Source organism: Pinus tabuliformis, chromosome J (assembly GCF_031772625.1).
Source record: "Pinus tabuliformis cultivar Carrire ecotype Pingquan chromosome J, CPIR1, whole genome shotgun sequence".
NCBI classification, from domain to species: Eukaryota; Viridiplantae; Streptophyta; class Pinopsida; order Pinales; family Pinaceae; genus Pinus; species Pinus tabuliformis.
In genome coordinates this window covers 894,066,869-894,138,957 of record NC_142295.1, presented here as the reverse complement: position 1 = coordinate 894,138,957, position 72,089 = coordinate 894,066,869, and positions in this window count along the sequence as shown.

The following is a 72,089-nucleotide window of genomic DNA, read 5'->3' as shown; positions in this document are numbered from 1 at the left end:
CTGTAAGTGGGAGTCTTGTCCATTGTCAATTCATAACTTCTACAAGTGCATTCATCGTGTCACACCAACCTATAAAAGTTGCAAAAAAATTATTGCGAATTTTGCATATACTTTTGTAACAAGTGACAAATGTTCGTGGCATGTTTTCCTATTATTTGACAGATTGTGCACCACAAAGAAGGCACCGCGTTGGGCCCTGCTTGAAATTCTAGCCTTAAAGGCATTGGTCCTCCTCTTGTGAGGTAATTTTTGAAAACTAGGTAGTGGTCCTTGTTATTACCCTAACCCGTGCATTTTACACACCAAACCTCTTGGAACACTTCTGGTCGAGTTGTCCTGTCCCGTTTCAGACTCTGCATCTCAAGGCATAAATTCTTAAACTACGCGTGGATCTCTTGAACTCCTAGGTTATGATCCTACATCGGGGTCTCATGTAGCCTCATGGTGATGTCCAAGGCTTCTGCCTGAGTTTTTATGTTCTGCTATGATAATGCACTCCATAAATGTGGCATTAGCGAAGCTACAAACCACTCTCAATGTTTTCCATCCATCAGATTCATATTACCTTCACGAATAATACATTTCAACCTTTGATCCAGCTTTGAAGGAGTCTCACCTAGTAGCATCGTGATATCTTTGAATCCAATTAATGACTATGCTTCAAACTTCGGCCTGCTAAATTATTTATTTAGCACTGTTTAGATATCCACGATTCCAACATTTTGATTATCATTGGAGTGCTTAATATACCAGGTCAACGTGTGATCCTATAGGGTGCTAACTAGTGTCGTTTTCTTTATATTTTCATATGTAACTCCTTGTGCTTCTCATACAACCCTTACCATGAACTAGAATTGGTCCGAATACTCATTTCCCAAACCTTTGAACACAAGCAACTTCAGTATGCTTACCATATTGAATCACGATGGTGGTGGAGTGGGTACGGGTGAAGTTGGATGGGATGGTGGTGAAGCTGGTGGCGGTGTGGGTGGAGGTGGTATTTATTGAAATCTTTGTCTTATCAGGTGGATCGCACTTTGTAGTGAGACCTTCGCAAGCTCTTCCTCATCCCCTCGCAGAGGTGAAATCATGGGGCTAGTTTATGGTCCCTTATTTCCATCACTCTTGTAAGCTTTTCCACTTCGTGTAGCCGCAAACATCAAGTTAACTACATAACCCTCTTTTCGCACAATAACATTTTAATCCAGGTATTCAAAGAATTTACGTACTTATCTTATGGTCCTTTGAGAAAGCGTCACTCTACCTTGCTATAGCTAACTGAGGTGTCAACCGCGAACCCCATAACGAATCCTCCTATAATACAATCGAGCTAATGATCAATGGCGCACGTGATCTTATCCTCTAATGCTTCCAGCCATCGCACTAACTCTGGGTCCACACAATAGGACTGTCAAGCTTCCACCTTCCTTGGCTATCTGCTAGCTTCGCGATCCACTCATATAGGTTAGTAGGGAAGGACGCGGAGAAGATTTCATGGACCTCCGTGTACAGGTCACAATCTAACCACTCTTCTTTTGACAGTTGCGGGTTTCTGTTCTCCTGTGCCGCAAACTCGTGAATTCTTCGGTCCAACCAGCCTTCAATTTCTTTCTTAGTTGGATTCTAATGATACAACATCATACATCTCTATGCAGATTCTAGTCCTAGCAATGGAACCATTTGTTGGCTTATTAGGGTCCTGACCCAGGTTCAAAGTTATTTAGCCAAACAAATCCCTACACTACTGGACCTTTCGACATTAGCCCCCAAAGTGTGGACTGAAGTCTCACCCGAATCAAGAATCCAATGATCGACTGTGCTTCAGAATTCGGCCTGCTAAATTCTTTATTTAGAATTGTTTGGATATTCGTGATTCCTGCATTTGGATTATCGTTGGAGTGCTTAATATACCTGGTCATCAGGTGGTCCTGCAAAGTTCTAACTAGTGTCACTTTCTTTATATTGTCATCTTTAACTCCTTTCACTTCCCATACAGCCCTTACCACGAACCAGAATTGGTCTAGATCCTCATTTCCCAAACCTTTGAACATAGGAAACTTCATTGTGCTTGCCATATTGAATCACAGTGGTGGTGGAGTGGGTATGGGTGAAGATGGAGGGGATGATGGTGAAGCTAGTGGTGGTGTGGGTGGAGGTGGTATTTGTAGAATTCTTTGTTTTATCTGGTGGATCGTACTTTGCGGTGAGACCTTCGCGAGCTCTTCCTCGTCCCTTCACGGAGGTGAAATAAAGGGGCTAGTTTCTGGTCCCTTATTTCTATCACTCCTATAAGCTTTTCCACTTTGCATAGCCTCGAACATCAAGGTAACTACATAACCCTCTTTTCACACAATAGCATTTTAATCCAAGTATTCAAAGAATTTACGTACTTACCTCGCGGTCAATTGAGAAAGCATTGCTCTGCCTCGTTGTATCTAACTGAGGTGTCAACTGTGAACCCAATAGTGAATCCTCCTATAATACAATCGAGCCAGTGATCAATGGAACGCATGATCTTATCCACCAAGCTTCCAGCCTTCACACTAACTTTGGGGTCCACACAATAGGACCGTTAAGCTTCCACCTTCCTGAGCTATCTGTAGCTTCGCGATCCACTCGTATAGCTCAGTAGGGAAGGATGTGAAGAAGATTTTGTGGACCTCCATGTAAAGGTAGCAGTCTAACCACCTTTCTTTTGATAGTCGCGGGTTTGTGTTCTCCTATGCCGCGAACTCGTGAATTCTTCTGTCCAACTAGCCCTCAATTTATTTCTTAGTTGGATTCCAATGATATGACATCAAACATCTCTATGCAGATTCCAGTCTCAGCAATGCAACCATTTGTTGGCTTACTGGATTCCTGACCCAGGTTCAGAGTTATTTAGCGAAACAAATCCCTACACTACTGGCCCTTTCAGCATCATCCTGCAGAGCGCAAACTGAAGTCTCACCCAAAGCAATATGGGGGGATGTTGGAACCAAATTTCTACACCCTTGAGATGTCTGTGATGTCGGTTTAGTCCAAATATGTCTATCTTTGTGCAGTTTGCTTCACGCACTATTCCAACTTTCAATACCTTCATGATCTATTACAATCGTCTTTCACGCAACCCTAACCAAGGGCTAAGATGCTTCACGCTGCTTCAGTAGCGACCTGCGCTATTTCCCCAAACTACGCCATGTATCCTACTTATCTTCTTAACAAACCTTACTTATCTTCTCATAAACAATTATTCTATATTGCGTTCACTTAATCAACACATTTATACACATTCGCGCATCATATAAGCATTAAAAGTGAAATTTATATCCATTGTAACAGATGCATAAAATAGGTAATAAATACACAGAAATGATAGGAAACTTCTCTTTATTAATACTTCCAACTATTACAAACTCAACTCACCCTGCGAACTTAGCTATAGGGGTCTGCGCACTCAGCTACAGACTACTAGGCCTCTGCGCACTCAGCTGGATAGCCTTCTCCTACTCTATGCCCCAAAACTAGACGTTTCTCCATAGACATGACTCAATTCTTCATCCTTATCATGATGTCTTAACTACTTAGAGCCTCGCTCTATTTATACAATCCCATGGTCCACGGACCATGGGTATATCTCTACAATCGACATTACAATAACAAAATTAGGGGTGGACAACCCTATGAATCCTTTACAAAATATGCACTCCACCCACCACAAAATGCAGAGTCTTTACATCGAAATTACAATCTTTGACAAAAATCTGGGTTCTAAGCCCCAAAACTTCCTTTGGGGGATCACACGCCCAACATGTGTGCTACGAGCATCGAGTCTGAAAATTTATGAAACATGGTCCCTGGAATAAGGGAGAAGGTCATAGCCTTCTGTAGGTTGGCGCCTATGTGCTAGTAAACAAATTGGCTAGTACGAGAGATAGGGGTTGTAGCTCCCTTCTAGTAGAAGCTGGAGAATGAGAGAAGGTTGTAGCCTTCTACAGGTTCGCGCCTACATACTAGTATGAGATTGCACCAGTACAAGATTGTAAACAATTTTTCTTATTATTAAAAGAAGAGAGAGACAACAACAGCAGGTGGTTTTTCCCAGCATTTGGTTTCCACCTTAAATATTGGTGTTCATGTGTGTTTCTTATGTGTGATGGTTTATTCTGCTTTTACTGCATTGTTTAATAAGTTACTAATGCACTTATTAAATATCAACACATGATAAATTGACCAAATCATAAGTTTTCTAGGTATACGCTATTTTCTCTAATCGCAGTAGCATGTACATGCTAGTTCACTTCACAGAAGTAGTGTATATAAATCTGTTTGGGAAATGAAAAATTATTGCACTGATAATACTGATTCACCACCCCTCTCAGTATTATTTCCAACAATTGGTATCAGAACATGTCCTTCAAAAGAAGCTTGATTGCTGGAAGGAAGATCTTTCAAGATGAATAATCACGAAGACATGGGATCTATCAGACCACCGGTCTTCAATGGGAGCAACTTGGTATATTGGAAAATAAGAACCAAAGCCTATCTACAATATGTTGGAGCTGATGTTTTGGAAATTGTGGAAGGAGGATATCAATTTCTACTAGCAATTCCTACAGACTCTACAAGTAAGAAGTTATGCGAAACCAATGGCAAAGTTGTCAATACATTATTCGGAAGTCTATTAGAATCAAAATTTGTCAAAGTCATGCAGCTCAAGACAGCCAAAGAGATATGGGACAAAATCATTTAGAGCTATGAAGGAGACTCTCAGGTAAAACGTGCTAAGCTTCAAACTCTTGGAATTCAGTATGAAACTCTTAAGATTCATAGTGATGAGAGTGTTGCTAGTTACTGTTTACGTATAAATGATATTGTTAATTGTATGAAGAATCTGGGTGAAGAGATAAAGGAAGCTACTTTAGTTGAGAAAACCTTGAGATCTTTGTCTTCTAAATTTGAGTCAAAAGTGTCTGACATAGAATAAAAAATGGATCTTCAAACTATTACTATGACTCAACTCCATGGAAACCTAACTTCCTTTGAAATAAGAAAAGGAGGTCCATCAGATATGAGAGAAGTTGCTTTTCAAGTGTCAATAAACGGAAAAGAAAAGGAAGATCACAATGAATCAGGACACATTTAAGAAGAAGAAGGTGATGTAAATTTTGTCAAGAAGCTTCAATGGGGTTCCAGAAGATTTAGAGGTAAGCTACCTTTCAAATTCTTTGCTTGTGGTAGAGTCGGCCATTATGCTACCAAATGTCCTCATAAAGATAAATAGGAAAAAGTAAAGGAATATGCAAAAGGAAATAGAACATAGGTTATGAATAGAAGGAGTTACTATATGCATGAAGATAGTGATGGGTTATCCAGTGGTGACGAAAATGAAATTGAACATGATTATAGACTACTCGTGGTTTATGACAATGATGATTTTTTGGATGGCTTAGAAGAGGAAGACTTTCTTGAAGAAGTAGAAATCACTAAAATCAAAATATGTTTAGAAGAAAATAATATGATCATATATACGTTGACACACCAACTCACTGAAAGGGAAAAACACAATGAAAATCTAGAATGTGAAATTGTGGGTCTAAGAAAAGAACTTGAGAAGACAAAATATCTTAATCTTAGATTTTCTAAAGGATCTGAAACTTTAAATGAAATCATCAAAGTTCAGTGTTCTCCTTTGATAAAGATAGGTCTTTGATATACTAAAGAATCGTCTCAATCAAAGAAGTCATCAAACTCAACCAGACGCTATCTTGATGCTACAAAGTACAGTGAATAGTATGTCAATTGTTAGCAAAGGCCTAAAATTACTTATCAAGTAAATCATACTCAATTTACTCCAAGGATGAATAGTAGTAGAATCTTCAACCAAAAGGTAAGAAATGCCAAAAGATTCTATGATCACAGAAACTTCTTTAATGGGAAATGCTTTTCATGTCGTAAATTTTGGCATAAGGCTAGCCAATGTGTTTCTTACAAAACCATCATGACTAGAGAAGCAAAAAATCAAAGGGGTGTAAAAGGAATCAAGAAAATTTCCTATAATACCGTTTCTCCTCTTGAAAATGAAGTAGAATGTTCGATTTGTAACAACTTTGGTCATGAAGAATCTGAATGCAGGAGAAAAGTTTGGCCATCACTTCAAAAGGATCAAACATCATTCAATCCCAAGATATGGAGAAAGAAGGAATCTCAATCAGAAATATGTGGCATAGCTCTATATGCAAAAGGACAAGAAAATCAGTGGTACATCGACAAGGGATGCTCCAAACACATGACACATGATAAAGGGAAACTTCACTCATATAATGCTTTAGAAAAGGAAAAGAATGTCTCATTTAGAAATGAAACTCTAACTATCATTAAAGGTAAAGGTTATGTCTTCTTGAAAGAAAAGGTTAAAGATGGAAATGTCATGCGTGTAGATGTTTTAAAGCATAACCTATTATGTGTCAGTCAAATGTGTGATCAAGGAAATGAAGTTGTGTTTCGCTCAAATAGACGTGTGGTTCGTGAGCTTGATACATGAAAGACCATGATCAAAGGTACAAGAACTCCAAACAACTTATACATACTCAAAGGAGGACAACAACAATGTTATCTAAGCAAAAAAGATGAAAACTAGCTATGGCATACAATATTCGTACATCTAATCTTTCCTCAAATAAGGAAAGCATGTAGGCTCAAGGCAGTTCATCATCTTCCAGATATCAGCATCCCAGAAAATAGCATATGCAAACCATGTCTGGCTGGTAAGGAAACCAGAAGTCACTTCAATGAAAAAGAAGGATCAACAAGTAAGCCTCTTGAACTCATCCATACTGATTTATGTGGACCAACAAGTAAAAAGTCACATCGTGGAGAAGAGTACTTTATTTTATTTATTCATTATTTTTCCAGGATGTGTTGGATAGGTCTACTAAAGCATAAATATGAAGCATTTGAAAAGTTTAAAGCCTTGAAATCTTTAGTTGAAAATGAATTAGATCTAAAAATCAAATGTCTCATATTTGATCGAGGGCGAGAATTCATGTCAGATGAATTCTTTGACTTTTGTGAACAACATGGAATAAAGTGGAAATTCTCTATCGCAAGAACTCCTCAGAAAAATGGTGTGGTGGAAAGAATGAACAGAAAAGTTCAAAAAATGGCTCGAGCAATGCTTGATGAATCTGGAACTCCTGCAACCTTCTGGGGTGAAGTTTCATTTATTGTCATGACTATTCTCAACAAAGAGAATATTAGGGTAAATAGCAATCAAAATCCATATGAACTTTGGTATGGTAAACCTCCTACAGTAAAACACTTTAGAGTGTTTAGAAGCAAATGTTTCATCAAAAGGACTGATGAAAAACTTGGTAAGTTCGCACCCAGAGTAGACGAAGGAATTCATCTTGGTTGTTCATCTAGAAGCAAAGGATACAAATGTAATAATAAAAGATTTGGAAAATTGTTGAAAGCATTGATGTTGTAATTGATGAAGCATGCAGAAACCTGGAACAAATGAAATCAACAGAGGAATATGACAGTGAAGAGATGGGGAATTTTTTCCCACGTCAAATCAAAATGATATAGAAGAAGAAACCAATGAAGCGCTAGAAGAAGATACAACAGACAGGGAAAAGACTCCATCTAGGTATGTTTAGAAGAATCATCTAGAATCTCAAATTCTAGGAGAAAAAGGGGTTGTTGTACAGACAAGAAGAACTATTACAGGGACCTCAAGTTATCTAGCATTACTATCCTCCGTTGAACCTCAAAACGTAAATGGAGCATGCAAAGATGAATGTTGGGTCAAGGCCATGGATGAATAACTGTACCAGATTGAAACGAATGATACTTGAGAATTAGTACCTAGGCCTCATGATAAAAATGTTATAGGAACAAAATGGATATTTAAGAATAAACTGAATGAAAATGGAGAAGCTATTAGAAACAAGGAAAGACTTGTCTATAAAGGGTATGCTCAACAAGAATGTATAGATTTTGAAGAAAATTTTGCACTTGTTGCCAGACTTGAAGCCGTAAGGATGTTTCTTTCTCTCTCTAGTTTTCGAAAATTCAGTGTATATCAAATAGATGTAAAATCAGCCTTTCTTAATAGAGATTTAGAAGAAGAAGTTTATGTTAAACAACCATAAGGATTCATTCTTTGAAATGATGCAAAACCAGTATGCAAGCTCAAAAATGCTATCTATGGTCTAAAACAAGCTCCAATCGCTTGGTATCACTTCTTTGACAAATATCTACAACAACAAGGTTTCACAAAAGGTTCTACAGATAGAAATTTATACACAAAAATTGAAAATGATAAACTGCTAATTATTGTTGTTTATGTTGATGATATCACCGTTGGTAGTAATGAAGAATCCATGAGTCAGAATTTTGCTTCAGTAATGCAACAAGAATTTGAAATGTCCTTACTTGGTGAACTTACTTATTTTACTTGGTCTACAAGTACAACAAATAAAAGATGGTATATTTCTTTCACAAAACAAATATCTCAAGCAGATATTGAATAAGTATAGAATGGAAGATTCCAAACCATTATGTACTCAATGGTAACATGATGCAATCTTAGTTCTAACGATGAATCACTAGCAGTAGACCAACTAACTTACAAATCTATGATTGTGAGTTTGCTTTATCTAACAAGTACGAGACCTGATACCATGCATGTAGTAGGAATTGTTCGAAGGTTTCAAGAAAATCAAAAGTAATCTCATCTCCAGGCAACTAAAAGAATTTTAAAATATCTTCAAGGAACTCAGGACTTGGAGTATGGTATCCTAAAGATATAGACCTTACTCTTCATGCATATACAGATGTAGATTGGGCAAGAAATGTTGATGATCAAAAGAGCACCAATGAAGGTGCATTCTGTATGGGTTCTCGGTTAGTGTCTTGGTTCAGCAAGAAACAAAGTTTGATTTCCTTATCTACAACTGAAACAGAATATCTGGTTGATGCATATTGCTGCACACAACTACTTTGAATGATGCAAACATTACAAGACATTCAGATCACATGTACTCCACCCATCTCCATTCTATGTGATAATACAAGTGCCATAATTATTTCAAAAAATCCTGTCATGCACTCCAATACCAATCACATACCCATTAAGCACCATTTTCTACAAGAACAAGTTTTTGAACAAAAGGTTAAATTGGAGTATGTTTCCTCCAAAGAATAGGTTGTGATATATTCACTAAACTAATTCCTAGAGAAATATTTGAATATCTCAAACAAAAGATGGGAATAGTTGCTGCATCATCCTACTATTAAATCCAGTTTTTAGAGGAAGGTTATTATACCCAGGTTTCATGAATTATAGTCACGTATATACGTGAGTTTCTATTGATGAAGGAGCGTATATGTTTTTCTAGAAGGGAAGCAGTGGGTCAGACTCTAATGATAGGCTTTGTCCATTTATTTTTATCTGACTGAAAAGGATGCCTTGATGAATGACTTCTTGACAATGCACAAGTAGCATAGGTTCAAGGGGAGCATTAGCCTTCACACACATTCTACATTGTTGGTATCATGGTTGTTGAGTTCAACTATGGCTTCAGATATTTATACTATTTGTTGCATAAGTCATGTAAAGATCGAGGGTGTGATATGACTTCTTCTATCATGGTCTATATTTGAATGAGTCCTATTGGACATATGATGTAATTTGTATCCCCACTTTGCATGGGACGGATGGTGTAATAATTTCTGCATTTTTGTCATGTATAAAAAATTGGTATATTCCCACTTAGTTGGGTGGATGAGTCAAATATGGTGTATCCCCACTTGGTTGGGTGATTGATGTATAAGTCATTGGTCATACTCACTTAGTTGAGTTATAGAGTCATGTTATTATTTTAAAACATATCTCTGTAGACTCGCCATATACTCAGGGGGAGAATGGACAACATAATGTATATCAAAGAGGGAGAATAGCTTGGTCTGCCCTTTGCCCTTGATTTCAAAGGGGGGGAGTATTTTGGTGTTGCTTGTTATCTCTAACAGTTTCTACATCTTGTAGTAATCAACACTAGCATGGTTGCCATCAAGTCCAAAGGGGGAGATTGTTGGAATTATGATATAGGTGTTGTCCTTGATGGAAACTCACTCATAGGTCAGTTTATTTTTTATGAAAGGCAACCCACAGTGTAACAGGTCCATTCAGATGTAATAGGGCATTGGTAGAAAAGAACAAGAAGATTGAGCTAAAGTCTACTAATTAGAATGAAGAAGTTGAAGGTAAAGGATTGTGAAGAGAATTTTAAGATGTATACACAGGTGAACTTAGTCAAAATAGCGTATACACACTGCTTCATAGAACAAAAAGAGAGTATACATATACACAAACTTTCACAAGAAGAAAAGGGCGTATATGTTGGAAAATCAAGGAAATCGAAGAGGAGACAATACTAGGGGTCAATACCATGGTATTAGCCCACAATATTGAGCGGAGTAATGACTATTTGATCCCGTCCAAGAATACCATGGGTCCTAAGTGGTTTTGGTCTAGGTATTGAGAAAAGCCTAAAACTATATAAGGAAGAGAAGATCATAAGTCCAGGGTGTGGAAGTGAAATGGTTTCTAAGGAATACTTCTATCTGAAGTATATTTTATGTTGCAAGGGCTATGTTTGTGATTTGATCTGAAATATTTTGTGCACCTTGAATTCAATGTTGGATCAGGATCATGAGACCTAAAATGACTTATCATTGAATGATATGATATTGGTTGGGCTAGATCTAATTATGTACATCTATTTTATTCTTTAAATGTCATGATATTGGTTTTTCTGAAGTCTAGAATAACAACGAAGTCATGAGTTAATATTTGCAGATGTATACGTTGGTTTGTCTCAGTAAAAGTGCATGTACATGCAGGTTCTACTCTTCGAAGTAGCGTATACAAAGGAAAGGCCTATTCTTCATATCTGACTGATTTATCTAATCAGTTATGTTGTTTTATTATTGTCTCTCAATTGAGTCTTATTAGATCTAAATATAAAACTGAATGCATAAGGAGTTTGATATCTGATTAATTGATTGTATAAGTGAGAAGGGTGATCTTCGCTACTGCCTATGTAAAGCTCTATAAATTGATAGTAGATGTTCAATATATTGCTGGTTGGTATAGACTTGATTTAGAAGTTTTCTTTTTCACTATTTTTGAAGGTATACATAGGTTTAATTAAAGGAAGTAGCATTTACATGCATCTTGGGTTCAATAAAGTAGTGTATACATTCAGATGCATGATTTTTGAGGTTGCAGCTGGTTATGAATGATGATGCAGGTTTATGGGTTCAACACAGTGTTTTGGTGACATTGATCTAACTTTTCAGATTAACTAATTATTGGTTGATGCAATTTGAAAGTTATGATGGGTCCAGTATGAAAATTTGATGAAACGAGGCCTTCATGTGTATTCTTGTGTGCCAGGAGCATCCGTTCTGAAAACCTATGAAATGTGGTCCCTCAAGGAAGAGAGGTCATAGCCTTCTATAGTTTAGCACCTACATACTACTAAATACATTGGCTAGTACAAGAGCTAGGGGGTTGGAGATCCCTTCTAGTAGAAGCTGGAAAATGACAGAATGTTGTAGCTTTGTGTAGGTGGGTGCCTGCATACTGGTATGAGACTACACTAGTAAATTATTATAAACATAATTTATTATTATTAAAAGAAGACAGAGATGACAGCAGTGGTTGGTTTTTCCATACATTGGGTTTCCACCTTAAATCTTGGTTTTCATGTGTGTTTCTTATGTGTGATGGTTTATTCTGTTTTTACTGCACTATTTAATAAGTTACTGATGCACTAATTAAAAATCAACACATGATAAATTGACTAAATCATAAGTTCTCTCGGTATACGCTGGTTTCTCTAATCACAGTAGCATGTACACGATAGTTCACTTCACAGAAGTAGCGTATATAAATATGTTTGGGAAATGAAAAATTATTGAACTGATAATACTAGTTCACCCCCGCCCCTCTTAGTATTATTTCCAACATTCTTGATTCAATATTATAGATACATACTCATATCATGCGATTAATCAAACATTCAACAATAGCAAGAATTCAAGCACAAAGTAGATGTCATATCTAAGCTCATACCTTAATGTATCTTAGGGGAGGATATCTTGTCTGTACAATCAAGCTATATTAGCATGACATAACTTCACAACATATCAAATCAACCATAAATAAGGTCATGACATCCGTAACAGTAACCAGCTAACATATTCACATCATAAACCCATAAACAATTATCATTTATTCATAGCAATCACATATGCAAAGTCAATCTAGATTAATACAAAACAATATCCCAAATATATTGACTCATACTAAAATTTCATAACCCTAACCATCTGCATAGGGAAATCCAATTTAGCATGATACATATAACATCAAGATCTTAGTTGCAATAACCCTAATGTTATATAACAAAATTACCCCCTCATCAGCTCAGAGGGGAAAGACATGATAGTTGAAGCAAAGACCGAGATCAAAAGCCTTGTTTTCACACTAACGCTAGCTAAACACTGAAAACTTGCTTTATAAAGCTTCTCTATAAGCCTAAGGGAGCGTTAGTGACCCTACTAACTCTAGTTGTTAGTTCAGGAACAGTGTTAGTGGATTCTAATGAGCATATAGAGGCCAAAAGAGTGAATTGACTGATAAATATCTCTATATTCCCTCCTAAATCCACTTACAAAAGCAAGGAAACATCTCAAGTTCAACCTATTTGTGGGATTTCTAAATCCTAATGAAGGAGGCAAATGGGAAAGAGCGGAAAATCATGACAACATCATTGCTTTTACCTTAAGAGACTCATGAAGGAACTTGACAACCATTAGTGATAGAGGTCATATCATTTGAAAGGATAACTTACTTGATTGTTGAGCATAGTCTCAAATCTAAGCATAAGAAGTTGGTAAGGGAGGAAGAGAGAGAAGTTGGAGGGGTAAGGGAAGGCTGATGCAACAGATGGTTGTAATCACTCTTCTGACATTAATATAGAACTCTAGTTGTACCGTCTACTCTGTGGTGTTGGTACTATTATTCATTTACTTGTTTTTACAATACCTTTTAGCATGAGTAGCTTAGTTATGTGTAACTAGATGTCTTTTATGTATTCATGTATTAGTTATCAAGGTTGTATGTTGTGATAATACTTGTCTCTTCTATGTGCAGGAATTGATCTAGAGCTGGCTCAGGGGACTTCCACCTAGCTGCATTGTGCTCTCTCGCAAATCTACACGGAGGCTTGAGGTAATCAATCTATCTTGCTTTGATAGTTAGTTATTGTTTATGGACATGCATGTAACTTTGTGGTAGTTGCAGATAATCTTACAATCTGCAAAAGATCCCGGGAACACCTTTGAGGGTATCTCCATTCTCCATACACCATGCATTTTATCCTATAGCAGAATTGGCGACTCCACTGGGGACTATACATTTAGTTCCCGGTTCACTCGGACAATTCTCAGTTTCCTCCTCCTTCTAAGACCTCCCTATACTTCTGCATTCCCTTTCTGACCCACCAAAACCTTGTTGCATTCTGCCTTCATATATTTAGCCTTGAATCTGATCCTAAAAGCCCTGTTTTGAACTCTTTTCCCACACTAACACAGGTTAGCAGAGTAAACAAAGCTTTATAAAGCTCTGTGTCTGCACAAATAGTGCATTAGTGGACCCAGTAACTCTCTGTGGCCACTGCTACAGAGCGTTAGTCCCCCAAATCTTGACATACAACTGTGTCTGTAAACTCAAAGGGATGGGAAGCCTGCTCATGGACTGAAAAGGATCTGCAGCTGCATTTTGTTAGCAAGATCGGTGTCCTAAAAGAATTTTATTTTTTAGGAAATAAGTTTTTTTTGTTTCTTAAAAAAATTTTATCAAAGAAAAATCAACAATTTTTTTTATTCATTCTTCTGCTTAGCTAGTTAAAATCTTCTTTATTTTGGTTTCAAATAGTTGTTAGAAAGCATTGGAAATATTTTTGTTGGTTATGCATGTGTTATAATGACTAGGATGCATGGAACAAATATGAATATGTGAAAGACTCTCACCTGTAGAATATAGCTTGTTTCATCGAATTGAATATTTTTTAAGCATTGTCTTTTGCATGATTTTGAGTCAGAGTCCCACCACATTTCATACGTCAACTCCCCTACCGAAGACACTAAAAAAGTATGCATAAAATTTACATAAAATCAATCAGTAACTCTTTATTGAGCAAACAAACATTAGTTAGGCTAAGATCTTAGGATAGGCAGTGTGAGTAAACTACCCAAAATCAGAAACCAAAACTAGTGTCATTAAAAGAGAGAAAATTCCTTCTGCACTCATACTACTAGGATCACTCCTGTAAAAACGGAGCTAAATACGAGACAACATTGGACTATAAGTGAAGGTAGCTCACATTCTCTTACAACTCCTTTGGGTATTATGTGTATTGGGGATCCCTTCAGGGATTTCAGACCTGAGTCGAGCACTTAGGTATCCTACCCACACAGCGTATTGTCTGTGACTATGTCCCCCCGGTGGTGTCTGTGATCTGAGGTATCCTTAGTGGCCAAACTTTTAGGGACTTACATAAGGTGACTAGGGCGGGCTGACCTGATATCTAACACAAACGGACCTACCATGTCTTCAATTTTTGGGAGGATGCTTGTCTTCACGAGAGTACTTGGCCCCTCAATCTGAGGTTCGGGCAAAGCTCTAGAGTAACTGTAACTATACATTTGGCCAACCCTCTATGTTATTCATTGTGATACTGGGTTTCATCTCCAGTGATCAATGCTTATCAGATAGGGTCATTTCCCTTTGTTTGTTGATTGATTAACTTAGTGTATTTTTTATATTTTTTTGGCACCTGGGTGCTATCATTGAGACTTTAACAAATATCACGATAAAATTTATTGATAAAAATTAACGGTCATCGTTGCTACATCTGGCCCTCGTCATCAATATGGATGATTGTTAGGACTTCCTCCACTCATTGTGGAAGATCCACCGAGCTCTAGTGAACCGGATTCCCCATCTTCGGGAAATCAGTCTCCAAGATCTCACACATAATCTATTTGGACAACCGATGATTCAAGTTTACCGGAGTATTTCTTTACTACAGGATTTCTTCCTCCCTTTAACCCTCTGATGATGAATCCATTGGACCCACTCTTGGTTCTCGTGGCACTTGTACTCCCTATTTCTTTAGTTGGAACATTTCCATCCACCCCGTCGACGACTAACGAGTCATGGAACTTTGTGGACACTTTTGGTTGCCCACCACTTCCCCAGTTGACAGTCACCACCACACCGTTGATGGTGAATGCAACTATCCCATTTTTCCCAGGTACAAAGCCTCACATGACACCTTCCATGAGTGGAACCCAGCCTATGTTGGGTTCCACCACTTTAGTGTCAAACTCTATACCTTTGATAAGTGCTACATATAACGCTCATTATAATGCTGAATATAGCACAATTAGCACAAGTTCCCTCGATCAACAATATGGTTGGCATCCATTTTACAGCTCAAACCCCCATATTCAAGTATCTGAGGGAACTCCCAATATGCATATACTAGCTGGGAACGTAACAGTTCGCCCTCCGTTTTCAAACATGCATTGTCAGTCACTATTTGACATGAGTGCTCCTTATGTCAATCAAGGACATATGGTTAGTTTTGTGGCAGGTGGGAATCCTCAAGGAGGTCCCAACCAATCCATGGGGGCACACTACTCATAATTTCAAATGAGTCAAGGGGGCACTACTTATCCTGGGGTCAATTCTATACCCCAACATCACAATCTGCATGGAAATCCACATTACAACGCTATACCCTAAGGCAACTACTATACCACACAACCTATGTATAATATTGGGACTCCTGCAAGGATCCTCAAGTCATATGTCATCGCCTTAGTTTGAGTCGGGGGCACCACACACTTTTCTTTTCTTGGAAACATTGGACATCACTAACTTGTACAAACTTTCAAATAACCCCATCTATCATAACTTACTTTGGCCGCCAATACCACATAAAACACCAACATACATCCCCAAGTTCGAAGGAAAACAAGGGGAGGATCTAGGCACCCATATCACCACCTATCATCTTTGGTGTGTTTCTAACTCCATGGTGGATGATAGTGTCCGGTTACATATTTTTCCTTGCACCCTCACTGGAAACGCAACCAAGTGGTACATTGAGTTACCACATGTATCAGTAAATACCTTCAACGGTCTAGAAATGGAATTCTTAAAGCACTTCAAGCTACCCATTCGCTATGAGACTAGGACAAAGCTCCTCACTTCATTACGTCAGGATACCGCCACCCACATCTCTGATCATATACATGAATTGAGACTTAGGCAGAGGTTATTCAAAGATCCCCTCTTGGACTATCTCTTAGCGGACTGGTTCTGCATGTCCCTACTCCCTCAAATTGCTAAGGATGTTGCCTTAAGTGGTGGGGCCACAAAAGACCAATCCATACGTCATGCACAACACTTGGATCTGATATATTCAAAGTCTGGCACTCTTTACAACGTAATCCCCAATGGGTTGTTTCCCTCTTCAACTACCCAATGTTTCACAAATGGTCAATATGCTTTCATCTATTCCTCATGAATAGATCGATCCATGGATCCTACTGGCTCCTTCAGAAATTGACACTTACGGAGAACAAATGCCGCTATCACCAGCTAAATTCACCTACCAAGCCATTCAATCTACATCCACATCCCTGGTCGCTTTGGTTATGGCCAACAGTACCACGGCCCCTCCCATAATCGCTCCTTCTTTCTATCCACTCAATCAAGTCCTACCTACAGACAAAGCTATTAGAGAAATCATGACTTTAGAAGAGCGACCTTGGGAGGACTCACACCATCGTGTTTCAATATCTAATTCAGACATGACATGATGCCTCTTTAAATCCTGTCTCCTGACATACATGAAATCATTTCGTCACCATATACAACTATCCAAACTTTGGAGGCGGAAGGAAACATGGGCAATATGAAATGCTATGTTCATCTTCATATCGATGGTAAGTAGTCTGACAAGTGGGCCCTTGCAGAATCCTATCTCCCTTCTAATCTTCCTCTCACACAAACAACCTATCCTTGCACTGTTACAATCTACTTGCACTAGTGCAGGTACAGTACTCCTGTGTAAGAGTATATTTGACCTTCCGTACTGAAGACTTATGCCTGAGTGAAGGTTCTTTAAGCTTTAGGGATTAGAGCACTCTGTTTCTATGTCAAGAGACTTGCTCTTGCACCAAAACAAAGTTCCCTTTACTCAGTTCCCAAATTATTTTCGAAAGTTGAAAGATGTGCTAGAAAATAATTGCAGCTATCAATGAAATTCTGAAGTAAACTATTTGTGAAAAAGGAAATTATTCAACTCATTAAACTTTCCAGAGGAAATAAACTTCATGAAATAAAAGCACTTCAAAAGAATCAAATAGTAGCCTAAGTACTTTTCATGTGTTAATCAATGATGGTACTTTACCCACAATGATTGTATTCTTTGCAAGTATAATGTGGTAATTCGATATAACTGCTTCCAGATCTTTTAGAGATGAACTTTTAATACCAAAAAAATTTACTCAATTAATGATTCATTCACTTGCAAAATAAGTGAAAGTAAAATTGAGGTAAGAGATTAAATTTTTGCTACAATGAATGACTAACTCAAGGTGCAGGTAACAACTTGCACTAGTGCATGAAGGAGTTCCTTGCACAATCCATTTGAAAATGAATTAAAACAGAGAAAAAGAGTAAAGGCAATGCGAGAAAGATATTTCATAAGAAAAATAAACACAACTACTCTTCAAACCATGGATCCGTTTCACACATAGGCTACAAAATATATTTTAATTCAGAACTTAAAGATTAGCGATTAAACTATTACATCACACAGCTACAAAAGAAATAAGCACACCGTCTTTCTGAATAATGAAAGTGAGAGGGGAAAACGAATTGGGTTGGTTGGGCCCTAGCCAACCAGCTCGTTCCCCTTCTAAGGAGAAAAAGATATCAACACTTCAAATATACATCAAAGACGAATTTAAATATTGTTCATGCAAATCATAACTGTTCCTTGTATTACTCAATTTGGCAAATTACATTACAAAGCAATCCAGCCCCAGAGAGAGGCAATAACCAAATTACATAAATCAAAATGATAGTCAATGGTTCGCTAGCTTCCTCTCTATGATCTACATCATATATATCCTTTTGGATCTAGGTCATTTACACTAATTACATATAATTCTCGTTTAGGCCTCTTGGCCGAACAGACTTAGAAAACTGAAATTACAACTTTAGCCAGTGGTTATAATACACACGAAATTTTCTTGGCCATAACCTAACTTTGGAGAAAAATCCCTGAATGTGTGCCACCTATTATCCTGCTTCAGTTCATCAGTAGTTAGACTCGGAGTCAAAGATCGAGATCCGTCCTCGTGGAAGATAGCTTCTCAAAAATCTCAGACAGTGGCGGTGCAGGAATCTACCTACACTAGTCAACTCATTCATCATTAACACTAAGTTCCATGATTACTCTAGGAAATCAATATGAGTTACAAGAAATATGTAAATAGGAACGAAATCTATATAAAAAGATTAATAAAGTGTTGTAATAAATATTAATATAAAATATGATCATGTGTAGGAGAAGGGTAACCATCTTGTACTAGTGCAGGTAAGAAGGGTCTTTTATTAAGATAAAACAGAGGTTGATATTGATGGAAATGGGGTAGAAAATAGGGAAATTTAGGATACCAACAAAACACTACCCAAGACATCACCATCAGGGGGTCCAAGGGGGGTGACGAAAATTTTATGAGCCACCCCTAGTAGGGGTTTGAGGGCAGCGCAAATACATAAAAAAATTCCTTGTAAAATATTGTAATTTCTTAGTTGATCTAGGTCATTCATTTAGGTTGTTTTCCCTATAAGGAAACCCTTAGTTTATATGGGGGAATTGTATTGCGACTATGGTAGATTATTTTGTTTGAGAAAGAGAGAGGATAATGTGTGAGAGTGAAGAGAAAAATACAATGAATTTCTTGTAGGTTGTATATCCTCATTTTGTTGAATAATATAAACTTAAGGACTGGTTGTTTTCCTGTGGACGTAGCCCAAATTGGGTTAACCACATATATCTATGTCTCTCTTATTATATGTTTTTTTGTGTCTGTGATTTCGCAATATTTTATGTGTTCCATTTCTCTATTATTCAATTTCTAACAAAACTAACCTAATGAAGAGCCTCACCTCTCTCTATATCATTATATTAACTTCATTGTTCACAATACAATATTTAAGTATTCTACTATTGGAAATAATACTAAGAAGGCGGGGGGATGAATCAGTATTATCAACTTATTAACCTTTCCTTTTCATAATCAAATTTATATACGCTACTTCAGTGAAGGGAACTTGTGTGTGCATGCAATTGTTCTTAAGGCAACCAACGTATATCCAGTGAACTTATGATTTAGTTAATTCATCATACGTTGATCTTTAATCAGTGCTTCAGTACTTAATTAACCATTTAAAGAGTAACCATGTGCAATAATAAGAGACTAAGAAATCACACATAAGCAACACACACGAACACCAAGATTTAAGGTGGAAACCCAATGAGAGAGAAAAACCACTTGTTATTGTCATCTTTGTCTTCTTTTAATATAAGAAAAACTTGTTTACAATATTGTACTGGTACACACTCATACCATTATGCAAGCACCCACCTACAGAAGGCTACCACCTTCTCTCATTTTCTAGCTTCTGCTGCAAGGGAGATACAACCCCCTAGATCTTGTACTAGCCGATATGTTTACTAGTACACAGGCGGTGACCTATAGAAGGCTCCAAACTTCACTCGTTTTCCAGCTGCTACTGGAAGGGAGCTTCAACCCCTGGCTCTTGTACTAGCAGATATCTTTACTAGTATGTATGCACCGACCTACAGAAGGCTCCAACCTTCACTCATTTTCCAGCTACTACTGGACGGGAGCTCCAACCCCTTGGCTCTTGTACTACCTGATATGTTTACCAGTATGTAAGCACCAACCTATAGAAGGCTATGACCTTCTCTCTTCCTTTAGGGACCACGTTTCATACACAACAACACAATATGAAGGCCATGTTTCATCCAATTTTCATACTGGACCCATTAGCAACATTGAATCTCAAAATCAATCGCTACCTGCAATACAACCAATCACTGAAAACCCTTGATCATTGAAGCAAATCACAATCAATCAATCTGAACATCTAGAACACTGTCACCAAAACACAGTCACCAGAACATAGAGCAGAACCCAGAACTCTGCATCAACAACCAGAACCAACTGTAACTTCAAGCATCATATTTCATAATGTATACACTACTTCGAAGTACCAAACCAGTGTGTATATGCACCTTCACCAAGGTGAACTAGTGTATATATCTGCAAATACTAACTTCAAACTTCACAATTGTTCCTGACTACAATCATACCCAGATCATAACATTTACATAATAAAACATGTGTAAGAAATCAAATCTAGCCCAACCAATACCATATCATACAATGATAAGTCATTTAATGTCTCATGATCGTGATCCAACATTGTATTCAGGGTGTACAAAATATTTCAGATCATATCATAATCATAGCCCTTGCAACATAAAATATACTTCAGATAGAAGTATTCCTGAGAAACCATTTCACTTGCACACCTGGCCCTTTAATCTTCCCTCCTTATATAGTTTTTGGGCTTTCTCAATACCTTAGACCAAAACAACACTTAGAGTTAGTGGTGTTCTTGGACGGGATCAAATAAACGTTACTCCACTCAATATTGTGGGCTAATACCATGCTATTGACCCTTGGTATTCTTTACTCTTGAATTTCCTTGATTTTCCAACTCATACACACTTTTCCTCTTGTGAAAGTGTGTGCATAAGTATACGCACCTTTTGGTCTATGGACCTACGGGTATATGCTACTTGGACAAAGTGAACCAACATATACTTCTTAAACCATTCTCATTCTTCAATCTCTGGAGTTTGATTTGTAATCCTTTGTTGTTAGCCTGTTACACTGTGAACTATCATCTATGTGAGTTGACATCAAGGACAACACCTCTATCATAATGCCAACATCTACATCATTCATCACTCTAGTATGTTAACTCAGATTAAATTATAGTCCTAATTCCTTAACCAAATTAGTTTACGATTGGCCAAAAATTTAGATACACTTGGGATAGTTAGATAGGATTTGGATATACAAATGATATTGAGAAACTAACCATGATAGTGGAAAGTATGAAAAATATATGTTGAGTAATGTTTTACAAGTATACTTAGATCATAATGCATTGAATTTATTAGAAGGCTTATCACCGAACTTGTTAGGTCAATTTGACTCGGGGAAAAGAGTCAAAATTAACAAGGAATAGTGTACCCATGGTATTAATTCCCATGTTATTGCATGTAATGGAACCTCTAAAAGGTTGGTAATACTTCATTGCAATGTGGCCATGGAGGTGAGTGTGGAAGGCTCACTTGGCCTGGTTGGCCAGGGTTTTGGCCAAGGTTAATGAAATTTAATTAGGTTGGGATTTTCCCCAGATTTGGAGTTTTCCAAGATAAATGTTAGGTGTTTAATGTTTATGTATATTGTTGCTAGTTATTTTTATGTTTTTTCCTCTTGGTAATTATTTATAATCTCTACAGTCAATTCTTAACAATTGGTATTAGAGAGAAAGTTTTTATTTTGGCTTTAGAGGGAATCCTCAGATGCCAAGGGTTTAGGGCCTGATGAATCTAGCATCATAAAGATATTAATGCAAATATTGTTTGCATATCTAATCATGGAGGAGGTGATCTAATGGGGAAGGCTTTGTATCAGATCTATAATTATCAAGGATATTTTAAAGCAGATATAGGTGGATTCTAAGAGGCATAGGGAAAAAATATAACGCACAAGGATCCATGCCATTCTAATGTCCATGAATAAGATCATGCTACTATTTATGGAGGCAAAGAAGGGTATGTTAGTGAATGCCATCAACGGTCATATTTTGCTACTCAATGATGTCTGCATGTGATACTAAGCCTGTAGGAACTATGCTTCAAATGAGGTATACATGTGCAGGCACTGTGACAGGGTTATCCACAGTGTAAACAACATGGAATGTAAGCATGAGAAAGTTCATTTGCGACAGGTTGCTCCAAGGTTGATGCAAGTTTTAATGGTGGCTTGATAATTTACTGCAATAGTCAAAACCATGCCCATAGTGTCAGGTGAATATCATTCAAATTGAAGGTGCCTGTCAAGTATGAATCCTCCTTGGTGGCTTGCATGGAATTATCATTGCAAAGATTCCATCACGGCGACAAGGGTGGACTGATCTCCATTTTGTTGTGAGTAGTGGGCATGCAAGTGCAGATGTTTGACAAGAGATGGATATTTTCCTAGGGGTGTGGATGTGAAAGTGAACTAGAGAGTTGAATGATCACTATAATTGTGGTGCTTTGGACATATATGTAGTGGATTATGTCAGTGTTTCCCAATGGCTGCCAAGTGCGCTCATTGAGGTGTAGTAAAATTCATAGTTGAAAAAATCAATGAATGGAGCTTATGGGTAGTGGATCCACTGTAGAAGCCAAGTCACCATGGAGTTCATGGTGGTTAAATCTGAAGCCTAGAACCAAAGTCTAAGCCAATGAGGTCAAAATATGAGGATGGGTTACTAATATTTTAGTGAATAGTGAGTAATATTGCCAGATGTTATTCATAGAGACTGAGGAGATTGACTTGGTAATGGTGTATAAATGGAAGCGTAGATTTGACCTCGTAATTCCCCAAGAGTTCTGGGGCTCGCCACCCATGGTTAGGTAGACAATATAAGGTTTCAAAAACAAAAAAATTGAAATGTTGTGATAGATAAAATGAAACATGACAACTAGGCTCTTGGTGGCAACACTAACAACCCTAGTGGAAATATCGGTGGATAAATTGAGGAATTATTGGGATAAGAAGGAGAGTCATGTGCGTTTTACAAGACTCTAGAAATGTCTACCACGTTGCAAGAATTTACCTTAGAGATGACCAAGAGAGATCAGATTCAAGCATTGGTTATAGGAAATTGAAGTCAAAGAAATGTGCGGGAGAGGATGTGTTAAAATAGAAACAATGAACAATTTTATTTTATTTATTATAATGGAGTCAATCATCTCATGTAGCTAGGCATACAATTGTAAGACATGGTAAGGCATGTGTACTCTTGGGTAATCATTGGTAAAGTTTGGGTTAGACCTAGGTGATAAGGGGCATCTTGGGTTAACACATACCTCAGGTATACAAGTTTCTAGGGGAGTAAGTGCTAAAGTGAGTGAGGGTTACTCACTTAGCATATTTGGCTAGATTCAGTCAAGGAAACCCCAAGTAAAGGTTTAAGGTGGGGGTTGTTAGGTAAACTTGACTTGCGGAAAAGAGTAAAAAATGACCAGGTTAAACAATAGTGGTTTTTGGCACATCGTGTAGTGTACCCATGGTTTTGCTTCCATTGGTATTACATGTAATGGAGCCTATAAAAGGTTGATAAGACTTCAATGTAATGTGGCCACGTAGGTGAGCAGAGAAGGATCACTTGGTCGGATTGTCCAGGGTTTTGACCGAGGCTAATGAGATTTCATTGTGTTGGGTTTCCTCGGATTTAGAGTTTTCCCAGATAAATATTATGTTTTAATGTTTATGTGTGTTTTTTCTGGTTATTTTTATGTTTTTTCCTCCCAGTAACTATTTATTATCTCTGCAGTCAATTCTTAACAAAATTGATTTAAATGGACCAAATGACATGAAGGATTTATGTGAGATGAGAACTCTTACACAAATATGATAGGTATTTTTGTACATGATAGGAAATTTGAGGTCATTAATCTACTTTTGAATGAGATGAAAAGGGATGTGTATGAGCCCATTGTTGTAACATACAATTGCCTTATCCATTTTTATGGCCATGATAACTATATAGGATATGCTTTGGATATATTTTATGAAATGAAAAAGTCATGGTGAATACCTAACAGGGAACAAATACTCAAGAGGAGCAATTTGTCCACTTGTTTTGCAACCATGTTACATTTTTGGACGATAGCTTTCTAGAATCATAATACTTGCAATGCATATAAATTATTAAATGTAGGTAAACTTATAAGTAAAATAATAAGATAAATTAAGAAAAACAACTATGACTAAATAAAAATTAGAAAGGATGAGGCACATGATTACATGAATGATCTCCTCTTGGTTTCAGGAATAATTTATTTGAGTAGTCTAATAATGGAGCCAACATTCCTCAATTTGACAGAGCATAAGTCAACATTGACTTAGTTATTCATTTGTTGGAATGAGGGAGGTTTCCTTCAAAAATATCCAAATCCTAAATTATTCTCTACTAAATAGGGCCAACCACATGAAGGTGTAATATCTTATGGACCCTCCCCCCCTCTCACATCTCTCTCCATTCCCTATTACCCATTCTATCTACTAGAAAATATTTGGAATCAACTCATTAGGATTCATGCATGTACACTAGAAAAAAAAAAAAATCATAAAGAAACATATAGTAATCATTCATTAACATATAACATTCATTCATACATTCAATAATCATAGACACAAAATACTTCATCTCAATATTTTTATCATCAAAAATATGTTTTCATAATATGGTACGTGATGTTTCTAATGATATAACTAGTACAATGATTTCTTTTTATTTTTCTTCATTTTTGAAAATAATTTAGAAATGACTTCATCAGTTGTTTCTTCCCTTTTAGTTCTTATGTCCTTTGTATCTCCCATTGATGACATGGTAATCTACTCATGACATCGTCAAGGTCATCGCAAGAGGGGTGGATCATCAGTTGTAACAAGAAAAATATGTTAAATTGATATTTTTTGTTATTATTATTATTAGAAGTATTTCATTAATAAAAATAGAATTAGAGTTTTCTTTACCTACTCTAATAGGAGAGGTAAGAGGAATAGTTTTGGATGTAGCCATATGTTCCTCTCTTTGTGTAGCCTGGTCATCTACATGCTTTGGAATTGAAACAAAAAAGGTTATAATTAATAAACCATTTGTAACTAAATATTTTTAATTGTAATCCTTGATCTACATGAAGAAAAGTTGAGGTTAACAAATGAGTCAACTCACTCAAAGGAAATATCATTGAAGTAGTTCATTAATACTAAAAAAATAGCTTTACAATGTAATTATTTACCTCTTGCACTAGTCGACACCATTGGAATGACTACACCATGCTCCTCTTCTGGTAGAGGATCCTCATATATGACATTCTCTACCATTGAAAGTTGGATCATGGTGGTTGTATGTTGTGGTGTCTCCGCCAAAAAATAATATATAAGAAACAAATGTTTTTTTGATTAGATAATGTAAAAGTTAGAAAAAAATTTCAAAATTGAACTTATGACATATATAATTAAAAAAAAAAAAAAAACTTTAAATTATTATTGTTACCTAATATCTCTGAAGATATTGGTTCAAGAAGTTGATCCTATCTTTAATCTCAAGAGTTTTATCTCTAATATGAATCAAACAAACAAGTTTTATGTTCATTCTAACTGCGAGCTTATTGATTGTTACGATTGTGTCAGGAGAAATGAACAACTCATCCTCATTAAACCAATTAGGATGACCATGGTCATGTCCCCTAGACTACATATTTCAACAAAAGAAAAGTTATTTTGATTATTTAAACAAATAATCAATTTCACATTAAGTTATTTAAATTATTTAAACAAATAATATCCTACCTTCTTTTCAACCCTTTCCAGTATTTCTGAAATATATCTTCAACAAAAGAAAATATTTTATTTTTGTGTCATCAACATTCCTATAAGTATTGAAATAAAGAAAACATTTTCTTTTTCTATCATAAACATTCCTAGAAGTAGTGAAATAAAAGAAAGTAAATCTGGTAAAATTGTGATATTGATTGAATAATCAAGCCAAAGTAATTTTTGTCTCAAATTATGTAAGTGATGAGTTCCCTTGAATCCTTTAGTTAAAGGTAAATTCACATTCTAGCTAAAAAATATTAATTCAACTTCTTTGATTTGTTGTATTAATAAATTTTTCCAACCATTTAATATTTAGAGTAGCTAAAGTTGATTATCATATTTTGATGTGTTTCTTGTGCCTTTTAGTGTTCCACCAATTGATAGTGTAGTTAGAATTGGACCTCTTTTTCTAAATGCATAAGGTATGTGTGAACCCAAACTAGTTTACTTTTGTTGATTTTCATCAAGCATGTACTGGGTTGGTATCCCTAGAGGAAGGTGATGAGTTCCATCAATAAGTACATTTTGAATATCAATATTCCATCCTCCAGCCTTAAAATTATCCTTCTCTTACATCAATTCACATTTTTTGTTATATTATTCTCAGTAAGAAGAGTAAAAGGTGTTTGTCATAGTATGTGGCCTAATGTGGTTTAATTGGAGGAAAATGAAGCATTTTTAGGCTATTACTATGCAGGGGCTTGATGGATACAATTAGGAGAGAATATAGGATTTTTTCCACCTCCTTAACTCCCTAAACATAGCTTGGGATCATAATATCCTCCCTCACCAGTTCGCATTCATTGGCAGCTGAGTGACTCTTAGTCTAAGTGAAGAACAAGAGGGACAAGATCCACCATTTTTTAGATCAAGGAGGGAGCCACTCCTACTTTCAAGGGATCTTCCTCAATTTCCCTTTTGTATAAATAGACTAGAAGAAGAGCTCATTAGGGTTCAAAGTTTTTGTTCAGCTAGGTGTAACTATTGAGCTTCAAGCTTGACATTGTTATTTTAAGCCTTTATGTGATGTAATATACCTGCACCTTTTGATAATGAGAAGTTGGATTTTAAGTTGTATATGAGATAGTTTCAGAAGGTTGAGACCTTGAGTTTTGGTGCAACCAAGATTCTTTAGTCCCTCTTCTTGTACTTATGTTTCTTCTTGATTCCAAGTAATTCATAGTTTCTTGAATTTCAGTAGAGATTAATCTATAAAATCTCGTGGTTGTAGCCTCTACATCACCTAACTTGTGGGTGAATGACTGGAAGGATTCACAACCACAACCCAAAATCATTGTTTTTATGATTTCTTGGAAATATATTAGTGTTAGTTGTCATGTTTTACATTTTTTTTATGTACCATATAATCTAGTTTAGTGATTAGATCAGTGGTATTGCATGAACTAGACGTTATTTAAATTCAACTCATCTTTTCCATCATAAGTCATTTCATTTTGTTAATGATAAATGGATGCATTCATATGATTGATTGGAGGTTTGGTTTACCTATAGGGAAGGGAAACTTCTGCACTCCCATCTTAACCTCTTTCAACTTTTCCTTCCACTTCCAAACTCTATCCCAAAACCCTGTTTTATAAACAATTCGGCCTAGTACACTGAGAGCACCCATCCTAGTGCAAGAGAGACCTCTGAAAGGTCTTGATATTCGTTAGGGGCTCAAACATACCTCCCTCCATTTTCTTCAACTCACATCCACCTCTCCATACCCTAAAGACAGCGTTCCCACCTTCAAACACCACTTATATGCCCTACTGTAGCATTACAAGACTTCCTATAGCATTACATGCCTCTTGTAGCAATCGCCTCTAGAAACCCTATAGCAACATTTTCCTTCATCAGTTTTGATCTCCATTGTAACTTTGACTTAGCATAGATGCATAATGACCCCCAGTTGTGATTTTATGATCAGGGAAAGCTCCTAGGCCAATCCAACCCTTCCTTTTCTTCAATGCAAAAACTGAGTAGAGTTAGTTTCTTTATCATGCAAGTGGGTTACTAATTTATAAGCAAGTGTGAACTAGGTAGATGGTACATGCAATTCTGATTAGTAGTTTGATGAATCATACAAGGTAAATTAGCTTCGTTTTTTCAAGTAGATGAGGTAATTTAATGAATTTTTCAAGATAACATATCTTTCTTTCTGCAAGTAGATTATCCTTTTTCCTTTCATGAATTGATTAGTTAGCATTTGCAAGCTGAGTCAATGGAATTTCCATTTTCATAGCTAGAAGACATTTCCAATTGTACCTTTATCAGTGAGCTTTCATTCTAATTCAGTAGGAGGAAGGGTCTTTGAGCACTTTTTTATCTAATGTCATAATTGAGGGTAGCATGAGTGGAATCCTATCTGTTGTGCATATAGCATTGTTGTCTCAAAGTTTGTACGAAGCCCATGTTGATAATTTGAGTTGAGGGGCCCTTGGGAGTTGCAAAGTTCTTGGTCCAATATGAGGGCTCACCCTTTTTTAGAATCATTGTTTGGGAGATGTCTAAGTATATGTTATTTATGCTTAAGCATTGCTTTATGTTTTACATACAGTTTTGAAAAAGTAAAAAAAAAAAAAATCATGCCTCATAGGAGTAGGGATAATCAAGGAAAATTCTTACCAAAAACCCCCACACCCTCAAACAATCAACCTTCACTCTTATTTGGTGACTGTGAGCTTCCCTCTCTGACTACAGGAAAGTCAGATGACCCTCTAGGAGAGCAACCTAAAATGTTTGAAGAACCTATTGGGGAATAAGAAGAACCCACTTCACCTACCCAAACTATGGCTAAAAATGGGAACTTGAATGAGGTTTCCCTATGAGATAGACCAATGTGAGGCTAGAATGAAGAGCATAGGCCCTACTTCCCTTCCACACTTCCATGGCTTAACCCCTGAGGATCCTGATACCTTCATGTTTCAATTTCCTGGTGTCTATAGGACCTATGATGATGCATATGATGAGAAGAAGTTGAATTTATTCCCCTTTACCCTTAAGGATGCAACCTTACACTGTTTTATGGGTATGCCTAGGGGTAGCATCACTACCTGGGCCCAAATGCAACAGGCCATCAATAGCAAGTACAATGACTACTATAGGTCCAAATAAACCAAGGAATAAATATTTTGGATGACTCTTGGACTTGATGAATCCCTAGAAGACTATGAGGAGAGGTTTCAACTCAGTTATAGGAGGGCTAATTACACCATTGATCATGAATCACTCAAAATAGTTGTTCTCTAAGGGATCAAGCAATATATGTTGGAAACCCTCAACATGATGTCTCAAGTAGATATCTATCATTTATCCTATGATGACATTAAAACTATCTTCAAGAATCACTCTAGGGCTGTCAAAAAGAAGGGTAGGGAAAGTTAAGGTTTAGTAGTTCCTCTCCCTCCACAACATCCATTAAGAATGAGATAGGTAACATGTTGAAGGATTTTAGGAGTGAAATGATGCATAAATTTACACTTCAAATGGATACCAAGAAAGGCAAAAGCAAGTGAGAGGAAGAAAAAAGGGAACTAGCTATTTTATGCCCTATATGCACCAAATGAGATCCTAGGAATGAGTGCCCATTGAATGTCATAGAGGTGTGGCTAGTCTGTGAAGAAAATAATTCAACAGAAAAATGCCCTTCTTTTCGAGGACTAAAATTTTTATATCAAGGGGGAAAAGGAGGGTCAGAGCAACTTTGTTTCATCAATCAAAGAATACCTCAAGGACCTCAACCATATCAATAAGGCATGCAAGGTGCACACTACTCTTACTATAATCAAAATCAGAATGCACCCTTTCAACCTTGGTACTCTTCCACTCATCCATCTTGGTCCACATCTCCTTCTTGGCCTTATGCTCCTGCATATCCTCCTCAACCTTTCAACCATCCTTTTCAACCATATCCACCCCAATCTTCTCAGTGGGGAAACCCATCACAAGAGTTTAGGCCTCAAGTTAACCAACCTCGTGTTGTGCTACCTCCACCCCAACGTTAACCACAACTCACTCATCCTACTCCACCAAGTCAACCTCAAAGGCCTGCTCAACCAAATCTAAACCCAAACCAAAAGCAATCGCAGCAAGTCTATAATGGAGAGACATCTTATCCTTCTTATGTTGTGGAAATCTAGGAGATCAACCTTCAGTCTAGGAGAGTGCTTCCAGATAACCAACCACCTTATCCACCTAAAGAGATTGAAGAAGGGAAGGAAGAGAGTGTTCCTTAAGTCAATCCACCTCCTTTTCCTGACAGGTTGATCCACCCTAGCCAGCACACCCCATAATAGGTCGAACTTTTGGGATACCCCTTCTCGAGGTTATTAAAGATGTTCCCATCTATAATAATCTCATCAAGGATAAATGTTTCAAAAATCCTTGGAGAAGAAAAAGAGACACCCCCAAAATAAATTTCGTTGGGAAATTATCTGATTTGATGCATGGGAGGATGATGTTCCTAAAATATCTAGACCACAGAATCGATATAGTAGATGTGCATAGTGATGGCCTTATAGTCCCTAACACCCTGATTGATCTTGGGGCTGCAATTAATGTGATGGCTAAGGAAACCATGCTAAAGATAAACCTCCAAGGAGAATTGAGAAAGTCCACCATAGTGATGTAGCTTGCAAATAGATCCACGACAGCTCCTGAGGTTTTTGTTGAAGATGTTATGTTCTCCATTGACTCTTAGGATTATCCTACTAATTTATTGGTTCTCTAGCCCAAAATAAAATTTAATGGCTACCCTCTGATCTTTGGAAGGACATGGTTAGCCATTGTTGATTCTTATATTAGTTGTAGGGTTGGGAACATGACCATTAAGAATGTACATTTGTCTAAACAGTTGGTATTGCATCCTCTCATTTATCCTCCTATTGAGCATGACTTACCCTAATGGTTAGAAGAGGAGGAAGAAGATGAGTTGTATCACACCATGCCCCACCCAATATTCACTCTAGACATTATTACAAGAGGGGGCAAACCTGATGAAGATGATCTCATTGACCATATCCTTCATAATCATCCTCCCACTCCCATACCAGCTCATGAGTCGATGAAATAATATGGGAGTAATCATTGGGATGAATTATGCCCTATTGACTCAATTCTAGCCATGTCAATATTGTAGAGTTTGGCCCCTCCAAAACCTTAAATATCAACCCTTCTCTCTTGGCCAAACAGAAAGAATAATTGTGCAAAGTGTTGAGGCAACACCTAGATGCTTTTGCTTGGGACTATAAGGAAATGAAAGGTGTGCATCCCTCAGTTTGTAGTCAACATATTTACATCAAGGGGGATGCAAGCATGTGTGTTAACCACACAGTAGGATGAACCCAAATCTTAACGACATTGTGAAACTAGAACTGCAAAAACTACTGGATGTATGTTTCATATACCCCATTTCAGATAGTGAGTGGGTGTCACCTCTTGTGTTAGTTGCTATGAAGAATGGGAAGTGGATAATCTGTGTGGATTATTGGGAACTCAACAAGGCTACAAGGAACAACCATTTTCCCTTTCCTTTCATTCACCAAGTCCTAGATGACCTTATAGGGAAGAAATTATTCTCCTTCCCGGATGGATTTAGTGGATACAATCAAATTTAGATCAGCCTTGAAGACTAAGGTAAGACCACATTCACATGTCCTTGGGGTATCTTTTCTTATATATCTCTTCCATTTGGTTTTTGTAACGCTTCTGCTACTTTCCAGAGGGTAGGTTTGAACATTTTTGTTGAATTCATTCATAACTTCGTTGAAATATCAAAAGGGTACCTACCCCTCAGAAGCAAAGAGATATTAGGAGCTTCTTGGGACTAGTTGGGTATTATAGAATATTCATCCAAGACTTTAGTAAAGTGGCTTCACTTTTTTTTGGTTTACTGGCCAAAGATTCATATTTTTGTTGGAGCAATAGTTGTTAAGAGGCCCTTGAAGTGTTGAAAGGAAAGTTGACCACTGCACCCATTCTAAGAGGTCCAAACTTGGCATTGCCTTTCCATATCCATATTGATGCATAAGATAAAGATGTGGAGGGATCCTTGGGATGAGTATAGGGTAAGTTGACTTATGTTGTTTACTTCATTAGTAAGAATTTTTCTAAAGTTAAGAAGAATTACATTGTCACTGAAAAAGAGATCTTAGTTGTATTACATTATTTAAACAAATTTAGGCACTATATCTCTGGGTACCAAACTTTTCTTCATATTGATCATGTAGCCATTAAATATTTGATGAAAAATCTTGATTTTAATGCTAGGATAATTATATGTTTTTTATTGTTACAACAATTTGGTTTGAGTATTATTGACAAACCAGGGAAAGAAAATGTGGTTGCAGATTTTTTGTCCAGGTTAACCTTGTTTGCAGGTAGTGAAGAGATGGTGGATGATCAACAACTAGATGAGAACCTTTTCCATCTCGGTTTTTTCTCCTTGTTTTGTTGAGATAGATAAATACTTAATTGTTGGGAGATTCCCTCCTAATCTATGATCCAGGGAAAAAAGCAATATTGTAAGGGAGAGCTCTCCTTTCACTTGGATTGGGGCCAATATTTTTAGATTGGGACCAGATCAAATGTTGAGGAGAAGTGTAAGAGAAGAGGAGGCCTTTTAAATCCTTCCGACATGTCATCATGGTCCTTTTGGAGGTAACTTTTGCTACAAAAAGAATAGCCTTTAAAGTTTTACAGATTGGTTACTATTGGCCCACTTTACATCAAGATGAAAGGAGATATACCACTAGATGTGATCGGTTCCAAGGGGTGGGAAAACCTTCACCCAAGGAAGAAATGACCCTACAATGGCAAGTGGCCTTAAATACATTTGACAAGTGGGGAATGAATTTCATTGGGCCAATTGATCCACCATCAGGACAAAAAATTACATCATTGTGTGCAGTGATTACTTGACAAAGTGGATTGAGACAAAGGAATTCAAAGTAGCAATGGAACAAAAAGTAGAAATTTTTTTAAGAGAAACCATCTTCTACAAGTTTTTTTGGTATCCAAGGGAGGTAGTCACTTATCAAGGAGCACAATTCACATCTAATTTGATTGAATATCTCATGAGGCAACACCATATCAAGTGCAAGACATCCATTTCCTATCATCCTCAAGAAAATGGGAAAGTAGAGGTCACAAATAGAGAATTGGAGAGCGTCTTCACTAATGTTTTCAGTAGAAGTAGGAAAGATTGGATAGAGAGACTGGTAGTAGCCACTTGGACCTACAATATCACTTGGAAAACCACCACTGGATTCACTCCATATGATTTGGTTTGTGGGAAGAAATATTTAATTTCTATTGAGTTTGAATATAACACTTTGAGACTGGAAGCTTGGTTGGACTTATATGTCACCACAACATAGCAAAAAAGGTTTCTGCAACTGAATGGCTTAGATGAGTTCATAATGTAATATCTCTTACACATTGAATTCATACAGCTGCAAAGGAAGGTCTGGCATGACAATCATATCAAGGAAAATACTTTTCAAGAAGGGGATTGGGCCCTGTTATGTGATTCTATGCTCAAATATTTTAAATGGAAGCTAATGACAAGATAGTTGGGTACATACCAAGTGGAAAAGTGTCATGAAAATGGATCTATCCAGATCATAACTATTGATGAGGAATACATTCCCTTGCTTGTAAATGGTTATAGGTTGATGTTATATAGAAGACCTCTATCAAAGGAGAAATTTATCAGTTCATTCAACAAATAATTGAATGTTATTGGGCGTTTCATAGCTTCCAATCCACAACATTCCTAGAAATTTGAAAAAAATAGAAAAAGTAAAAGGTCTCGATGAAAACCTCTATGAGGCATTTGAGGCCAACTCTAGGGTTGAAAACCTCTCCGAGGCAGCCCAAGATCAAAAAAAGAGAAAAAATAATAAATATCTCTAGGTTAAAACCTCCCTTGAGGCACCTAGCATAGGCATGCAGGTTGAAAACCTCCTCTAATACAACTTGTGTGTCCCAAGAAAAAGAGAAAAAAAAAATTAAAAATGAAAAGAAAAGGAGAACAAGGAAGGAGGTCATATCATATTTTCTAACCTTTCTTTTATTTTGCAGAATTGTACACAGTGGAATATTTCATGGCTACAAGCCAATACCTGCAAGATATCTTCCATTACTCCATCCATACACCTCATATCCATGCTTCTCATTCATATTACTATCTCTCTCCACCATTCCATCACCAAGAAATCCAAATTTCACCTCCTTTATATGATGCTATAGGAAAGACATGTAAAGCTACAAGAAGGTCCTTTAATGCTACAAGAGGAGCCTGTGGAGCAACAAGAGGGAGATCTCAGGAGGAAAACAAAACCAAATACCATTCTAGCTCTGGGAAATGATAAAGAATTTCCTCCTATGACTTTTGTATTATTTGTCCATCACCCATCCACTCATTTCACCAAAAATTTGCTAAAATTCAACACTTTGTCATACCTCAAAGAAAAACACAGAAGCTATTATTTTCTATCTCTATAGTGTCATCATTAATGTTCCATGACTCTAACGCTATCCTCATATCTTATCATCATCTCCCTTATGCAAACTAGAGATTACAAGTGGAGAAAAAAATACTACTACAGGAAGAAACTCTTGTTGTAGCAGTCTGTGTAGCCACACAGTAATCACTGATATTATTTTTTTCCAACACTAGATGGGACGATGAAGTTTATTTTGTAGTTTTTCATAGACACCTCATTCTCGGGGAGGTTTTCCACTAGCAACAACAACTTTGATATCAGAAGAGGCACCTGCAAACACACAACAAAAGTAACATTCAAGGTAGCATCAAGAATGAGGACGCGTAGAGGAAATAAGTCAAAGAGATCAACACCCTTGATAATGATATATGCCCAAAATTCAACATCAAAACCTCTAAAGCAGTTCAATCCATAGGTAGGCTCAGGTATGGAAACCCTAACCTCCTCCATCTACATAAAAATGAAAATAATATGTTTTAAGGGAGAAAATATGTTTTAATAGGATGGAGGTGGCCAATGAACTTGGCCACCCTCGACTAGTAAAATCAAGTGTGAGTTAATTCACCCATGCAACTTGTAAATGTCATCTCATATGAAGCGGTGTACTTGAAGAGTAGGGTGATAATCATGAGGAAGGAGAAATGATTACAGTTAGTGGGGAAAATGGTCCAAAATAGGAAACTCATGTTAATGCCAAGTTACTAGAGAACTCCAATATTTTAACCAAAAGAGGATATTATGTGTTGGCTCAACTCCATTTACACCATTACTCATTCAAAAAATAGGTAGAGAAAGGACGAGCTAGTGCATTGAGCAGCCTAGAGTGCCACCAAGGAGATTCGAACCCTACCTGCAAAGTGCTATAGGAGAAAGCTACAAGAAGGCCTGCAATTGATACCAAAGGGCTGAGAGGAGATACCAAAGGAGAGAAAGGAGTCACAGTGGCTCGGTACTATCTCTAAACCTTCATGCACATCCATAATTTATCTAAGAAGAATTAATGATACACTCCTTCTTTGTTTCTACACCCAATGTCATGAGAGGTTTGCTTGAAATTACAAGCCTATAACAATCACTTGATTAGTAGGGGGTCCTTTTGGAAGTTTTTTGTGTTTAAGAGAAGAAAATAATTTGGTTGATATCAATTTGAGCACTCTTCTTCCTCACTATTACCAAGAATTGTGCCTCTATTTCATGACTTTTTGTGCCACTATTTCACCACTGAGACTTTGAATTTTATTTAATCCCACACCTACATAGCATCAAGGAGTAATAGAGAAAATATGCGGAGAGGATTTAAAATAAGGGAACCCTCAGACACCAAGATAAATCACCAACACCCTCCTATAGTTGACATATTAAGAAACCACTAGTGGTTGGGTTTCTTTTAGTTTCTAAAGGGGTATGATGATGATATTTCCCATGAATTAGCCATGGAATTACACTCTCAAGAGGAAGAAAATGCCACAATTATTGTTAGAAGAATGACCATATCTCTCAGTCTTGGAACCATCATTAGAGTGATCACCTTACCTCTAGGAATTAAATGGAGAAAAAAATACAAGCAAGTGTCACAACTAGGAAAAACTTCTTCATTTCAAAAGAGAAGCATGTATAAGACAATAATAGAGTGAGATGAGAAAGTTTTCCTTACCCTTGGGATTAGGTAGCTTACCATATCCTTAAATATATATCTTTTGAAGGGAGATTAAGTGTTGTTTATGCCTACCACTTCAAGCTGCTCAAAGATCTGATATTCAAGGAAAAATTACTCCTTTCTCAAAGACATAGTGTCCCTCATTTCCTTTTGATGACAATCATGGAGATGAGTCATAAGGTAAGGGAAGGAAAACACCAACATTTATATCACCATGGCATCATCAAATTGATAGTGGTAGATTCTCTAAACCACTTGAAAATCCATGTCATATGGAACAAATATGTGGACATGGATAGGGAGACCTTCATAGAAACACAAGCCCTAATAGCACGAGGGGATTCCAGCCTCTAGTATTGTAGGAAGAGAGGGAAAAAAAAGAGGAAGAAGAAGAAAGAAAGACAGAGGAGGAAGAGGTAGTAAGAACATAATAAGAAGAAACAAAAATAAAGGAAAAAGAGGCAATAGAGACAAAGGAAGGAGAAGAGAAGGATAAGAACGGAGAAGACAGAATAAGTCCTGAGGAGACTTCTCCACCACAAGGAGTAGAAGACACTGAACAAGAAGAAGTGGCAACCTTGGCTACATTTTGCACTCTTGTCAAGCCTAAGAGGAAGAAATCAAGACCAAGTCAAATGTATTTCAAAACCAAGAAGAGCACTAGAATTAGACAAGGGAAGCCACAAACTCCTACAAGAGTTCCTATAATTATGGATGAGTCACCCAACAAAAAGGAAGAAATAGGAACCAATAAAGGAAAAATTGAGGAGGTTAATCCTCCTAAAACCAAAACCAAGTCACCCATAGAACTTGTGAGTAGGCCTATCTCTAGCTTTGTCACCTTCAAGAAGACAAGGACACATTCTACCTTTGAGGAAGAGGAAAAAGAGGATCAGGGTTTTCTACACGAGAGATAGGTTTGGTGCAGGAGGGGTAGAGTCTGCTACATGCAAGACAGTGGAAGCTACAGGAGCACAAGAAATATTCACAAGAGGAATCCACCACCTAAAATATTATTGCAAAATACCCACAAGAGCTCAAAGAAGCTATCCCATACCTAGCTTGAGTGCCTAGTACAAATTCATTGAAGGAGAAAGGATTATCCCTGAAAAATTTGCAATCCCACTCCTTATGAGCTGGAGATAGAGAGAGGTAGAACCCACAAGTGGATGAAAATTTCTAAATATAAGAAGGTAGAGGATGCATGCCTCATGGAATAAAATTTCATTGAAATTGCCAAATATTTAAGTGATTTGAGAATGAGAGGCTCCATGATGAAGGAGAAACTACAAGCAAAAAACATGAGGTTCAAAGAGAGGTTGTAGGAAAAAGAGACGCAACTTGCCACCATGGCAAGTCTTTCCATGGAAGGACTACAATAAAAATAGCCATCAAATTCTTATGCCCTCTTTCTTAAAGAACAGTTGCTGCAATTCCAAATCAAACTTTGGCACAATATGAATCTCTTCCTTTTCAAGACTACAGGCAATTCATTGAATTTTGCAGCCAAACTAACATGGAAGACAAACAAAAATTGGCTTAATTTTACATTCACAACCTCACTTTCACAAATTTGAATTATTGGGATACCAATTCAAGTTTGGGAGGTATGTAGTTGAAGGATTTAGCATCCTGGATGACTCATGAGGAGACAAGAGCTAAGGAGGTGAAAACAGTAATGGAAAAGGAGAAAAAGGAACCATTGTATATCAGGGTAGAGATACTGAGCCCAAAGACTGTCATTAGCAATCATGGCCTCATCTCCAATGATGTTTCTTCAGCACCCAAAATGCGTTGCTACCCAGATGAAAGCCATTCTACACTTTGAAGACACATTCAGGATGTTGGGAATAGAAATTCTAAATGCTTTCTAGAGGAGATGACATGCCTTACTCCATAGTCTACCAATCAGATAATATCACTCTCCTAAAAGGATAAGGAAATACTTGGAAAGAACACCATTATACAAGAGGATCATGAAAAAGATGAAAATCAGGTGGATGCAACTCAAGCTTTGTCCACCCTTGCTTCTAAATTTACTAGAAGGAAGAGATGAAGCAGGAGAGTAGAGGGAGTGGACAGAGATAGAGAAGAATGTAGGTTTTTACCCCAAGAGGGCACACCATCTGAGAAGCCTTGGGATGTTAGGGAGGCCACCAGGGCCATGAAAGAGTTGCACATGGATGACCGAGTTGCTTAGAGGATGAGAAGCATCTTCAGTAAGGGGCTGATGATGAGTCCCATCAATAGGTACATTTTGAATATCAATATGCCATCCTCTAGCCTTAAAATTATCCTTCTCTTACATTAATTCACATTTTTTTTATATTATTCTTAGTAAGAGGATTAAAGGGTGTTTGTCATAGTAAGTGGCCTAACGTGGTTTAATTATAGGAAAATGAAGCATTTTTTAGGCCATTACTATGCAAGGACTTGATGGAGACAACTAAGAGAGAATATAGGGGCTTTTCCCACCTCATTAACTCCCTAAACTCGTCTTGGGATCACAATATCCTCTCTCATTAGTTCAATTTCATTAGTAGTCAAGTGACTCGTGGTCCAAATGAAGCTCAAGAGGGAAAAGATCCACCATTTTGGAGATCAATGAGAGAACCACTCCTAATTTCAAGGGAGTTGCTCCAGTTTCCCTTTTGTATAAACAAACTAGAAGAAGAGCTCATTAGGATTTGAATTTTTTGTTCATCTAGCTGTAGCTATTGAGCTTCAAGCTTGACATTATTAATTTAAGCTTTTATGTGATGTAATAGACCTGCACTTTTTGATAATGAGAATTCAAATTTTAAGTTGCATTTGAGTTAGTTTCAAATGGATGAGACCCTTGGGTTTGGGCCCAACCCAAAGGCTTTGGTCCCTCTTCTTGTACTTATGTTTCTTCTCTATTCTAAGTAGTTCATATTTTCTTGCATTTCAGTGGAGATTAATCTATAAAATCCGGTGTTTGTAGCATGTACATCACCTCTCTTGTGGGAGAATGAGTGGAAGGATTCACAAACACAACCCAAAAAGATTGTTTTTATTATTTCTTGGAAATAGATTAGTGTTAGTCCTCCTATTTTACATTTTCTTTCTGTAGCTTAGAATCCATTTTAGTGATTATGTCAGTGGTATTGCATGAATTATATGTTACTTAAATTCAACTCATATTTTCCATCATAAGTCATTTCGTTTTGTTAATGATAAATGAATGCATGCATATGATTGACTACAGTGCTAGTTGAACTGCAGGGAAAGGCACCTTCATCACTTCCATCTTAAGATCCTTCATATTTTCCTTTTGTTAGGTTCCTATACCAATAGGTGTCATAATTTATGATTGGCTGATTTTAACTCTGTAATATGTACATACCTTTTCTTTCTGCAAATGTTTTCCACAATATAAAAAAATAAAAAATGTAAAGAGGGTATGTCCTAAAAGAAAAATCAAAGGACAAAAAGAATAAGAGAAGGTCAAAAAAAAAATGAAAGAATATGAACCCCAAAAACAAAAAGACCATGAAAGTGTGCAAGTCCAAATGCCATTACTATTTACTTTTCAGCATAATAATCATTGTGTGCAACTTGTTATTCATGCCAAAATTCATGGTAACCAAATAGTTTAAGCTTGGTTATTCCATGTTTTCAATTTCATGCTTAGAGATAGAGAATAAAATTTGACCAAACTGTTTAATCTTGGCAGATAAGTAGATAGGTAGAGTAAATAAAAGGAGCTCAACTATTTAATTTGAGCCTTTGGATGTAATAAGGATAGACTTGGATAGATTTATACCAGAGAAAATTTTAGGGGCGAATGTTCGCCCTTTGGCGAAAGTAAGGGGTTTTAAATTTTTAGTGGGCGAATATTTTGTATCATAATACATTTTTACAAATCACCTCAAATAGCCCACCTTATTTTAAGGGAGAGGGTAAAAAAGGTAAATTTAGCCCTTGAAATTAGGAGTTACAACCTTCCATTCGCCCATTTTCAAGAATAGGTTTTATTTAAGTGAATCCATTCGCCCATTTTCAAGAATAGGTTTTATTTAAGTGAATCCTATGTGCCAAATACCATATTTATAAAAGAGGTATGGTGAATTAATAAAAATATAAATAAATGAGAAGTATGGTAAATAAATAAAACATTTTTTATATTTACTCAATAAGTCACCTTATATACATGCAAGGGTGTAAACAAATAAAAATATAAGTAAAGTGGAGGTATGGTAAATAAATAAAACGTCTTTTTATACTTACTCAAAAGGTATGGTAAATAAATAAAAATATAAATAAACTAGACGTATGGTAAATAAATAAAACCACTTTTTATATTTAGTCCATAACCCTCGTTCTATTTATGAAGGCTCAAGAAAGAGGTTTTATTTAAGTGAATCCTATGGGCCAAATACCATATTTGTAAAAGAGGTAGTATGGTAAACAAATAAAACATTTTTTTATATTTACTCCATAAGTCACCTTATATTTATGAACACTCAAAAAATGCGTTATATTTAGGTGAAACCTATGGGAAAAATACTATGGGACAAATACCATGGACTAGATTGTTATTAATACCATGCAAAAAAACATTATTAACCCTAATATTAGTATTAATAAAAATAAAAATGGCACATGATATTGACCCATGGTATTCACCAAAATGGCACATGGTATTGACCCATGGTATTCACCAAAATGGCACATGGTATTGACCCATGGTATTCACCAAAATGGCACATGGTATTGACCCATGGTATTCACCTGGAATGTAGCCTATTTAAATGGGGGAATTAAACTAGCATACATCCATCTGGATCTACTAACCCCCTAGAGGTATCAAATATCGTGATATGCAAACTAGCATAGAGTGAAAAAATATTTGATCCCTCTCGAGGGATCAAGAGCAAAAATGGATGTTGTAATTTATTGTATGTTAAACATTTTAGCTTGGTTAAAATAAAAAATAAAATAAAAATCAACTATTAATTTTATTAATTTTTATAAATTACGAATAGTAATTTTGAAGCTCCACGTTTATGATAACCCATGGTAATACCAAGATCTTACAAGATTTTATAATTGAGTAAAATATTCGCCATGCTTGGTGAGAGATTCGCCAAAAAATTATATATACATATTATATTATTGATAAAATCGCCTTCCATTTTTCCTATATACCATGGAGATTCGCCCATTTATTATATTTATAAATTTAGGGGGGGTTCTTAAAATTTTCCCTGATTTATACTGTAAAAGAAAAGAAAAAAAAAATTGATAAGGGTTTGCCAGCTTAAGTGCACCCTAATAAAGAGTAGAAAAAATGGTAGGATGAGTAGATGGGTAAGTAGTTGGATGGCTACAAAATTATGGTGATTCATTGGATAAAGTCATATCATTTACTTTCATCAACAAGTTGCTAAATTATGGATGATAATTGAACATTTACACAAAGTCAAGTGATTAACTTCCCCATTCATATTGCCTTTAATTTTACTAATTTCCCATAAGTAAAGTCAAATGTACCTAAAACCTTAAGTTAAAGGGGCTCAGAGCATTTCTCTGACTTCTGGAGGGACTGGACCCTTGGCCCAATAACTTATAGGGTCTAAGTACTAAAACCCCCTCACCAACATTCATCCCCTCCATAATTCACTCATTTCCTCTAAAAAATCCCTTTTCCTAAGGTAAAATCACCATTTGCCTAGAGAAAGTAATCACCCGCAAGTAAACTCCTTTTTTCACAAAAACCCACAAATGCACATTTGGATTAAGTTATAATGTTTAATGTGAAAAGTAAATAAAATTCAACCCACATTATACTTAGCACACTCCATTTTCCACTTTAATTTCATATTGACTTCTAACTTTATTTATTAAAATCCCAAAAAAATACCCCTTTCCCATATGTTTTATTAAAAACCCATATGTTAATATCCCACCCCAAAGTTTGAAACATAAACTTATTAATGAACTGATTAATGGGATTAATTAAGTCAATCAACGACAGATTAATGGGATTAATTAAGTCGATCAACGGCTAATTAATAACCATGACCCACTGTCGAAACAAAGAAATTAATTAATCAATCAGTGGTTAATTAATAATCAACCCCGCTAATGAAATCACTCCCGACCTCATTAAACCTCCCTAATCCACAATTAATTAATCCCTCTGCTCATAAATACCTCGTTGGGCCCCTCCATAAACTCCCTGATCAAATCACACCCCTAACCACCATGCGATCTGACCCCTTCAGATCCAATGGCTGACGCTCATTTTGGGCGTCCTCTGAAGGCCGACCTTTACTTGCTCGATGTGAGCGGTTTCACTGTTCACCCCACCGCTACATCGCGCCCGATGAATGGCATCAAGCAGCCTCCCCTCAATACTGGAAAGTGCCCAAACGTTGTGCGAAACAAACCACTTACTGCCCGTCTGCTACGCAACAAACTGTCTATTGTTCAGTTCCCGCTATATTTTAAAAGTTTGCCCATTAAAGTTCAAACCCCAAGAACCCAGGTTTTCTCGCCCTTTGCCCATTCTACTATGTAAACTTATGAAACCCTTCTACTCCACATGAAGCCTCTGCTAACCAATTCAAGCATGGTTTACCTCTCGAAATCATTTTGGACTCACTCCATGGACCTATAAAGATCGATAAATCCATTTATGACCCTCCCTGTCAACCCAACATTTTCCTAATAGTTTGTTTTGTTTTACAGGTGATCAAAAGACCGTAGACTTGGATAAATAGTCTTAATGTTAGTCATATGACCTATTTACTCTGAGATTTTTATCAAATCTATTCAAGCAGAGATGGAAAATAAAACATACAGTTAAAAGATATGCAGAAGAAACATGAAATTAAATGATTTACTGTTGAAATAGACATTAAAAAACCTAAGATATACAGTGAAGGTAAAAGGACACAGTAAAGAACAATCAAAGTGTATCAGGGTTAAAGAGTATCAAATTGAAGACCAAGTCAATTAAATCAGCTAGCATGAAGATAAACAGCAGGGAAGACATTTACAGAGCATACAAATTCATGCCAAAGTGAAGACCGATGAAAAAACAGAGTGGTAAAAGTAAACAGTAAATAGTAAATAGTAAAATGGATACATTAAGGGTTAAACAAAGATGAAAACAATTTCACCAGCAACAATGAAGTTTATCCAAAGTAAAAGTTAAAAACAGTTAAAATAAGTTTAAGGTTAAAAGATGAAATCTGAGAAAAAATGGTACATTCTTCAGAAATTTCTTGTTTAAGTCATAGTTTTACAGAAACTATTTTGGTCAATCCAAGAAGTATTTCGAGAAACTAGAGGCGTTTTTTTTCCTAACAGTCCAATATACAAAAACCTACCTCATTTTTTACACAGGTATTACCAAAAGGGAGATAAGTGCATATCTTCACAACCTATTTTTCAGTTTGTGCAAAGTCCTGTTTTTGACATTTTTTTGCAGAGAATATTGTGAACAGATGGAGCTGAATTTTGGGAAACTGGGAGATTTTTATCTCAATAACATACTTATCTATTATAACCTCTTTCAATTTTTACATATCTATCTCGGATTGAAGTATACAAGTGTATCATTGGACCCTGAGTTTGCAGAATTTATGGGGCAGAATACACAAAGGAAGGAAGCAGTTAGTGACTAGGATGCCTCATCATCACTTAAGAATTTCTATCAAATTCGAATTTCTCTTCTTTGTCACCATAAATCCATAAACATAATGCCAAATATATTCATTAGTTTTGAGTGTCCTTTATTTAAGTTCTATTAGTGTAAAACAGTTGGAGATATTTGTGAAACCAATCTTGATATTTTTTCAAGATATTTTAGTTTAGAATTAGTATAAATACTTCTTAATTTGAAGTATTTTAGGTGGATTAAAAAACATTTCTGTAGACATTTTGTTTGGAGCTAAAGGGGCTATTGTAATCAAGGATGGACTGGTTTACTGGATTAAATAAATCTAAGGACATTTCACTCAATTCATGTGCACTGTGGGAAACAAATAAGTATCACTTTTCTGAGTTTGATTATTGTTTTTCTTTATGTTATGAAATATCATATGTGTTTCTCATCATTCTTAAAAGCAAACAAGGAGTAATATCATCAAAATTAGCTTAAGTGCTGTCTATTTTAACTGTTTGCTTATTTAATGTTTTCTAATAAATTACTTAAGTTTGGGAATTCTTAGTTCGTCCCTTACTTCTGTAATTCATTCTCTCTATTGGCCCCTAGAACAGGATTCTTAATTTCCCTTGCTATTTGCCAAACCTCCCTTCTTCATCTTAATCCCCATTAAGGATTCTCCATTGCCCTTGGCCCTGGTTAAGACTTTCATCCATTGAAACCTTTCAGATTTGTTCCTGTTGTGCTAGCTTGCCTTGTGAACTCTTACCTCAATGATTAATCAAATCATATTAAACCTTTCCTACTTGACTCCATAACCCAATGGTCTGAATACCTGATCTGCCCATCTGTTTCCTTAATTCCACCAACCAAATAAAAAAAAACACTTTGAGCATTAATAACTAGCTTAATATCCCACCAAACAAAGCTAAATCATAAAGAGAGAGCCCTCTCTGGACTTAGGTTGGCTGGAACCCGAGTCTAAAAGATTGGTTTGTGGTTACCTTGGAAATTTCTTTCTTTAACCTTGAGAAAATTCTAAGGGATAACATAGTGGCGACCATACTGGGGAGAACTAACATTTTCTTCAGAATTGTTTTACAGGTTCATATCTGATCTCTGATGGTGGAAAGTTATCAGACACACAAAGGTTAAAATCATCCACCTGGCAACTCCAAATCAATTCTACAATCAAGACTCCACTAGAGAAGTGAACCTGAAAGAACTATGTGAAAAGAACATGATTTTAACTTGGATTGTTATCCAAGACATTATGTTCTTTCTCATTGATAAATTTTTTCAATGTATACTGTATTTTAGAGATGATTTTAGATTGAATTTTTATTATTTTCCTTTGAAAAATGTAGATATAAAGTATCCTTACACATTTGAACAACAGTCTTCTAACTCTTATGAAGATCATTTTCCAATTGAGGAGAATCAAAAAATTAAGACTAATCATGCAATCCTTGTACATATTCCAATATATCATAAAGTTCCTGATAGATATAAGCCCCTCATCTTAACTTCTACACTCCATGATTTCCCCAAAAATTATCAGAAGCACCTCCCTAGGTTTGATGGAGAGAATGGTATCACTGCCCAAAAACATATTCAAACTTTTGAGGATTATCTTAACTTATTTGAAGTAGATGAAGAGGATGTCAGTATTAGGCTTTTGCTCTTTATTTGCAAGACAAAGTCAAGAGTTGGTTCAAAACCCTACCTGAGGCAAGCATCTCAAATCTCCAGTAGTTTCTCAAACTCTTCCTTGATAGATGGATAATCAAATTCAATCTTATTGTAATCATAGAAGAATATAATCAGGTAAATAGATATCCAGATGAAACAATACAACAATTTTCAGACAAATTTAATCAAATATATTATTCAATGCCATCAAATATAAGACCTCCCCCTGGTTCAGCTCTTTTGCATTACCCAAGAGCATTTGATCCAGAGATAGAATTTCATCTAAGAGAAAGAAACCCCTCAACACTGGAACAGATGCAAAACATGGCAGTAGATGTAGAAGTTAATCTGCAAATTAGAAGAGAAAAGTTGAAAGCAGAAATAGAGGAAAAACTCGACATTTTGGGGAAGAAAATAGAGGAAATGATACAGAAGATCACCATGAAAGATGAAATTTTTGTTCAAAATCACCATGACACATTTGTTTCACAAAAATAAGAGGTTGACAACCATGAACAAATTCTTGTTAATTCCAACTACCATAAATCTAAAGATAGAGTTATAGAACCATATGTGGAGAGGAAATTTGCTAATCTAATAACTACATTTGGTGAAATTACTTCTTATGATGATGTGCCTAAGCTTGATCACTATAATAATGATTATGTTCCTCAAATCCAAATTAACCTTGCAGAGGAATCAGAAGCTAATTTGAGGAATAAGGAAGTTCAGGTTTAGCAACTTGAAAATAGTGATCAACTTGTTCATTTCACCTATGAGAATGAGAGGGAAAGTGCAGAAAATTTTGAAATCAATGAAGGATTATCATTTTGTTTTGTTTTGTTTCAGTTTACCAAAGATAACTTTCATGCAATTAGAAATCAAATGTCAACAAGTTTTGATATTAACCGTCTAGAGGACGATAAAATCCTTGTGCAAGACTTCTCATATCTAGATTTGCAGCCCCAAAATTCCATTGAATGTCAGGTTGCAGAAGAAGACTTTGAAGCTGGAACATATGATCAAATGATCAAAGATGATTCCCTACCATTCTGTTCTAAGTCAATTCAGTTTTTGAAAGGAAATTTGCATAATCTATATGTAAAAAAGGATGAGCAGTTTTTAGAAAATCATGAAGTTCCATGCAAACCTATAGGCAATAAGTTGCAACAATCCTTCCAAGTTATTTATGATCCCATAGCCGATAGGATGGATAATGAATGCAATCATAATTTTTCTCCATTAACAGACTATGAGAGTCAAAATCAAGATGATAATAGTTTCACCAGACAGACATTTCAATCAGTAGAAGTATCATCTCAAAGCTCATCTGAAAGTTTGCAGCGTGTTAAAGATGAAGGTATTATTTCAATTTCATGGCCTGAATGCCATACACAATAGATGTACATTTGTTTGAATCAGTGAAAGAATAGTGTATATATTTTACAAGATCCTTTTGTACAGTTTCTAGATTCAACAAAGGAAATCAGGAATTTCCTTATCTTCTCAAAGGTTAGCAAAGTTATATTTGATTTCAGGATCTCAATTTTAACCACCAACAAGCACAACCAACAAAAGTCTCCAATGTATATGATGCTTGAGTGGTTTCATTGGTTGTTTCATTTTACCTAACCAGTAGTCAGAAAGCTGATTAGAGTAAGTAGGTAGAATTTTAGTTTGAATAAATTTAGTTTTCAACAGCAAGTTATCTTAGATCATATTTCAGTTTGCAGAAAAGCGTGTAGTTTCAATTCAAAAGTTTTAGTCACAAAGATTATACAACAAGGCATATACATGTGTGGGATTGGCCCAATGGATCAGGCTACTAGTCGACGGTGTTCTTGACATTTCACAAGGAAATGCCATCCCCAAGTGGAGCCACTGTTAGGTTCCTATACCAATAGGTGTCATAATTTATGATTGGTTGATTTTAACTCTGTAATATGTACATACCTTTGCTTTCTGCAAATGTTTTCCATATTATAAAAAATTAAAAAATGTAAAGAGGGTATGTCCTAAAAGAAAAATCAAAGGACAAAAAGAATAAGAGAAGGTCAAAAAAAAAATGAAAGAATATGAACCCCAAAAACAAAAAGACCATGAAAGTGTGCAAGTCCAAATGCCATTACTATTTACTTTTCTACATAATAATGATTATGTGCAACTTGTCACTCATACCACAATCCATCGTAACCGAACAGTTTAATCTTGGTTATTCCATGTTTTCAATTCCAAGCTTAGAGATAGAGAACAAAATCTGACCAAACTGTTTAATCTTGGCAGATAAGTAGATAGGTAGAGTAAATAAAAGCAGCTCAACTATTTAATTTGAACCCTTGGATGTAATAAGGATAGACTTAGATAGATTTCTATTGTAAAAGAAAATAATTTTTTTTTGATAAGGGTTTTCCAGCTTAAGTTCACCCTAATAAAGAGTAGAAAAAATGGTAGGATGAGTAGATGGGTAAGTAGTTGGATGGTTGCAGAATTATGGTGATTGATTGGATAAAGTCATATCATTTACTTTCATCAACAAGTTGCTAAAGTATGGATGATAATTGAACATTTACACAAAGTCAAGTGATTAATTTCCCCATTCATTTTACCTTTAATTTTACTAATTTCCCATAAGTAAAGTCAAAAGTACCTAAAACCTTAAGTTAAAGGGGCTCAAAGCATTTCTCTGACTTCTAGAGGGACCGGACCCTCGGCCCAATAACTTATAGGGTCTAAGTACTAAAACCCCCTCACCAACATTCACCCCCTCCATAATTCACTCATTTCCTCTAAAAAATCCCTTTTCCTAAGGTAAAATCACCATTTGCCTAGAGAAAGTAATCACCCCCAAGAAAACCCCTTTTTTCACAAAAACCCACAAATGCACATTTGGCCTAAGTTATAATGTTTGATGTGAAAAGTAAATAAAATTCAACCCACATTATACTTAGCGCACTTCGTTTTCCGCTTTCATTTCATATTGACTTCTAACTTTATTTATTAAAATCCCAAAAAAATACCCCTTTCCCGTATGTTTTATTAAAAACCCATATGTTAATATCCTGCCCCAAAGTTTGAAACATAAACTTATTAATAAACTGATTAATGGTATTAATTAAGTCAATTAGTGACTAATTAATAACCATGACCCACCACTGAAACAAAGAAATTAATTAATCAATTAGTGGTTAATTAATAATCAACCCCACCAATGAAATCGCTCCCAACGTCATTAAACCTCCCTAATCCACAATTAATTAATCCCTCCACTCATAAATATCCTTTCGGGCCCCTCCATAAACTCCCCGATCATATCACACCCTTGACCACATTGCGATCTAACCCCTTCAGATCCAACGGTTGATGCTCATATCGAGCGGCCTCTGAAGGCCGACCTTTACCTACCCAATGTGAGCGGTTTCACTGTTCACCCCGCCGCTAGGTGGCGATCGATGAATGGCATTGGGTGGCCTTCCACCAATACTACCAAGTGCCCAAAAGCTATGTGAAACAAACTACTTACCTCCTGCCTGCTACGCGACAAACCGTCTACTGTTCAGTTCACGCCATATTTTAAAAGTTTGCCCATTAAAGTTCAAACCCCAAGAACCCAGGTTTTCTCGCCCTTCACCCATTCTACTATGTAAACTTATGAAACCCTTCTGCTCCACCTGAAGCCTCTGCTAACCAATTCAAGCATGGTTTACCTCCCAAAATCATTTTGGACTCACTCCATAGACCTATAAAGCTCGATAAATCCATTAATGACCCTCCCTATCAACCCAACGTTTTCCTAACAGTTTGTTTTGTTTTACAGGTGATCAAAAGACCACAACCTTGGATAAACAGTCTTAATACTAGTCATAAGACCTGTTTACTCCGAGATTGTTATCAAATCTATTCAAACAGAGATGGAAAATAAAACATACAGTTAAAAGACATGCAGAGGAAACATGAAATTAAATGATTTACTGTTGAAATAGACAGTAAAAAACCTAAAATATATAGTGAAGGTAAAAGGACATAGTAAAGAACAATCAAAGTGTATCAGGGTTAAAGAGTATCAAATTGAAGACCAAGTCAAGTAAATCAGCTAGCATGAAGATAAACAGCAGGGAAGACAGTTACAGAGCATACAAATTCATGTCAAAGTGAAGACAGATGAAAAAACAGAGTGGTAAAAGTAAACAGTAAAAATGGATGCAGTAAGGGTTAAATAAAGATGAAAACACTTTCACCAGCAACAATGAAGTTTATCCAAAGTAAAAGTGAAAAACAGTTAAAAGAAGTTTAAGGTTAAAAGATGAAATCAGAGCAAAAATGGTACATTCTTTAGAAATTTTCTGTTTAAGTCATAGTTTTACAGAAATTATTGTGGCCAAGCCAGAAGTATTTCGAGAAACTGGTGGAGGTTTTTGTTCCTAACAGGCCAACATACAAAAACCTATCTCACTTTTTACATAGATATTACCAAAAGGGAGATAAGTGCATGTCTTCACAACCTATTTTTCAGTTTGTGCAAAGTCCTGTTTTTGACATCTTTTTGCAGAGAATATTGTGAACATATGGAGCTGAATTTTGGGAAACTGGGAGAGTTTTATCTCAATAACATACTTATCTACAATAAACTCTTTCAATTTTTACATATCTATGTCGGATTGAGATAGACAAGCGTATCATTGGACCATAAGTTTGCATAATTTCTAGGGCAGAATGCACAAAGGAAGGAAGCAGTTAGTGACTGGGATGCCTCATCATCACTTAAGAGTTGCTATCAAATTAGAATTTCTCTTCTTTGTCACCATAAATCCATAAACATAGTGCCAAATAGATTCATTAGTTTTGATTGTCCTTTATTTAAGTTCTATTAATGTAAAACAGTTGGAGATATTTGTGAAACCAATCTTGATTTTTTTTCAAGATATTTCAGTTTAGAATTAGTATAAATACTTCTTCATTTGAAGTATTTTGGGTGGATTAACAAACATTTCTGTAGACATTTTGTTTGAATCTAAAGAAGCTATTGTAACCAAGGTTGGACTGGTTTATATGATTAAATAAAGTTGAGGACATTTCACTTGATTCATGTGCACTATGGGAAACAAATAAGTATCACTTCTCTAAGTTTGATTACTGTTTTTCTTTATGTTATGAAATATCATATGTGTTTCTCATCATTCTTAAAAGAAAACAAGGAGTAATATGATTATAATTAGCTTAAGTTCTCTTTGTTTTAACTGTTTTCTTATTTAATGTTTTCTACTAAATTACTTAAGTTTGGGAATTCTTAGTTGCTCCCTTACTTCTGTAATTAATTCTCTCTATTGGCCCCTAGTACAGGATTCTTAATTGCCCTTGCTATTTTCCAAACCTCCCTTCTTCATCTTAATCCCTGTTAAGGATTCTTCATTTCCCTTGGCCCTGGTTAAGACTTTCATCCATTGAAACCTTTCAGATGCGTCCCTCTTGTCCTAGCTTGCCTTGTGAACTCTTACCTCAATGATTAATCAAATACTATTAAACCTTTCCTACTTGAATCCATAGCCTAATGTCCTGAATACCTGATCTTCGCATCTATTTCCTTAATTCCACCAAAAAAATCAAAACAAACACTTTGAGCATTAATAACTAGCCTAATATCCCATCAAAGAAAACTAAATCATAAAGAGATAGCCCTCTCTGGACTTAGGTTGGCTAGAACCCGAGTCTAAAAGATTGGTTTGTGGTTATCTTGGAAATTTCTTTCTTTAACCTTGAGAAAATTATGAGTGATAACACCTTCCACTCTCAAACTCTATCCCAAAACCCTTTTTTATAAGCCATTCTACCTAGTATACCGAGAACACACATCCTAGTGCAAGACTAACCTCTGAGAGGTCCTAAGCTTGTATAGGGGTTGAAACATACCTCCCTCGATTTGCTTCAACTCCCATCAACCTCTAGATACCCTAAAGACAATGTTCTCACCTTCAAAAACAACTTGAATTCCCTCCTGTAGCATTATAGGCCTTCCTATAGCATTAAAGGCCTCCTATAGAAATCGTGTGTAGCAAGCCTGTAGTAGCATTTTCCTTCATCAGTTCTAATGTGCACTTCAACTGTCACTTATCCTAGATGCATAATGACTCCCAACTATGACTTTATGATCAACTTAAGTTTTTATGCCACTCCAACCCTTCCTTTTCTTCCTACAAAAACAAAGTAGAGTTAATTTCTTTATAACGAAAGTAGGTTACTAATTTATAAGAAAGTGTGAACTAGGTAGATGGTAAATGAAATTCTAATTGGTAGTTTGATGAATTATGCATGATAAATTAGCTTCCTTTCTGCATGTAGAAGAGGCAATTTGATGAATTCTGCAAGATAACATATCTTTATTTCTACAAGTATATTAGCCTTTGTCCTTTCATGAATTGATTAGTTAGCATTTACAAGTTGAGTCAATCACATTTCCATTTTCATAGCTAGAAGAAATTTCCAATTGTACATTTAGCAACAAGCTTTCATTATAATTCAATAGGAGGAAGGGTCTCTAAGAATTTTTTCATCTAATTTCATAAATGAGGGTGGCATGACTGGAATCTTATCTATTGTTCATATAGCACTGTCACCTAGAAGTTTCTATGAACCCCGGGTTGATAATTTGATTTGAGGAACCCTTGGGAGTTGGAACATTCTTGGTGCAATACTAGGGCTCACTAGAAGGCATGCAGGTTCACACCTTTGCAAGCAAGAAAAGAATTAGGTTATGTGTTCAAGTAGTGATTAGAGACTTTTTGTCAGCCAGATAAATCATTCTTATGGACAAGACCGATCTCCCTAGTATCTACAGATATCTAGAGACAAGAAAGACAAGAAAATTCTATCTTTCTCTGAATATTGCGATTTATAAATAAAATCCAAGAGATGTTTTAGGCCCTGCCTCAAGTCCAATGCTAGTTTGTGGCAGCCACGCTTCGACCGTCCAAATGAGCTTCTTTTTAAGAACTTGCAAACACAAACAAGCACACATCAAATAACACCTGCATAGCCAATATAATAAATCATATTTATCATTATGATCAAGGAATTCATGAAATAAACCATAGAAGACAACTTATTGAAAAAAATGAACTTGATTGTATTAACTTTAAAAAAAGAATAACTTTACAACCTTGGTGCCTTGATGTCGTACAAGCTCCTCCTAGGGTCCAACAAGAATCTCCTATACTTTGCCAAGCTTCACACTCTCCCCAAAGAGATCAAAAGGTATGTAATCTCTCCTCTCAAGCTCAATTAGGAATTCTAAATTCCAACAACATTTACACTAAAAAATATTCAGCTTTCAACCTCCTTAGTAACTAGCCCAATGCCTCATTTTATAGTGCAGAGGAAGGAAGTTACCAGGTCCACCTTCAAAGGGATAGAGTCCTCCTTCAAAGGGATAAGCTCCTCACATCAAGGGGTTAGCTCCTTTAGTTATGGGATGCATGAACCACCTAGGAGCGAACTTGCCACCTCCAGATTCCTTCTAGAAGCATCCAGAAATAACCCAAAGTGAGTTTTTAAGAATAAGCTTGCGCCTTTTTTACTTTTACAGGGGTCCACACCCTTTCCTTTAGAGACAGAGCAGGCAGGTCCGCAGGGAACATGACCAGGGGTGCGAGACCGTAGGTAATGCTAAGAGAAAGTGTGGAAGCAGAGTTTTAAAGATTTTCAAGGACTTTCTCTCATTTTTCAAGGCTTTACATGAAGAGCTGAGGTTTAAGACTTGCATAGGAGGAAAGTATGAGTGGTGATAGACTCACACTGATTGCAAAATGTCATGGTGACAATATTTTGTGCAACAGATTTCCCCCTAAAGTGCAAAGTCTGTAATAGATAGTATTTGTCATCTAAGAAGAGTGAAATACTTTATCATTTCAAGGATCATCTTGTGGAGAGCTTGGTTGGAACCTATAAAGACATTCAATATATATATATATATATATATGTGTGTGTGTGTGTGTGTGTGTGTGTGATCATATCATCGCTGAGGTAGGCATTCCCATACTCAAATCAAAACTGACTAGAAAACTAGCTAAACTATTCTGATATAGGAATGATCTTGTAATACATCACAAGTATAGACATATGTAGACACAATATCGACGCAGCCATCTGTTTATGAATAGTCCGCTGTATAATGAATAACAAAACTCCTCGCAGCCTGGATGGTGGAAACTAGATCCAGGGTCTTGATTTCTACTTCCCGAAATAGTACGATTCTATCCATGTGAATGAATGTGTCGAAGTCGAACATGGTAGAAACCACTTAATTACCAGTCAATGATGTAAATTGTTAACAAGTGTGAGAGAAACCACCAGTAATGTCAATGGCTCTCAAAGTACTTAGTACAATCCATGAAATGTGAATAGATGTGTTGATGTCGAACATGTCACGGAATCCTTTGATCGAAGGTCAATGATGCAGCATGTCGTCGAAGGCGAGAAACCTTCCATTGAGGCATGCAGATTCTAAGGTATTGACAATTTCTAGATCATCTTTCTAGATAATGAGATGAAGTCGATAGAAAGCGATCCGTCATAGGCAAGCCCACAACACGAAATCATAGATCAAGTTTGAAGAAATATAATTTGCAAGGAATGACTCATGGATGGTCAAGATGGATGACAGATATTTTGCAGATGAATGGTTTATTTGCACTGACGTTTTGAACACATAACGACACTACAGATGGCTTGGTGACAATTGACCCAAAGCTAATACCCAGAAACCAGTTGAAGACTTTCAATATGGTTCGATTAACTGTTAGGCAAAGGATTTCCCAACCCAGGTGAACAAAAACTGTCATGTTCAAGACTAGTTGAATTCTTTTCTGAGACACAAAGTATAACAAACACGTTCATTTTTCTCTCTTTTCCCCCACCATTTCTGGCAAGTACCTCTTTATTTTTTACAAGCTTGAGGAGGATAACATTTGCTTGGTTATAAGCTCATCCTTCGGATGAGTCCAACTTAGTTTAAATTTGAATAAGAAGAAGTGGTCTGTTCCTGTTTGTAATTGAACAGGTCCTTTACTGTTAATTTTAACGAGTCCAGTATAGGAGAAACTCGGCGTTTTTCAATTTTAGGGAGTCAAAAGAAAAACTTAAGAAAACTCCATGGTTGTCCTTTTTCGTAAATTTGTGTCTCCTAAGCCCGAAAAAGTATAAAATAATACTTGAGAGAACCGCTTGACCATTACGATCAAGGATTACTTTACATAATTAGTGTCTATGATCTGAAAAAATTAAAAAAGCGATCAATGACACGTCGTTTTATAACCAATATCGAATTTTAAACGAAAAAAGTCTGGCAATCTTTTCATGTTTATGTGGTCAGAAAAGAGCTGTAAGTGGACCGTCTTTTTAATTCCGTTTTAACGAGCTTAAAAAGAAAACTCGGCAATCTTTTCATATTTTAGGAGTCAGAAAAGAGCTTAAAGATGACTCTAATGTTTTTTGTTGAAAATGATCAATTTTGCCTGAAAAATCCGATATTCTGCACAAAAACTCAAACATTACTCATACCCGTTTTAAAATAAATAAAAATGCATCAAAAAGTTACCTCTTCAAAGTGAAAAATAAACAAATTAAAAAATTCATTTATTCAAAAAAGCTTATAAAAAGGGATTTTGTAAATTCATTTTTACCATTTGATTTCAGAGTGAGAAAAGAGAGCTTTTGGGAAAGAAACTTCCCATGAATATTGCGGAAAATCCATCCGTTGGAATCGAAAATCGTCACCTCCAGGTAATCCACATCACTTTAATCTCGCATTTCAACCGTTTGAATTTTTTTTTTAGGTTTCTATTTTGATTTTTAGGAATAATTTTGTTTAAAAGACTGCTCGCGGGGGTCCACAGGTGCAGCATGCGAAAACCTACGGACCCCGACCTTTTCCTACACAAGCAAGAGCCAGGGGCCCGCACCTTTGGGCAGAGTGCGGACCTACGCACAGTCTCTAAATGGAAAGTGTGGTCCCTGCGACATAGGTTTTACAATTTCAAATTCTTTCGCCCAAAAACTTTGATTTAAAATGTTTTAATCGCCTTTTCTTTTAATGTAGGATATACACCATGCTTAGTTGGCGGGAACAGGAGCACGAAGATGTGGACCTCCCTGCAATTAATCATCAACCTTCGATAGATGCATTGAAGGCATGCAATTTATTTAAATTCTATGCCATACCTTGCATGAGGGCCCAAGTAGACTTTTTTAAGTGGCTGGTGGACAGGTGGAATATACAGGACTAGTGTTTCATTATCGGTGGCCACCAGCTTGAAATGGAGCCAGAAGACATTTAATTTTTGACTGGTTTTCCTAGGAGAGGTGAACATTTGACTCTGTTTGGGACTAGGCCAGGTGTTATAGACGTTTTTGGGCACTGCAACCCCAATCGTATATGTCCATAAACCAAGGGCTCCTAAGTCCCTAAAAGTGTTGTTCCAACCCCTAAAAGAACAAGGTCAGCTGATTACATCATATCCCAGAAGTTCTCCATGAAAAACTACTCAGAACTAGTCAAACCTGGACCATCTCACCTGCTCCATGGTCAAAGTGCGATGCATCCCACCTAATGCACACGGGAGGTGCGATGCATACTGAAAAGCCCTTCTATGGGGTGCGATGGACGAGAATAGACAAGTGGCGGAGACAGTTTGCGAGGTGGATGATCATGGAATCTTCCAGAAACTTCTCCTGTGACACATGCCTCTCAGAATCGCCCAAGGATGAGTAAGAGATCAATGAGATCTCCAAGTGGAATCAAGAACTATTAGAGAGAAGACACTAATCAAAAACCCAGAGCTGAGTCACACCTCTGCAAATATATATATATATATATATATATATATATATAGATCTCTCATCCCAAAGATCCAGGAGGTTGGAGGATGGAATTTTGTATCTTGTAAGGAAGTGATGCTGGTTTCTTGGTGTAACACCATAGTGTTGGGTGATCTAAGCTTTTCATGAAGTGAAGAAGTGCTTTCTTGCTGAGAGGATGACGCTGGGTTAGAACAATTGGTTGTAATCCTCTTTGCTATTCTTGATATTAATAAAGGTTTTCAAGTTTTCCTCTACATTCTTGTATTATTGATGATATATGCATTTGTGTGGTCAATATATATCTGGTCCTATATTGTTTATGATAGTAGATCTATGTTCTTGGATAGTGTTATGCTACTTTGATTCTACAGGTGCTCTTTGAAGCTGGGTAGACGAGGAAGTGAGTGGAAAAGATCTATCAGAAGGGAGAGGAATCAAGCAAGGAACCAAGCGCAAGATAGAGGTTGGTCTCCTTCTTTCCCCTCTTATCTACTTCTCATAAAGGAAAACGAAAGTGGTTTTAGTTTGTTTGTTTCTAAGGTAGCTACCAGCCTTAGTGGGACTAGCAGCTCTGCATAGACACTAGATTTCCTGATAACAAAATGGCGACTCCACTGGGGAGCGAATAGATTGTTTGTTTGTCTATATTTGTTTGTTGGAAGTCAAGCCAGCTAGCCTTCGAACTACATTTTCTATGCAAGTGCAAAGTAGATCAATGCTGCTTCGGTCTATCTCCAGGTTTTGTTTATAAACGGAACAATTAATTTACAAACTCTCTAATTGCCCTTGTGGTGGCTCTAGTAACCTCTTTAGATCTACCCCTGTGATGTATTTACTGATTACCACTTGCTCGGCCAAAATCCCTGAACTGTGCTGCAAACTGTGATCAAGAATTGGATCAAAAGTCTCGCACTCTACCATCGCACCCTCTCTTCAAGGAGATCAGTATGCATCGCACTTCCCGTGTGTTGTAGGTTGGATGCATACTTGAATCCCTGTGTAACACATGCGCTAATCAAAAAGGGCTAATTTTGCATTCAGACTTTGGTTTTTTCACTCTTTCCAGATCTATTTAGGAGTTTTGTTGTCTGTAATCAGTATACCTCTGTTGGAAACCTCCTTCCTTGCCATTATTCCGCCTCTATTGTGCAAAGAACTGTAAATGTTTTTATGTATTGTGAGCCATTTTCAGTTCTCTTTTACAAAGAAGTAGCGTAATTGAACTGTCATTTCTTGATTTGGAAGTGTCGCAAGTGTCGTTTTCAATCATAGAAGAGAATCCGATTGTTCTTGATAGTCGATTACACTGTTACTCTTGTATTTGATTTGAATTAATAGCTTTTCAAGTGTCAAAAGCAAGTTTTCAATTCCAAATCACAAAGTGTCGTCATTGTCTTCATTTTGTCTTGAAAAGAAGCTTGTTAGTAATGTCACTTTGAAAAATAATTCAGATTTTCGCTTAGCTTTCTTTTTATCATTCACACATTAAGAAAGTTGAAAACAAATACATGCATGTGCATTTTCATTTAGACTATCTATTGGTTTGATTTAGGACAATGCATATAGTGTGTGCTCTCTACTCTATGTTGAAAGAATATCGTCTCTCTTTCTTTAGTAGCTAGGCATTGCAAACAGAAGATTAAACGATTGTTTATCATCTTAGATTGCAATTTAGGAATTGTATATCTACATCACGCGGTGAACCTGAAAGGAAATTTTTTTAAGCAATATCAACTGTAAAATAAATTTAATGAATCTAAAAATGCTTTGGAACCTAACGCACAACATTTAGAAGTCTAGACTAGAGACATATTCCAGTGTTGTAAAGCATGGTAACTGTTGTTTTCATTGCTGGTTGGGTGATTCCTCCACTTTGAGATGACAAGTGCCAGTATGGACTTGTGCTCCCACATGCTGTCGAGTATATATTGGGAGACCACAATAGGCTATATCCTTTATCCATAGGAAGCCGTGTCTGCCGTCCTATTGATCGCAATGCACTGAACACAACATTTGGGAAGATTGACTGCCGTACCATAAAAAGTATTCTACAGTTTTGCAATTGGTTTGGTAATCCCTCTATCTAGATTTCCAAAGTAGTCTCTTTTGTTCCTTTTCAGACTCCTTAAAGGAAAAGGTCCATCTGAGCACTTGTCACTTCAGGCTCATTAAAAATTGAAGGTGACTAGAGTCATCCTTTGTTTTTTCTCGACTCTTAAAAATTGAAAAAACAAGTTGTGTCAAAGCATCTAAAATTCACTTAATTCAGAATCATTTTCCCCTTTATTTTGAGTTGATCGAGTAATCCACAATCGTGGAAGAAAGTCAATCGACATCCAGGACTGTGTCATTTGATACAGCAGCAGTAGAGCCTCCTGCTGCTATTCCAACGATGTTCGCCAGTATACCATTTGTCCCTATTGAGATTGCAACAAGATGATGGAGCTTAGTGAAAAGAGTCGCCTTCACTAAGTGGGCCTGCAGTCAAATTATGGCGCAAGTTCTATTTTTGATCACAGTGTGGATGATCACAGTGTCGGTGATCACAGTGTGAGTGATCACAATGTGGGTGACCAAAGTGTGGGTGATCAAAGTCTATTTTTGGACTAGCTGTCAAAAATAGAAAAGTCAAATATTATTGTCTCATAATAATATTTGGACTATAAACTTGATCTTATTCTCTTGGAGCACTTCAGTTTGAGCTACATATGTGGTCCATGCAACTGTCAGAAGGAAGTACGCTTTTCTTATGAGTCAGTTGAGTTGTTGCATGCATGACTTCAGTTAGAACTCAATTAGTTGAGTTTGGTGGAGTTGATTGTGGAGTTGATGGAGTTGTGTTCAGTTTGACTTGGTTAAACTAGTTGTAGTTAGTCTAACTGCAAATATACTAATGATGAGTTGTTAAACTAATTATTAACTCATAATAAAACTATAGAATACATCAATTAACTCAGTTTCATGTCAGTGCATGTTCAGTTCAGCAGGGACAAGTGTTAGAGAATCAGATTGCTATCAGTTGTGACTATGGTTGTGCATCAGATCTTGCACAATCAAGGGATTGAGTATGCCAATGAATTTGCTCATGTATTTTCCCATTTTGTAGCTTCTGCTCACGTCTTACACATTGTGAGTAATTCTTTGCAGGTGAAATACGAGTTTGGTAGACCATTCTCATTCATTCTTGAGCAGGTATTGAGCAGTGGAGGCAAGCAAGCAGTGGAATAGATTTGGAGATCAGATCTTAGTTGTATTGTGTGTAACAGGTGGAGCTGGTACTAGATTGCTTGTGATAAGCATTGTACTTTGTAATGTTACATGGTCTCAATCATTAATATACAGATAGTGTGGGGTTTTTAGCGAGATGCTTTCCCTGGGTTACATACTGTGTTAGTGTGTGAATGCTCTTGATGTTTTATTGTTATTGATGCTGCTATATTGATGATCAACGTAGAGGAGCTTATGTATTGTGTATGTATTCCACAATAGTACATGATCATGATAATCTCTGTTGAATATGTGTTAAATTATTCAAAATTTCTACATGGTATCAGAGCGAGCTAGATAATTGTAGAAAAATTTCTACATGGTATCGAAGCTGTTGATCATCAGATCTACTATTCAGGAAGTGTTTACATTCTATTTCTTCAGGCAGAGTCTGTAATCGGGCCAGGTAGTCTCTGGATTCATCCTTCCTTTGGAAGATGAGATATCCGGTGAATGCCCATACAGTCAATCTCTGTACGAGAAATATTGTGTTCTCACGAATTTTAGATCGGAGGCGGTTGAGTTTGGAGCTGGTGGAAAATCGAATTTGTAGCAATGTTGTTGAATTGTCTTTCAACAGAATGCAAATGTTATTCCAAATCAAGAGCCACTTGGCGCTCAAGGATAAACTCAGAAACAATAAAGGTGAGAATGGTTCTTCATCAAAGGTATCTGATGAAGAGAATTGTGCTTTGGCTGCCAAAGCAAAGAATGGGAAGAACAAGAAAGCTTCTCATTCCAGTGCGAAAGGCAAGAAGCAGGACATGTCCAAGGTGAAGTTTTTTCACTGTCACCAACACGGACACTATGCCACTAATTGTCCACAGAAGAAGAAGAACAAGCAGGCTGCTGGATCTTCAGCAGGAGAGGCTCTAGCCTCACAGTTTGAGCTTGATTTTTCATTGATCGCATGCTTGGTTTCAAGTGTGATGTGATCAGTGTGGTTCTTGCACAGTGGTGTGTCTTTTCACATGACGGGAGATAGAGATTTGTTCTCTGATCTGGAGGACAAAGATCTTGGAGTGCACATCGAGATGGGCGATGATGGTAGATATAGTGTGATCGGTATCGGTACCATTTCCTTTGAAAGGAAATCTGGTAAACCTTTCGTATTGAAGGAAGTCATGCATGTTCCAGGATTGACGAAGAATCTCATCTCAGTGGCGATGTTAGAAGAAAAGGGGTATGATGTTGTTTTCAGCGAGGGAAAGGCTTTCCTGCGCAGCAAGACAACTGGTGAGACCTGAAAGATAGGGGTTCGAGTGAGGAACCTTTATCGGTTGCATGTAGATGGATGCACAGCAATGGCGGGCAAGGCAGAAGGATTGGTGAGCAGGGATGATGGCGAGTTGTGGCACAGGAGATTGGGTCACCTTCACCATGGAGCCTTGAAGATACTGCAGCAGATCACTATAGGGCTTCCTAAAGGCACACTTGCGCAGTCAGATCAGTGCAAGGGGTATACTTTGGGGAAGTTTGTGAAAGCCACCTTTCAAGAGAAGGATAGTCGCGCCACGAAAATCCTTGAGAGAATTCACACAGACGTGTGTGGACCTTTCTCAGTTGATTCGACAACAAAACACAGGTATTATGTGATTTTTTTTGATGATTTCTCTCGTAAGTGCTGGATCTTCTTCATGGAGAAGAAGAGCGAGACATATTCAAAGTTCTGTGAATTCAAAGAACTGGTCAAGAAGGAGTCGGGGAAGAAGGTGAAGGCTCTAAGGAGCGATAATGGTGGTGAATACATCTCGAACAAGTTCAAGGATTTCTGCAAGGCAAAAGGGATTCGTAGAGAGCTCATAGCTCCCCATAACCCACAGCAGAACGGGGTAGCTGAGCAGAAGAACAGAACGATTGTGGGTGTTGCACGGGAAATGTTGCATGATCAGGGCCTACCCCTTCACTTGTGGGTGGAAGCATGCAATACAACAGTTTATGTGCAGAACCGTTGTCCTCATAGGATACTTGGCATGAGTACACCTGAGGATACTTATTCTGGTAAGAAGCCTGATCTTTCTCATTTGAGGATTTTCGGTGCTAATGTTTACATGCATGTGACGAAGGATGCCAGGAAGAAGTTGGAGTCGACCGCAGAGGTTGGGATATTTGTGAGGTACACTGATATGCCTCACAACTATCGTGTGTATTTGCCAGACAGTGGTAAAACTGTTGTGCGACGGGATATAAAATTTCAGGAGGAGAAAGCCATGAAGTGTTTGCTTGAGAGGGAGCTACACTTGCATGCAGATGAGGAGCTATTAGTTCCTAAGGATGAGCTTCAGGACGTGGATCAGCCACAGGACGAGGTTCATGGAGTGGAAGAGACCACTCATGCAGTGCCAACCATAAGAGGGCGAAAGCGCTTGACAGAAGCTGAGCAACTGGCTCAAGATGCAGAGAAAGTTGTAGGACCACCTACAGCCCAACGCAGGCAGAGACAGTCACCTGATCGGTACACTGGATACATGGCTCTGATGAGCAAGTGTGTTGTGACTGAGCCATCCTCTTTCGAGGAAGCTGTGGAGGATCCCACACGGGTAGACGCCATGGTGGAAGAGTATGATTCTATTGTCAGAAACAGTGCATGGGAGATTGTTCCTAGACCGGAAGGGAAATCAGTGGTGGGTTCGAGATGGATCTACAAGGTCAAGCAGGCAGCTGACGGGAGTGTGGAGAAGTACAAGGCAAGATTTGTTGCCCGAGGCTTTTCACAGATAGAGGGGATCGATTATGAGGAGACCTTTGCACCTGTCACAAGGTATTCTTCCATATGGACGATTCTTGCTCTCTCAGCGCAGATGGGATGGCACATTCATCAGATGGATGTGAAGACTGCGTTCCTCAACGGAGTCATTGAGGAGGAGGTGTACATTGAGCAGCCCGAAGGCTTTGAGGTCTTCAGCAGTGAGATGCATGTGTGCAGGCTCAAGAGAGCGTTGTGGGGTTGAAGCAAGCACCACGTGCTTGGTACACACGAATAGATAGCTATTTCACACGACTTGGATTCTCCAAGAGCGAGGCGGATCCTAATCTATACGAGATTGTGGTGGAGGGTAAGTTGCTTATCATTGTACTGTATGTTGATGATTTGATTCTAACGGGTGATGAGTTGTTGATACTGTCATGCAAGAAGGATCTTGCTACAGAGTTTGAGATGAAGGACTTGGGCCTCCTTCACTATTTCCTAGGATTGGAAATATGGTAGCACAGTGGTGGACTATTTGTTTCTCAGGGCAAGTATGCTCGGGAGATACTGGAGAAGTTCAACATGCATGGCTGCAAGCCTGTTGATACTCCTCTTCCTAGAGGTTGGAGGAAGGAGGATGCTACTTTGGGAGAAGAAGTGGATGCCACTGTTTATCGACAGTTGGTCGGGTCGCTAATGTATTTGGTCAATACACGACCTGATATATGCTATGCAGTTAACCAGCTTTCACAAGCTATGGTTAAGCCTACCAAGCTCTTCTGGAAGGCGGGCAAGCATGTATTGCGCTACTTGAGAGGCACATCAGGATATGGTTTGTGGTACAAACAGGAGGATGAGGTGAAGCTATGTGGCTTCGCGGATGCAGATTGGGCAGGGAGCCCAACGGACAGAAAGAGCACATCAGGAGGGGTCTTCAGTATTGGATCGACAACAGTTTCTTGGTACAACAGGAAGCAGAGATCCGTGGCACTCAGTTCAACAGAGGCCGAGTATATGGCAGCAAGCTTGGCTGCATGCTAGGCTATATGGATGAGGAAGACCCTGGTTGGTTTGTTCGGTTCTCATGTGTATCCTACTGTGATTTAATGTGATAACTAGAGTTGCATTAAACTCTTGTCTAATCCTGTATTTCATGATAGATCTAAGCATATTGACATTAGGTACCATCATATCAGAGATTGTGTGCAGCGGAGGATCATGTTGCTTTCATACATTCCAACGGAGGATCAGGATGCTGATATTCTAACGAAGGCCCTCACTAGGAGCAAATTCGAGTACCACCGAGGCAGGATAGGGGTTGCTGATAATCCATATCTTGTCGAGAGGGAGTGTTGAGATTGCAACAAGATGATGGAGCTTAGTGAAAAGAGTCGCCTTCACTAAGTGGGCCCGCAGGCAAATTATGGCGCAAGTTCTATTTTTGATCACAGTGTGGATGATCACAGTGTGGATGATCACAGTGTGGGTGATCACAGTGTGAGTGATCACAATGTGGGTGACCAAAGTGTGGGTGATCAAAGTCTATTTTTAGATTGGCTGTCAAAAATAGAAAAGTCAAATATTATTGTCTCATAATAATATTTGGACTATACAGTTGATCTTATTCTCTTGGAGCACTTCAGTTTGAGCTATAGATGTCGCCCATGCATCTTTCAGAAGGAAGTACACTTTTCTTATGAGTCGGTTGAGTTGTTGCATGCACGACTTCAGTTAGAACTCAATCAGTTGAGTTTGGTGGAGTTGATTATGGAGTTGATGGAGTTGTGTTTAGTTTGACTTGGTTAAACTAGTTGTAGTTAGTCTAACTGCAAATAGACAAATGATAAGTTGTTAAACTAATTATTAACTCATAATACAACTATAGAATACATCAGTTAACTCAGTTGCATGTCAGTGCATGTTCAATTTAACAGGGAGAGGTGTTAGAGAATCAGATTGCTATCATTTGTGACTATAGTTGTGCATCAGATCTTGCACAATCAAGGGATTGAGTATGCCAATGAGTTTGCTCATGTATTTTCCCAGTTTTTAGCTTCTTCTCATGTCTTAAACATTGTGAGTGATTCTTTGGAGGTGAAATATGAGTTTGGTAGACCATTCTCATTCATTCTTGAGCAGGTATTGAGCAGTGGAGGCAGGCAAGCCGTGGAATAGATTTGGAGATCAGATCTTAGTTGTATTGTGTGTAACAGGTGGAGCTGGTACTAGATTGCTTGTGATAAGCATTGTACTTTGTGATGTTACATGGTCTCAATCATTAATATACAGATAGTGTGGGGTTTTTAGCGAGATGCTTTCCCCGGGTTACATAGTGTGTTAATGTGTGAATGCTCTTGATGTTTTATTGTTATTGATGCCGCTATATTGATGATCAACGTAGAGGAGCTTATGTATTGTGTATGTATTCCACAATAGTACATGATCAGGATAATCTCTGTTGAATATGTGTTAAATTATTCAAAATTTCTACAGTCTCGATAAGTTATCAACAACAAGCCGGAGTCCAATCAGGGACTGTTTCGACGACATGATCAGTTCCTATTTCTTCATCCAGATTATCATCTGGTATTTCTTATGTTGAAACTCAACAATTTGATCCAATGTGTCTTCAAAGGCCAATCTACCCTTTAAGTACTGGATTGCCACCATATGGGGGGAAGTATGCCTTTTCATTGTTCGCTCCCGGAGAACAACCATATGGGAGTTTACAACAAAGTTCAGGTCAAACTGGAATTACATCCAGCGGTTGGGTACCAATACTGCCTCTGGAACCAAGGGTTGTATATTCAATGCAACCAGTCCACCCTGTGTTGAATATTCCCACTATACCTACTATGGTGACTACATCGCAAGTACAAGCGCTACCTATTGTATGTCAACCCCAAGTTTCTCAGGTTGCAAGAAAACAGCCTCTCATCTCAGCGATTCAATCACAACCTCAGGTTAGTGCCTCCGTATCTGGAGTGACTCAGGCTCAGACAAGTACTATGACTCCTCATCTTGGTCAATCATCTAGTATTGGACAACAACAAATGGTCCAACAACCATGGCTGGTTCAATCTCAACAACCGCAATTCCAGCAATCATATCAAGGACCTGAGCAACAAGTCTTTGTAGGTAATGGGAAACCGCATTTCCAAAGCGGTTATCAACAACCATACTATAATGGTTATGCCCATCAACCTTATCAAAGTTACCAACATCAAATACATTATGCTGGTATGCAAAGACCCACTGCTCAGGCGATTCCATCTTATCCTGGGTATGCTTCGCGTAACCTGAATCAACGGTTGCCCTTGGTAGCAACTCTGGAACTACCAGATCTAAACCGGCTGACGAATGATCCAATTTCTTACACCCCTTGGTGGCCAACGATTCCGCATAAACTTCTGTCAGATATTCCTAAATTTAATGGAAATCCGGGTGCAGACCCGTCGAATCATGTGATGACCTTTCATCTGTGGTGTTCATCAAAAACCCTAAACGATGATTCGATTAGGCTTCACCTTTTTCAAAGAACGTTAACTGGTCCGGCAGCAAAATGGTATATCGAATTACCTAGAGCTTCGTTTGATAACTTCAGTACCCTAGCCACAACCTTTTTAACCCATTTTCAGTTACCCATAAGGTATGAAACGGGAACATAAATTCTTACCAATTTCAAACAAACGACGGCCACTCACATATCCGATCATATTCATGAGTGGCGACATCGTCGTAGAATGATAAAAACGTACGTTCCTGATCAGATTTTAGCTGAATGGTTTATCAATTCATTATTACCTTCCATTACAGAAGATGTGGGAAAAGGAGGAGTCGTCACTGAAGAGCAAGTTATTGCTCGTGCGCAATATTTAGACTTGATTTATACTCAGTCTGGCATGCTCTACGATAAAATCCCTGACGCGTCCAGGCCGGAATTTTCCGTTCCTCCTCCTCCTAAACCAAACAATGACTCTCATGCTGGTGATGGTGTGATTGGTACGACAGACACGAAATCAACCAAGGCTACATCTAAAAAGGCTCGTAAGATTTCTAGTCAAAGTGAAAAAGAAGAACTTCTCGCCTCGGAAGTAAATGCCATCTCAACTAACAAAGGCAAAGAAACCAAGCAACCAGGAGGCAAGAAGAAAAAGAAAGGGAAGAAGAAGAAATAGGAGGAGTCATCTCCTGAAAAATCTTTTGTAAACCCTTCTGGAAATAGGAAACCAAATCATCCACGCTTTATATGCGATGAGGATCATTGGACATCAGATTGTCCATATAAAGCTGAGCTTAGAAAATTCTTCAAGAATACTAAAACCTCAGCAGTATTAACTGATCCGTTTCCAAATCCAAGAACAAATATGGTTGCTAGTGACAATGCTTCCCGATCCCAAGTACTTATTCTATCCGTTTCAAAGCACCAAAATGATGCTTTGATATCGACAAGTAATAAAGATTACGGGAATCCACAGCTGTCAAACAACAAGGCTAATGACCAACCTAGTAATTCGACAACAACTTTGACTAAAGTTGTGCCACCCATCATTCCTGAGCTAACGATAAAGCCACCAAAGGGATTAGTACAAAAATTGACATTTAATCCTCGTGCCAAAGTAGCACAACATTATAATATAGTAGGGGACTTGGCCCAATCACCATCCGCTATGTCGACACTTGAGGTACTGAAAGGTTGCCCCTCCCAAAAGCAAGCTTTATTATCAGCAATAGGTGGGATTAACCCAATGGATTCCAATATTGTGGCCTTTGATCATAAAGGATATGACCCTCAGTTACCAGCTCAACTAGCTTTCCTTGTTCAAGTGAAATCCCTCAACAAAACTGTTCATTGAACAATTATTGATGAGGGGGCATCTACATGTATTATGTCAATGAGTTGCTGGAAACATTTAGGCTCACCACCCTTGTCGAGATCGTTAACGACGTTAAAAGCATTTGATGGATGATCATACACTCCATACATGATTTTAAGTAACTTGCAAGTTGAACTGGGGGGAAAAAAGTATAAATTGATGTTGAAGTAATTGACGGAAACCTCGATTACAACATCCTATTCGGAAGGCCCTGGATATATGCCATGGCCGTAGTTGTGTCGACCTACTTCAGGAAGATTGCATTTCCCATCCAAGGAGGAATTACAATCGTCGACCAATAAACATTTCTCCCCAATAGTTCACAAGTTATGGGAAGCATTCCAATGATCCATGGAAGCAATCATTCGCTTCAAAATATTGGAGTAGGCCTCCTAAAAGACCCTGCCTTAATGGGTACTTTTGCCCTATCACCTCCGAGTAATCTGGCAGAAGTGGCCACAATGGAGACCTGCAATATGAAATGTTCTATATCTAATGGATTCGGAAGATTCCTAAACATTTTGTCAGCATGGATCATCGCCATTTTAGAAATATTGTAGCAATCAATTTTCTTGGCTTGGGGGGGCAAACCCAACTCAACGCTCATCGAGTGTTTGGATAGAAAGGTCTAAGGAATATGGCACCTCTTCAGATCCTTGGTCGCATGTACATTCTACAAATGAAGGAATCATTCAATCAATGATGATAGGAGAGGCACCATGGGAAGATTACCACCATCGCTCCCATCTTCCAGATTACCATGAAGATTATTCCAGCAACCTTAATCATCCTTCAGTTTTTTATTTTCTATCAAATACTATAAATATGGTGGATTCCGAGGACAGTTCTTATCTCGTGTCAACCTTGTTAAAAAATGAAACAAGGAGTCATGAGGATAGCTCTTTTACTGTGCCAACCTCATTAAAAAATGAAACAACTCCCTTTCCAAAGCGAGTCTTTGATTATGATCTCGTAAAATCCAAGTCAAGACTTTCAAATATCTCGAAGGTAAACCTTCATTCCAATCACCGAGATGAACGTAATGAAGCTTGGGGGGAATGCACCTCGATTCGGGTTATTATGCTGGGGGCATGAAAACTTATCACGAGCAGTGTTACTATAGGGTTCAAGCTCGTTAAAAAATAAACCCGCCTCGAGCAGTTTTAATGCGGAATTCAAGCTCGTTAAAAAATAAACATAAGCAATGAGCAAACGTTCCCCAAGAGTTTAAGCTCATTAAAAAATGAACCAATTTCCGGTAAATAACCATCGTGAATGCATTATCATCAGCCTTTTAAGCCTTGGTTGTGTTCTCATCATCACCTACACTCTATATTGGCTGATCATTCACCTCCATTCGATTGTTTACCCTTTTTGAGGAACAGCTACGAAGAGTGATCCTGTTAGCCATCCTTGTGACACTGCCGTGATTGGAAAATTCCAAACCTTACCTGGAATCAACTGCTACCCGAATTTATCACTCGTTCCTCAAAAAACGAGTCTCCTTTAAGCTCTTTTCATCTGACTCGTAAAATATGAGAAGATTACCGAGTAATTGGCCTCTTCAGCTCGTTAAAGTGATCGGGAGTGTTATCCCTTCTTTAGATTTTAATCTTTTTGGACCTGAGGGATTATTACACAAAAAGATGGAGCACTTGTTTTGTTTGGCTCGTTAAAATTACCGAAAATTCATCCCTTTTGTATTATTTTATACTTTTTCGGACTTGAGGGATTATATGACGAAAAAGGATTATTGGAGTTTTCTTTACGTCCCATTTTCAGACTCTCTAAAATTGTAAAGGACTGAGTTATCTTTGTCGTTAAACTCATTAAAACCGAATAGCGACAAACGTTTCCATACAGACAAGAAAGAGTTTCACTATCGCTAGGCTCGTTAAAAAATAATGATGGGTTTGCCGGAAGGGCAAATTATAGAACAAGCATATGTTATCCTCCTCAAGCTTGACAAAAATAAAGAGGTACTAGTCAGCAATGGCAGGGGAAAAATTGGGAAGAAAACTTGAAGAAACTTTATTGGTAGCAAGTCGCTCTTGAACATGACACTTTCACTCCGCATCTGAGTCGGGTTGGGTTGTTCCATTCACTGGTCATATCACCATTGGTCCATCACACCATCCATATTTGGGGTTAGCGCTACCAATCCATCATGTCAGTGTCGCCGATATGTTCAAGAGAAATTGCTCAGAGAATTCACCTGTGTCTCATCCACTGCAATACATTTACGCTCCATTCTTTCATGATCGCCACCCTGAACCTTATGTCATCAGATCCTTTTCACCTCCATTAAAATCATTTTCTCCGAGATGTGGGATTCATTAAGGCCCTCCTATGATAGATCACTGCTTGTTGACATTAGCTCATTATCCAGGAAGTCGATCTAGGAACAACCCTTTCAGTACTTTGAAGCTTGATTGCCTCAATGACAAGTTTCTCACTTCCGACGACAGGTTTACAACAATGGCCTTCGAACGAAAGATTTTGCGTGGTGTTTGACGCCAAGTCCCTTATTCACACCACATGAATTGTACTGTAGTACCTTGAGGGTAATCATCATTATCGGTGATTCCTTTCGCGCCTGTTAACATCTTACATCATTGGCTAGTAATCAGGCGATGTCTTTCCATGTTCGACTCCAAAACATCTCTCGCATCGATCGACTTGTACTTTGAGTGAAGATAGAATGAGATTGAAGACCCTAGATCTAGTTTCATCCATCCGGGCTATGATATATATTCAGGAAAATAAAGACATCAAATGTACATCATTGCTGCACAGATAATCATCCAATCCAAGGGATGATGGCTCTACTAGAATTATCAGTTTACACTCAGACGATTGTCTATCTTATGTACATGAAAATGAATTTATAAAGCTAAGCATGGGAATGCCCGCCTCAGCTAGATCATGAAAATATAATGGAGATAATGTGTTGTATTGTATCTTATTACAGGTCGCCTTCCAGCTTGAAAAAACTTCGGATCCTCATGATAAAGCATTTCACCTGACATCAAAAGATTAACGACCTCATGCTTTAGGGGGCAACTATTATAGACATTTTTGGGCACTGCAACCCCAATCATATATGTCCATAAACCAAGGGCTCATAAGTCCCTAAAAGTGTTGTTCCAACCCCTAAAATAACAAGGTCAGCTGATTACATCATCGCCCAGAAGTTCTCCATGAAAAACTACCCAGAACTGGTCAAAAATGACCATCTCACCTGCTCCATGGTCAAAGTGCGATGCGTCCCACCTAATGCACACGGGAGGTGCGATGCATACTGAAAAGCCCTTCTATGGGGTGCGATGGACGAGAATAGACAAGTGGCAGAGACAGTTTGCGAGGTGGATGATCATGGAATCTTCCAGAAACTTCTCTTGTGACACTTGCCTCTCAGAATCGCCCAAGGATGAGTAAGAGATCAATGAGATCTCCAAGTGGAATCAAGGAATATTAGAGAGAAGACACTAATAAAAAACCTAGAGCTGACTCACACCTCTGCAAATATCTATATATAGATCTCTCATCCCAGAGATCCAGGAGGTTGGAGGCTGGAATTTTGTATCTTCTAAGGAAGTGCTGTTGGTTTCTTGGTGTAACATCATAGTGTTGGGTGATCTAAGCTTTTCATGAAGTGAAGAAGGGCTTTCTTGCTGAGAGGATGACACTGGGTTAGAACAATTGGTTGTAATCCTCTTTGCTATTCTTGATATTAATAAAGCTTTTCAAGTTTTCCTCCACATTCTTGTATGATTGATGATATATGCATTTGTGTGGTCAATATATATATGGTCCTATATTATTTATGATAGTAGATCTATGTTCTTGGATAGTGTTATGCTACTTTGATTCTATAGGTTCTCTTTGAAGCTGAGTAGATGAGGAAGCGAGTGGCAAAGATCTATCAGAAGGGAGAGGAATCAAGCAAGGAACCAAGCGCAAGACAGAGGTTGGTCTCCTTCTTTCCCCTCTTATCTACTTCTCATAAAGGAAAACGAAAGTGGTTTTAGTTTGTTTGTTTCTAAGGTAACTACTAGCCTTAGTTGGACTAGCAGCTCTGCATAGACACTAGATTTCCCGATAACACCAGGTGGCCAGTCTGTCGATAGTCTCTGGCTAGAGTTTTGTAATGACCAAACCAAGGAAAAAGGGATTGATATCAAAACCATCTCCCATCCTGAACTCAAAGTGATTGCATTTACTGTCACCAGACTCTGTGGAAGTGCAACACTGCATATGGCCACTGGATCCCAAATGCAGATGGCAATAGACTGTTATCGAGCCACCGTATTCAACTGGTGCGAAGTTGTGTTGGCTAATGTAAAAGGCCAACTGACTAGAGCAAAGAACAGACAACTAAAAAAATTTGGATATGGTTTTTTAGTTGTGAGCTTTGGTCTAGAGAGGGTCCCGATGTTGGTCCCACAACATCTTTCCGTTGGAGCTAGACTTCCCCGAGAGCCCAAATGGATGCGTAGTGTTGCAGTTATGGCCCGTCATCCTAAGGAGGGTTCAGAGGTTGTTCGATTTCCTCTTGAGTATTTTCGTTGGTTGGAGAACCAAGTTTTCGTGATTCAGGATTTTCCTTATGCTGGTATGGATTATCGTGGTGACCTAGACATGGCTCTTCCACCAAGAGAGCAATGGGAAGACTTAGGTAAAATGATTTTCAACATTTTCTAATTTTAATTTTAATTTTTTTGTTTTTAAATCGTCCCAAAACTGATAGTAAAAGGTTTCAAATGTAGATGTGGGTCCACGGTGACTAGCCACTCTCTGGCCCTATGAGAGGAAACACCCAGCTACAATAGTACCAGCCCCATGGGACGAATCTACAGAGACCCTAGCCGAATTGGAAAACCATCTAGAGCGTTTGACAACAGATATTCCAGAGACTAGCATAGATGACATTCCTCTTAGGTTACAACGCTATTTTATTGGGGTCCCAGGACCTTTCAGGAGGTTCCTTTGTAGGGTGGCCCGAGTA